This window comes from Phoenix dactylifera, unplaced genomic scaffold, assembly GCF_009389715.1.
Source record: "Phoenix dactylifera cultivar Barhee BC4 unplaced genomic scaffold, palm_55x_up_171113_PBpolish2nd_filt_p 000097F, whole genome shotgun sequence".
NCBI lineage: Eukaryota > Viridiplantae > Streptophyta > Magnoliopsida > Arecales > Arecaceae > Phoenix > Phoenix dactylifera.
Window position 1 is genome coordinate 114,337 of NW_024067681.1, and position 72,089 is coordinate 186,425.

Sequence of the window (72,089 nt, forward strand, 5' to 3'; positions counted from 1 at the left end):
AGTCTAAAAAATTATATTCTATAATTAATAGATGATTATAATACTATAGCAACTCACAACAAATGAAACATTTGGCTTTTATCTAGACGCAACAACATTACATTATCATCGCATTGGACTAACTATCCTAATTAAAAAAAAAAGATTAGACCACAAACCCATATTCCACATTCAAAAAAAAAAAAAAAAACTATACCTAATTAACCAAATAAAATATACAATTTTTTTTGGATAAACTTGATTCCTCACCATAACTAGGCCAGCATGATGCTGCTTTGTAGTCTAAAAAAATTATATCTTATACTGCAAACATCATTTAGCTATTTATGTAATCAATCATAGCTATCTATTTTTATAAATTTGATTGATCAAATATTCCTCTCGATGTATAGCTGCATAGCATAACTTCGCCGGCACATAACCGGAAGAAACGGGAGAAAAATGACGACAGGTGGGGTAATATCGTTAGAATTTTTGTTTTGATAATAAGAGTCATAATATGGTTTAAATTTTTAATTCTTTTAGACCAAAAGAGGACAAGGAGCAGGTCAGGGGTAGGCAAAAGGCGGGCCTCCAACGTTCGCTCGACAGCTTTAAACCCCCCCCCCATATTTAATGCCCAAAATTGGAAACATCAATTAAAAAAATACGAAAAAGTCGTATCCTTTTTTCCCATCTCCACCGTTTCTTTATCGTAAATTACCTCGTGATGGACGCCCCAATAAATATTTCCAAATCCAAACCCCCCCCCATCGATTTTTGTGGCTCGTCGGATTAAAATATTCCCAATTTGATAAATATCTGCCATTAATGCATATATTCTATTATTTATTTATTTATATTATTCATTTTCTCCCCCCCCAATTCGTAGTTGTTTGGTTTCCTTCCCCTCCTCTCTTGTTCGCTGCCAAGCGGCTTGGGAGGGATCGCCGAAACCGCCGGGGGCTCGACGAAGGCGGTAGCGGTTTTCCGACAGGGAGCACTGGTTTTCCGACAGGCCGAGAAGAAGTCGGGAGGCGGCCCAAGCGAACCGGGAAGTTTGACTAATTAGAGAGAGAGAGAGAGAGAGAGGAGGTCTTGGCGACGATATTGGAGCTTGGTCACTCGAGCTATTCTCTGCTCTCCAATGGCGGAAGGTCAGTAAAACCCTAGAAGACGCAATCGAACGCTACGAAGACATTGGTTTTGGTCTCTGGAATCGCGATCAGGCGCTCTGTTTTGATCCGTTTGGAGCTCTGAGAGTGGGGTTTGCTAGGGTTTTCGGGAGCTTATCTATGCATGGAAGGGAGGGAAGGCATGACAGCAGGGGAGGTGGCGCCGGCGGTCACGGCGCCAGTGGAGCCGGCGGGAAGCTACCAACCTCCGCCGCAGCCGCCGCCGCTGGAGGCGGCGGCGAGGAGCGAGGGCCCTAGCCAGGCGGGAGGAGGGACGACTGCGCCGCCGCCTACGGTGGTGGCGGTGGGGCCGGCGGTGGGGAGCGTGGGCTTGGGGATGGTGAAGAAGAAGAGGGGAAGGCCGAGGAAGTACGGGCCGGATGGGAGCTTGCTCATGCCGCTGAGTCCGAAGCCGATCTCGGCGTCGGCTCCTCCCGGTGAGTACCATCGGCCTTCGGGGATGAAGCGGGGTAGAGGGCGGCCAGGGGATTTCGTTAAGAAACCACAACACGCAATCGAGTTGGAATCTCTAGGTATTATGTGCTAAAACTCCATCTTTCTCTAGTTCTACTTTGAAAATTTTGAGCGATCTGTTTCTCTTTTACTGTCCTATTTTTTAGACGTTTTTGCTTGGTACTTGGAAACTTGTTTGAAGGTTATGGTTTTATTTGTCAGATAACGATTTTAATTATAATTAAACTCAAGATTTGATTTTTACTGCAGTTTAAGTTGCTTCGCCTGCAGTTGTTTCAGGTTTTGAATTTCTTGGAAATTAGTGGTCTGTAAATATATGAATGTTTGTCTGTCTGCCTGTCTCTTTCTTTGTCTCTCTCTTTCTCATATCGGTTGAATTTAGTTGGGACCTTTCAGATTGGGGTGTGATACAGGGTTTTGGAAATTAGTGCGTGGGACCTGTAAATGAGATCTCTTTCACCTGATCTGTTGAGAAATGGGGTTATTTCTTGTGGAAAAAGCCAAATTTTGCGGGGTTTATGAAATCCGAATCTTCCAGAGTCCTCATTTGATTTGGCGTTGGAATTTTGTACATAGGCTCTGAAGAAAACTTACAAGATAGGAATTAGGAGTGACTATGATATTGGATTGAGATTTGAGCTACCCCACCTTGTGGGCTGTTAGAATCAGATTCATGCATGAAATAGTTAGTTTAGGTTATAATTTATCTAATGGTTGTGAAGATAGGCTTGGTGCTGTAATGTCAGTGATGGGACCCCCAAAAAACAGAGGAAGATCGTATCATTTGACTTAGTTTATGTTGATAAAATAATGCGCATGTTGGTATTGTTGTTCTATGCTGAACCAGAGCAAATGCTTCTCCTCAACAATGCTGAAGTCAGACTGCTTGAATCCAATTAATCATTTCGTAGTTTATGTGTTTTTACGTTGTTAGGCTCTCCCATTTTATTATGCACCAAAGAGACAATGCAATTCCCTGTATCAAATCTTCGATCTTCCCTTAATAGGCTCTCTGTGCTTATTATACTCTTCAGAGGTAATGCAGTTCCCTGTATCAGAACTTTGATTTTCCCTCTCCTCTGGAATCCTAAGCATAAGGAAAATTGGAAAGCAGTATCCTGGTTGAATGTGATTTAACCACATAAGCAATAATTTATGTTTTCCATCCCACCAACCATCCTTCCAGGTTGTGCGGCAGACCTGGTTATTGCCTGTAGTTGCCCTCAGCTAAAACTGGCAGCTATATCATAACAGAAATTCATGGTGTGATTATTTCACATGTTTGGGAGTGACTTTATCCATTTAGTAGCAAAAATTTATTCTTAAATTTGTTTTATCTATCACATGAGTCCATACCTGGGGATTTCTACAGGTTTGCTATATTTTTTAAACTCTCTTTACAGGTGAAATGGTTGCGTGCTCTGCTGGGGCAAATTTCACACCTCACGTCATCACTGTTGCAGCTGGCGAGGTATTATAATTCTAAATATTGTGTTCCTTTTATTCATTGAATTTCTATTTGTCATACTGGATGTTAGAGTACGTATCTACCCTTTTCTGCCTTTTATGTATATGCTATAATTATTTGACAACAGGGTATGATAGAAAAAAGTCCTTTCTCTTCTCTGTTAATGGAATCTTGAGTGGAACCGACAGTAAGGTGTATCGAATATTAGTGAAAATGATGTTGATTTTAGTAATGTTAAATCTCCATTGGAGCCAGTTTGGTATCTATATATATATATGATCTTGTTTGTCTCTTCATGCCTTCAAGTAAGTTTTGTGCTGTGTTTACATTCTCTCATTTGTTGTCTGATACGAGATAACAATTGGCCTCATAATGTCATTGCCATGATTTTGCAGTCATTGTTAAGTGACTGGTACACATATTAACATTATTCTAGAGGATTTTTTTGCTTGCTTTCATGTACTAGTCAGATCCTTGAACTAAGTTATCTGAAATACATCTTCAAATTTATGATTTATCTATGTATAAGTTGATTTGGTTGGATGTGCATGCTTTCGCCAAAGTGATGGTACCTATGGTGGTTGTTGTCTCATACTTCTCTTGTAGTGAAGGCATTCAGAATTAAAACTTTAAGCTTTGTCCATAATCATGATAACTTTCTTTGACCTTTTTTCCTCCAAACTGTCATGATTTGCGGAACTACTGCATTTGTTGATCAAATAATACATGATTTCACTTATGCTCATTGATTGGAAACTTATATAGGAAAAATTAATTGTTTATGTAAATAGCAAAGCGTTGATGCTGTATTGAGTGGTAGCTTTTATTTTACCTTGTCAGAGCATAGAAATCTGCACCTAAGACTTTCATAGATGTATTTGGAAGCAATAAACAGTATTTTGGTAGTGTCTATGCTTAAAGACTCCAGGAATTATGTTGATGTACTGCCATAGATGTAGCAGTCATATGTTTTTTTTTCCCTTTATTGGTAAAACACACAGGTACTACCACACTCTCACAAGTAGTTGATATGTGAAATTTACAATCAGTAAATTGAACTCTTGAGTTTTCTTTTGGGTGTTGTGCAATATTTTTGTTTTTCTTTGAAATATGAAGACGTGATTCCTAATCCATTACTTCTAAACCATGAAGTAAATATCTTGACATAATCATATAGCTTTGGACAATGATGATTAAGGAATTCTTAAACCATATGGCTTTCTTAAATATGTTTTATTTTATACTTTCTAATATACATAATTTGTATAGTTTTCCTATTTGATTTGCACCATAGAAACATGGTATATGGATAAGTCTTTCTATTGCTTCTGAATTATCTTTTCTTGATATTTCCCTAAACCACTGAACATAATAGTCAAAACTCCTTTTAGATACAAATAGGTGAAATCAGAGATGTCATGTTGTCAAATGGTTGAACAAACTAATCAAACTTGTATCTACCTTGCAAGAAGTGTCATGTCTGGTCCAATGACCTTCTATTACCTAAAACTAGTTGGTTGCAATTATTATTTTTTTAGTTTAAGGGATTCAACCATTACCAATCCAATGCCTCTTATTGGAGACTGCATAAGCCAAACTTAAAAGTTAAAACTATAATTAACCAAGTCCTTCCATATCCTATTATATCAATTGGAGACAAGTTTACATTCACTGAAGTAAACTAACAGAAACCTGTCTAAAATAAATAATTACATCTTAATCTTTCACCATACGGATGTGTCCTCAAGCACTTGGTTCACCAATGGACATGGCATCCTTTGGGGCACAACATTTGTGCCCGCCTCAATGATTTTACCTCTGACATCCCCTTTCATGTCTGATACCATAAACCTATCTTTAGCCACCTTTAGTTTAATTAATGTTGCTACAATTTTTTTAATCATATTTTGGGCCTAAATGGCTATTTCATCAAGTTTCTATCTCTCACAAATTGTCCTAGTTTAGGGCTTTTACAATTGGTGAGCTCCATATGCAATGTTCTTCCTGGTCATTTGTAATTATTCCCCTTTGAGAAGGCATATCTGACTATATGGTTGAGGAATTATCAATAAATCCACTACTGAAGCAAGAAAAACAAGAGCAGCAATATAAGGAATACGTACATATCCGACAAACTATTTACAAGCAAGTCTACAAGGATCGAATAGTTTTCTTTTAGATGTTTCACTTGGCTATACTTTTACTAGAGAATTGAATAATATAAGCAAAGTATGGTGCCTATTCATCGGCATGGACTACATATAATAGAAAAAGGAGGAAATTTGAAACCCACCTATGGGGAATAAAAACTAAAAAGATGCGGAAGTTAAAAAACTTTTCTTGCTGAAACTAGTACCAAGAACTTAAATTCATCAAACAACTAAGACATTAGTTGTCAATATCCCTTTAATCAACCATCAAAAGTCAATCATTGACATCTTGGCTATGATTTTTTTTCTTTTTCTTTAGGGGGGCGAGAGGGAGGGGGAATTTGTATTTCTTCAGTAAACCCATTTACTCTGTCTTACCTAGGACATAGAGAAATAAAGAGAGGTAACCATCATGGTTATGGTAAGCGGTTAACAATGACTTCATCAAAATCAATGTCAACAATTTTTAATTCATTTAAATGCACTCAAAAGGACTTTGGGTTGGATGTGGACAAGAGTTGGAAAGGGACCAAGCCCACACCATCCTTAGCCTTATTATAACTTAAATTGACGATGAGGGGTTGGTCCGACACAAGGCAGATTGAAGTTTAGGTAAGGGTGAAGCCTAGTTGGAACTCTTTTTCTTAAGGCCAAAACTTTATAAGTTAGGGTGCCAACGGAGATAAAGGATGGAAAGCAAATGTTCTTGGGGGTGACACAACAGCACCTGGTGTCTTAAAGGCTGATTGGCTAGTTTTTGGAGCGAGGGGGAGGGGGGGTGGGTGGATGGTGAAGTGCATGAGAGAGAGAGAGAGAGAGAGAGAGAGAGAGAGAGAGTTGGTGACATGGTGGGTAGCTTGATTACAATGGAGCTATGAAGGAAGACATCCAATTAGTGGGTTGAGGGTGCCGGTCATTCTGTGATCCTTAGGGTGCAGCAAAACCATGACATATGAGTGGTTGAGGTGTGGATGGAGCAGCTATATGCTAATTCCATACCTGCATGGATTGAGGTAAAGGGTGAGGAGAGGAGAGGGAAAGAGAGGAACATAGGAGAGCGATATATGAGAAATTTATTTATTTCAACCTTGTTCAAAAATGACATTTTCATAGCCTGGAGAAAAAGTTTGGGGAATGTAGGGTAGCCCAGCATGTGGGTTTCATTTCTTTGTCATGTGATATTTGTTGAGCTGGCCTCTAGTTTGGCAGAGTGCAGCTTAAACCTGCCCAAATTTAGTTTGGCCTGGAAGTTTAAGCTTGACCAAGCCCAAGGTTCAACCCATTGAGACCAAGCCTGGCCTGGTGGTCAGCTGTCCTGGCCCATTTCAGGTTCACAATATGCTCATCATTTGCGATGCAACTCCTATGGATGCTAGGGTTTATTTGTGAGTAAATGACTTCAATTTAATTTTAAGATTATTCTTTCTGAATTATCTAATTGTATTTGGTCTTTCCACCAACAGATTGTTTAATTCAACTTCAAATTTAAATACAGATCTGCCACCAATAGAATCTCTTCAATAGTTTGCCAGATCTGATTAAAAGTACTCTGCTATGTAACATGAGAAATAAATTTCTAAAACAATGAATATGACTTGGTAGAAATGGAAAGGAACAGAAGAAGATTGAAAAGATAAGAAAGTAGAATAAGAAGAAAAAGGAAAGAGTAGCTTGCAGTCTTTCTTTTTTTTCACTGAAGTTCTCTACCTGCAACTTCTTCCAAAATAATGATGCTATACACCTGGGTGTACTGGAACTTTCAGTCCACCACCTTACCCCCTGATGGATGATGATCTATCATTCCCTGTGTTTCCCACTCAAATTGACTTCTAAGTTTTCCATTTTCATGTAGCTGCTGGATGAGGATTCAGTGGGGAAGGAGATGGCTGGACCAAAAGTTCTGGCCCATCCAGGTGTACCATATCACTGCCCTTTCCAGAAATCCCACTCCATAGCCATGTATATGTTCCCTTTTACTAGGTTAACCAGTCACAAGTCCTGTCCAACAAGGACTCCATGAAAGGAAAGTAACAAAACCCAAAACCAACCAGCCAGATCTTCCTACTCTAATCAGGAATTTCCAAAATAGTGAACCAGTAGCCAGTTATTTATTGTCTCATAAGGACCAATGGATCACCTATGTTCCCCCATTTGAGTCTAGTTAGGACTAAATTAAAAAAAAAACTAAAATAGCATTATGGTGTATCTGTACTACAATATTCTAACATCTATTACATCTCTTAAAGGAGTGAGCCAAAAGGAAAAAAATATCCTAATAATATCTAATTTTGATTCCTAAAAGACTCCTACAACTCAACAAAAATGACCAAATTTAAAAAAAAGGAAAAAGCTAATTGACCAAAATTGGTTCCAACAAAAGTTTGTCCTAATCCTTGGATTGCTCCATTCTGCCTCCTTCCATGGTGTCAGTGTATGTCTATATTTGGATAAACTATACAGTGTGTATAGCTTATTAATATCATTGTATTGTTCCATCTATTTAACAAATCAGCTTTGATGGGTCCCGCATTTACTAAAATGATGATCCAAACAGTGGGTCACTTCTCCAACCGAAATGATGTGATCATTAGCCATCTACTTCATGCAAGTTCGCTCATATCTTATGCAATAGGTTAATTGTTTAGTCAAAGTGATGGGTTCATTAATAGTCCCACCGATAATTTAAAAAAAATGCTATCCCTAATCAAAAAAGGGCTTCTACTAAGACTAAACCCTTACTTCCATCTCAAGAACGAAAATCTTAGTTCAACTAAAATTTGAACTTCCTAATCAGAGGTGTTAACGACCAACCATGAGTATTCAATGCCATTCTAATTCCAGCTCAAGATTCTAAGTAAAAATATATTAAAAAATTGCATGAAACCTTAAAAACTAATATGGACTAGTCATTCAGTTGATGCACGTGTTACTCTTATTCTTAAGATTATCATTAGCAGCTGGAGACCATTAGAATAATGATTCCATCCCTTGATCTTCGTTGCCCAATGTTTTCTAACCTACCTCTTGCACCCTTCGTAATGTAGTCCTCATAAAAGGCTTTTTCTTTTTCTCTTTGTTCTATCGCTATTTGTTTTCCCGATGCTTTGAATGCTTGTAAGAGAAGAGTAGTAAAGTTTGAGCAAACAAATGTCAAGCTTGAATAAGTGCACGGTCAAGAGCGCCCCTTATTACAAGGACAATTGCGACTATTGGAGAAACATAAACAAGATTGGGGGGGGGTGGGAGTGAGGGGTTATTTTATTGTTTGAGATTCTCTCAGTTGTCATTCCCACAAAATTTATGAATTGCCTTGAGGTTTTGATTGTGGCTTTCTGGGAACAACCAAGGGTCTACGAGGAGCTAAACAAGTGGTTATATTATCTTTTTGGTGCATCAAGGTCTTTTGCTATCTAGTAGCGTGGAATTGGATTTGGGTTTGTCAGAAATAGGAAACAAACATACTACATATCACCCAAGTTGGCTTATGAGATAGAAAGAAATGGTCACTGACACCTTTTTTGTGCTGCCATACCCCTTTCCCTATCCTCTCAATGATTCATTATCTTCCCTTTAGTTAGGGACTTAATTAGTTCTAGTATCCAATTAATTGCTATAGATTGAATTTGGGCCATGTTACGTATCCTTGAAATAATTTTGGGCGATGTCATATCTACCACTACACGCTTTAGTTTCTATACATATTTGTACCCAAGGATTCAAATCCCAATGGGTTGTCTTATAGGATGTCGGAATGAGGCATCATCCCCAATGTTGGGACAGTATTGCCCCAACGTCCCACTTGGCACTTTCAGGGACATCCCCTATCCCAAGTGTTGGGATGGATGAGATGGCAAGACATCCCATTCCATAGAAAAACCAAAATGGCCCTGTCCCAAGGGATTTGAATCATTGCTTGTACCATGCACTTTGTTCCAAGAGAATCTGCAGTATGCTTCATGGCATGTGCTTTCCGCCATGTTGTGGAGAAAATATGATTCCTATGACATCATGAGTGGAAATCAACATTATTTTAACTTGCATTTTGTAGATGTTATAGATATGATATGTGGATGATTTGTTTAAGTTTGAAAGGAATGATATGATAACAAATACTAGTTAGTTTTCATTTATATAGGTGCCTTCTATTGGAGCTTATCAAGCATTTGCTTCAACAAGGTTTTTCATAGTTGCTTCTAAATGTTCTTAATATTTGACGTCATGATTGATGGATATTTAGTTCTACTTGTATCGGAACATATAGAAGGTAATCCTAGGGCTTATAAGTTCCTTGTTATTGAAAGCAGTTGATGATGTAAAAGCAGTTGTCGCATATTTGTAATAACATTTTCTGTTGTTTTTTCCCGTTTTTTAAAGTTATTCCTATCTGAAGTAATTTCCTTTTGTTTTTTCTTCTTAAAAGGATGTCACTATGAAGATCATATCTTTTTCTCAACAAGGGCCTCGAGCAATATGTATCCTGTCTGCTAATGGTATAATTTCAAATGTTACACTTCGTCAGCCTGATTCCTCTGGAGGTACATTAACTTACGAGGTTTGTAATTATGCCCTTCCCTTTTGGAAAGATAATTCCTTCTTTCTATTGGTTGCAAGCATCAGAAAACTCTTTAGAATTTCTTCATAGATTTTTCATTATTTAATTTCATGGACATGTTAGATGGCCTCATATAGATAAAGCAATGCTATTGATTACAACTTGATTTTTTAATTTGAAACTAGAGAGTTGAGTATCCAGTTTGATATGGTTATCTTCAAGATGTTGCTATTTTTATTTTCAAGTCATATGATTCCTTGATGAAGCATCACTATGACCAGATATTTTAGGTCTTTTCAACTTATGCACCATGAACATCGGATGAGGATGATAATTGAGGAAACATGAAGTTAGAAATACTTGAACCACATAATTTGATGCTTGGTATTCATGGGAGGCTCACCCTTCCCTTCATGATGCATATGTGGATGCATCCTGTATTAAACATTTTCAGTCTTTTTAGAAATTTAGGGGTGGTTTCTCCTATTTGTTTATGAATTGTATGACACACTAGGATGGAGTTACCATTTATTGGTGATACATGTGCTTAATATTGGTGCCTATATTGAGTTTTGGATGCCCAATCATCTTGCAAGCACCGATCTTGGTTCATATCAATGGCCAGTTGATATTAATAGCCATAAAATTGTTAACTCCATACCATGTAGTTAGAAAGACTCTTATAGTCTATTTACTGTGACTTGTTATCCATGTTTATACTAAATGAAATATGAGAAATAAATTTTAAATGCTTGGTATAGTGAACTCCTTTGACCAAGGTGCGTAAACTCAACAGAGAATTATAGACCAAGTATAAAGATCTATGTAATTTTTAAAGAGTCTTCGCATAATCTTTATCCATTTTGTGAAGTATAAAATATTGATAAATTCTGTTTATAATCTTTTTAATTATAAGGTGACCTGGTAGCAATATGGCATTCAAAGACAAATAGAGGGACCCTAGAATATATATATGTGTGTGTGTGTGTGTCTTATGCTAGGGGTCCTAAGATATGTACATCTGATGCTAGGGGTGTAATTTGGTAGGTGCTCTTCCCTTGTGCTGTTAAATGACAAAAATTGCTATCAACTGTAGCAGAAAATGTTAACATTACCAAGTTCTTTCCTTTCATATAGACAGGTTTCCTCTATGACTGATAATTGCATAATTTCTGTATAACAGGATTCTTCTTTTCCTTATATTGAAGGTTTTCATGATGGACTGGATTTTGTGACAAAGTCATACTTTAATCTTTACTTCTGTTAACCTATAGCATATGTTCTTTTAATAATTTTATCTAATTTTTGTAACGTGCCTCTGATAGTGTTGTTTGATGGACCCCTGTTCCTAGTCCGCTATTGATTTAATTGCTATCAAATAGGCTTTGTCAAGGCCTAGCCACTTGCCAGTCTAAGCCCACTATTCCCAGGACCTCATGGAGTTGCATCAACCTAAAGCTAGACCTAGACATGCTGAACCAGCCTTTCTTTCTGACCTTTTGCTTTCTTTAGGATGGTTGTAGTTGCTAAGATAATGGGTGATTGAATTTTCCTAATTAGTCTGTCAGAGATATGCAAACTTTTAGTAGTGATGACCTGCTTTTAATGGCAACCAGACTGAACTTTTTGGTTCGTCTACCGTGTAAAATACAAAGTGCTCGCATGAGGTGGCATATCTACAGTGTGCAACTACTATTAAACAAACTATAAGAATGATTAGCATCAGCTGATTTGGTCTCCATAATTGTGAACCATTGTTCGTGTCATGACCTGGTAAGTTTTGTTTTGTTCAGTGTTTGTCCTTCTTTGGTTTACGTAGTACATTTAGTGTTAGATTACATAATGTGAATGTAAATAAAAAACTGCATATATCATCCATCCTGTATTCAAGACATTTTGCTTTTGGTAAGCACATCTTAGCAAAACCTTTGCTGCAGAAGGCTGGAAGATGAAAGAATGTTTGATGTTGCAAAAGCCAAGTATATGCAAGGGATTGTATATAATCAGCAAACACCATCATCAGTGACTAATTAGTTGGATTAACACCACCACCCATGATTTATTAGTTGATGTATTCCCCAGAAAATTTCTATCAGTGAAATTGATCCTTAGTAAATTACGTGACAACTTGCTGCACATATGATTGTATGATTATTGGTTTCAATCAAAGTGTTAGATCATATGTTTACTATGTGGTCTCCATTAATGTTTCCTTCTGCATTTAAAGTAAGGTGAGTCATGTATGTATATGCACATATATTTATTTATATATGTCTATGTATATTTATATATGTATATATTATAGCATTCATCTATATGTTTATTCAGAAATCAAATCCATGGGCAATCCTATATAGATGTAAAGCTTGATTTTATGGTTACATGGGTTCTATTGAATCTCCTGGTTCCCTTAGTGTTCCTTTATTCTTTTGTTTTTCTCTAATGAATTAGTAGTTTATTAAACTGGTATCTGGATAACTGGGGGTTATGTGGAGGCCTCAGAAAAATATATATATTTTCTCCCCAGTTACCAATGTAGTCCAAATATATAATTTGTAATCAATATAAACCTGTCTACTATTTCAAATCTGAGGTTTCCTGCATACTTTTATTATATGTATCAAGCTTATTTTATTCCTCTTCTTTGAAATGTTTGCCATAATTCTATCTTCCAATATTCATCAACTTTCTGCTGTTATGCCTATGATTCAATCCTATACTTTTTGTTGCCTATTAGTATGCTATATGTTCACTGGACTGATTTTGTAGGGCCGGTTTGAGTTACTCTCCTTATCTGGATCATTTATGCCTACTGATAATGGAGGTACAAGAAGTCGTTCTGGTGGGATGAGTGTTTCTTTGGCAAGCCCAGATGGTCGAGTTGTAGGGGGAGGGGTTGCTGGTCTGTTGGTAGCTGCCAGTCCTGTGCAGGTAATATTTTTCTTCACACATTCCAGATTTATATGCTATAAAATCTTTTAATTTCCCATTGAGGAGCAATCTCCTCATTTTTTCTTTGTCCTCCTTCCTGTGCAATCTGATGCATGTTTTACATACCATTCCTTCTCGAGTCCAAGAGTTCCTCCCAGTAACGTCTGAAACAGCATTTAGTTAAATGAAAAAGCATGCATAGTTATGTGGAATTGTTTGCAGCGATGTAGGCAGAAATATATATTTTCATATCTGTGCAGGTCTTCCTGTTCATCATTCATATAGAAATTTAGAATCACAAATCATTCAGAAGGGGCACAGAGCTTTATCTGCATACAGCAGATTCAATTCCACTTAATCGCACATATTTGTCTGCTATAATAATCTGGAAATCAAGATTTTGCTTTCAGTTGCAATTTGTCCTTTGACAAAGCCTCTGCAACTTAAATTACATCTCACCAGCTAGCAAGTATTTAATTTTAATGAATGATCAGCTTTCCCCTTGCTATTCTGCGATAGGTTGTAGTTGGCAGTTTTTTGCCAGGCTACCAGATGGAGCAGAAGAGCAAGAAGCAAAAGCTAGAGACTACATCTGTCTCTTTTCCACCAGCTACTATCCAGATTCCGAGCTCACATGCAGATGTGGCTTACAGTAGTGGCCAAGGGACTGGCACTTCAGCAATGCCGAAGACAACTCTTGCAGCTACCTCCTTCAGAGCAGAAACCTGGTCTGCCTCTCTATCCTCGGTACCTGATGACACCAGGAATTCCCCAGCTGATATCAATGCATCTTAACCTGGAGGGTCAGTTCACTCGAAGCATCACACATTGCTGGCCTCGGGGGCTTCTAACCAACCAGAACTTGGCTCTTCTTTATGAGGTGGCTTCAGGAAAAGATACTGCATTGAAGTAGCTGAAGCTTTCAGACTTGTTCCTAACTTATCCTGAAGCAAAGTGATCTGCATTTAGGTTTCCACAGTTGAATTGAGTAGCTGTTTGTTTCATAGGGGCTTGTACTTGAATAGCAACTGGAGTTTTTGTATCGTCCCTCTACTGTCTAGTTTAATGATTTCCTTTATTGTAACACTTAGTTTTTAATGAGTTATGCTGGAGCCAAATCTTTGCTTGTTTCAGTAAAATTCACTCTTGACAACTTTTGATTATCTTACCAATATATTCTTATTGATATTTGAGCTGAGGAGCCATGGCGGTCTACTGGTCTTCTAGGACAAACCTGTTCACTGATATTCCTTGCAAGAACAGAATGCTTCCACAAACTGGTGGAACCAATCACACAACAACAATCTCTCTGGTGAACTTCTGGTACCAACTCTATGAGATTGTGGCAGCCCTTTTATATTCTCAGATGCATTGATATGCTAGAATGGGTTTGGTGCAGCACTCTTCAGCAGCCCAAATGCAGCTGCCACCTTCTTGCTTGAGGGTTATGTACCTGTTTCTCAATCCAAAATTGTCTTCAGTCCCCACCCAATTATGTGCAAAGCAGCACCTCTTCCCAGCCTAAAGTAATGCACTTGCTCTTAAGGTTGTAAATGGGTCAGGTTGACTTCTCTGACCCGACCTGTTTAGGACTGACCCAATCCGTTCTTGAAGACTTTTGGGGCTATGTTGGGTTCAAATATTAGACCCACTTCACATATTGGGTTGGGTAATTTGACCCAGCCCGACCAGATCCATACATTCTATCAGTCAATTTTGGGGCTTCCCGACCTGACCTCAATTTGATCCAAAAAAAGTACTTCAAGTTATATCTTCTAAGTTAGGAGGTGAATGGTCAAACTAATTACTGTGTTAAGAGATGAATGCTCAAACTAATTACCATGTTAAGAAAGGCTAGTTATTGAGGTTATTACCCTTTTGAAATAGATTTCAGTTGTAAATAAACATGAAATCATAGAGTTTTGACCATATTAGCAAATAATTTTGTGGAAGTCAAAATTCCATTTGATTTGGAAGTAGAACAAAATTTTTACGATGAAATTTTTTTACTGAATAAACGTAGACTTGGACCCAAACTAAACCCAACCTAGACCTGAATATTTTTGGTTAGTTCTGGGTCATACACGACCCTCGCCAAATCCAAATGACCTGTTAGGTCTAGATTATTTTCCATGGACCCAATCTGAACGGACATGATCATCTACTGGATTGAGCTTGGGCCTATAATCAAGACCTATACATGAAATCTGGTCGGATCCAACAAAGGATGCAACTAATAGCTACTATGACTAACTAGACCATACCAAGTTGCATAGAAGCAAGAGTTTTCGTTAAATTTTTCTATAATTTTTTTGTTAAAGATCGTATTAAATATTAGCTAGTTTCTACATTTGTTACTAAAATAATTCAAGCATGTTTCTTTATTATTGAGTCATATTTGAAGCATTAGTTTGTATTTGATTTAATGCCTAAATTAGAGTTAAAGGTCATGTCGTAAAAAAATTTTTGGAGAAACCTACCTTCACCAAACGAGCGGTTCTTCAATTCAATTTGCTTTAATTTGTGTATTGATTTTTGAAGTGCAACCTCTGTGATCAAATCACTCTTCACCCTTCTCGCTCTATGTATGTGTTTCTATATGTGTTATATGCATGTATGTATAGGGTATCACGTCTAGAAAGTCATTTGAATTTTTAGAGATGGCGGAATCCAAATTTGACTACATAATAAATGAGACTTCTCCTTGCTGATGCCTTAATATAGTAAAAGACCTGTCATTATTTGTAGGGTCTTCATACAATCAGCCTACAATTCCCAACAAGCATTTCTCCACAGGTGCATAAACTTCTTAATCTTTTCCTCTGTTATTTTATTTCGTTGGGAGAAATACCCCTCATCCCTCCATGGTTTCCACTTTCCTGTCAATCCTGGGCATTCTATGAGATTCTATGCAAGGGTGAAATTCTGCAAAGTTGTAATGCAAAAGTCTCAATTTTAGTTCATTGCATTTTCTACCCTCTCTTTTCTTGATTTCCCACATAGGAGCAGGATATTTCAAGAAGATTTGTTGCAAGGCTTTACAAAGTTGCTACTCCTAAATCCACAAAAGCTTTGTTGATAAAAGGCAATTAACACCTTAAAGCAATACCATGTGCCTCAAAGCCTACAAGATCCCAATTTCCTAGTTCCTCCACCACATCTTTCAAGCAGTCTGAATAGTTGGAAAAAGAAAACAATGATACATAGCTTGAATAAAAAGATGTTACAGAACATTAATTTGAGTCAAAATATAAGTTTGTACTGCTCTATGATAAGTTTGAAATCATGTGCAGAATCTTCATGGCTGCCCTCTATGATTGTCAGAACCCATTAGCAAACTCAAATATCGAAAGGACAATTAAAACCTTGCAGTAAGCAATACTACATGCCTCAAATATTGAGGAAGGGACGATTAAAACCTTACAGTAAGCAATACTACATGCCTCAAATGCCATAAGATCTGACTTTCTTATTTTCCATATGATCCAACACCATCTCTCAAGCATTTTGAATACTTGGAAAAAAGAGGACAATTGTAATGCAACTTCGGTTTAAAGATGTAACATCAGTTTGAAACTTAACAATCTGTTCCATGATTAAGCTTGAAATCATGTGAAGCATTTTCGCTGCTGCTGTGAGTGGGGTCTTGTTGGAGCCCATTAGCATAACTCATACTGAGTAGAGGATAATTAACACTGACAGTAAGCAATACTACATGCTCAAGCCTAGAAGATTTTGAGTTTTTGTTTCCCAACTCATCCACCAGCATCTATAAAACAATCCAAGTATATGTAAAAGGAAAGGGAAAATGTAATGCAGCTTGAATAAAAGAAATTGTGATTGAGGAACATTAGTTTGCAAAGAATATAAGATGCACTGTTCTATGATGAAGCTTGAAATCATGTAAAGAATTTTCACTGCTGCGCTGATTCACTTGTAAAAGCACATGCATGGAGTTGAAGTTTGTGGCAGGTGATGGTGGCATCATCACAGCAAGGAAATAGCGTAACAGAGTCTGGACTGTTGAGGATTAGATAGTGCAATAAAACCTAGCACAAGTAACGACAAATTTTTGATTTATTACAGATGATTAAATTCTAAACAGCAGTTGAGATCATTGTCAACTACAGAACTGGCACCAACCTCTAGTTTTTCAAGAAAGCAGTTATTCGATGAAACATGACATGACTGAAAGTGTAAACTGAAGATGATATATTATTTACCATCGGAAAATGATGGCAGTATTTGCTTGAGTTCCATGCAAACAAATGCTACTTGCTCGGCCAGAGAGGGGAGATGGTTTTCTTCTGACATGTTGCTATACACTCCAGTGCAAACTTTCTTAGCTGCATCTCTAGATCCTCCACTGGAAGTTGGGCATCAACAACCTACGACATAATCATTGAACCAAGTGTTAGTGTTGAAGAAGGCCTAAAACCATGAAATGCTAAAAGTTCAAAGTATGACTCAAAGCCAAAGAAAGCAAGCAGATCATTTAAACTGGGTTCATATAGGAGCTTTTTTTTTTTTTAAAATTAAGAAAACCCAAGTAATATGTACGGGGTAATTCGCCCACCCGCTAAACTTGTTTTAACAAAGGATAGAGTAGACTACTAAATGAGCAGGAACAACCAACAATAACAATGAATGCTATATTTTGAACAAATGATATCGGACCTACTAGGGCTACTATCATTTATTCTAATATATAGAAAATAATGGAGGTATCTCAAATCTGACAACATAGAGACTTGCCGGTCTCATAAGGACAAAAGGGTCGAATAATATTAAAATTTTCTAATCCCTCCTTTCTTGAGTTAATTCTTTGTCAAGCAATTAAGCCCTTATTTGTAGATGAGATCTAGAGAGATAGACACAATAAGAGAGCATAAATCAACAAAAGGAGTGTAAATTATCACATTCCAAAAGGTTCATGATTAGTTTGCAAGTATGCACCTCTTTTCATCCCTTTACTATGTTGAGACTTGAGAAACAGGGAGATGAATATAACAGGAGATCATGTATAGATATGGGTTAAGATTAATCAATTCCTTCTCTCATCCTAATACAATATGATATATTTTATGCAACTAAAAATTTTGCAGTGCTGGTATTGTGTCAAATGATCAAAGAAATTGTATATATGAATGATTCTGCCCTTGCTCAGGGAGTTCAACAAGAAATTCAAGGATGATATGGCAGATGTTAAAGTGCTATATAGTTCCAAACCTTTCAAACCCATCATCTTCTACCAAAATCTCAAAACCTGCATCTTAGCAATCATCCTTGGTCAATATGTCTATCTAAATCCCAGAGTAGGAAGACAAGGACTAGCTAAGCATTCTACTCTTTATATATCACTCTTCAGATAGCAAGCCCTTTCATCCTAATCTCATCTTTTTGATGTGCCTTCCAAAAAAATCGAAAGCGGTCAGCCTTTCACAAGTAACAAGCAACCACATGTCATGATTTGTAGATCTGCAAACAGATTGGGTCAGACAGGGGCATGCTTGTCGTCAACCGACTCTAGGGGTCATGATTTTGGACCCACATCCAACCCATTAACTGATTGGGTGAGGTCAGATCAGGTCCGTGGAAAGAATTTTAGCCCTAGTGAGTCATTCAAGGAGGGTCAGGGTCAAGTATGTCCCGGAACAAATTCAAAATGTTTGGGTTCAGGTCAGGATCGAATCGAACCAGTTTTGCAACTCGAGTCGAGCATCTAGCTAATCTTCTATAGCTAAAATATAATAATTGATGATTAAATATAAAATCACTAAAAATTTAAATAAAACTAAAAAGAGCCAACTTAAACTTTCATTCCAAAAATTTTAGTTTCATCTAAATAATTGATCATTCTTAAGTTTACAAACTACAATTTTAAAATTTTGAAATGAATATGTTGCAAACTCACGAGCATTATAAATAAGAATCCACCAAAACAAACAACAAACTTATGAATGTTTAGAGAGAAGTAGTTGTTGAGATGAATAAAAGGAGTTAGTTCAAATGAGTATTTATTCAATGAATTGGGAAGATATTTAGGGTGAAGGGGAGGTGATTTATATGATTTGGGTTTTTGGTTGGGGCATACTGAGTTTGGGCCGGCTTGGACTCATTTTTTGTTGAACTAAATTAGACTCCAATGACATAGGGGCCAGATCAGGTCGAAAAGTACAAGACCAAGACCCAACTCAGAATTTAAATCTAGCCTAGTTTTTGAACCAGACCCTCTTCCAATATAGATTGGGTCGGGTCTAATTGGGTCTGGGCCGAGTCGGGTCCCAGGCCTACCCAACCCATTTGCAGCCCTACTAATATGTAGTTTTCCAAACTCCAAAACTAAAACCTTTGGAATATAATCTGAAACTAGAAGCACATTTTTGAGTATTGGCAAAAACTAACTTATGGGGCCAAATTCGATGTATATATAGGCCATGTATTCTAATCATTTGCATTTTTTTCGTTTCTTTAAATTTTGGAAAGAATTTTTTATAAAATTGACTTCAATTTTTGTATGTTTTGAGAATGTTTGGAATCATTGCCATGCTAGATTCCAAAGAAATGTGAAAGTAATTTTGTTGGCATAAATTTGCCATTCTGGAGCTCAAAATTCTTAGATATTTCTGTTACTTACTAGATTGACAATGATATAGTACACTCTAATCATGACTTCTTTGACCTTTTCATTTTCCAATAATAAATTGATTCAATAAGTATCAAAAATATACATCTAATGACCTAAAACAATATAATATATTTTGAAATATCTAGTTTATTGCTCTAGACTTATGTTTTTTATTTTTACTGCTTATTTTCTTCATCCTACTTGACATTCTTTAAATTTCTTCATAATTTTTGGCTGACGCTAAAGAAAAACTGACAAAACTATCAAAACAAAAACCCATTTTGTCCAGTTGCATCCGAAAAGAAATAAAAAAACATTGAAATCTTGCTTCACAAGATAGTGGACATGATGAGAGGGCAATTCTTGCTGCAAGGACTAAAGTCAATAAAAGGGAAAAGATGAAGTGAACTTGAAGCAAAAGAAAATCTTCAAAACCATGATGATTTATGGTGGGAAGTTGGTCAATGTGATCCTTGATGGGGAAACAATTGTTTCCTTATAATCAATGAAAACGGTGAACATAAAGATGATCTGTTAGTGTGTTTGCACAACTGTCATTGAATCATCACAAAATACCTTTATATATTCCTTCTTTATTAGAAAATTTAAAGGGATCTGTTAGTATGGTTTCATTACTGTGATTGAATCATCACAAAATATCAATATTGATTCCTTCTTTCTTGGAAAATTTAAGGATCTGGTATTTTGGTGTCATTCGAATGATAGCTACTTGCCTCTTACCAGGAAGAGTGAAGTTTCTTTTACCGGAGTTAAGAATACAATGCTCAAGCTAACAAATATTCCATTCAACATCGAGGTATAAAGTCCATCCTTTTGCCAAGCAAACAAACTGATCATGATCATAGAGCAAAAACTTTTATATTGATGTAAAACATCCTAAAGCACATCCCATCTCCAACAAAAGGAAACCTAGGACTACATCTAAGACGGTTAACGGAACAATAAAAATTAACTGAACTTGAGGGCAAGCTGTTCGCAGCAGAAATGACTGACATAGCCAGCTATGAGATTTTTTGAGCTTCACACGATCTTCATTCAAGGTTTTAAGTTTCAGCTGAAACCAATCTGTTTTGGTTGAAACTGATCCCGAGTTTCAAGCTTCGGTTAATTTTAACTAGGCTTCAATATATCCAACTAATTTAGCCAAAACTAACTGAAATTAATCATGAATGCTTCGTTGGAAATTTTTTTTAATGTTACTATCATATCAGGTCATTTCTTTATTTATTTAACAGCATAAGCTATATAATATCACTTGTCAATTGTCTATCTTTCTTTTCTTCTTGAGTTAAAATAGGGGATAAATAATAAACATGACACTAGACAAGCCGAGCTCTTAAAAAAGGCCCTTATTATAGTACCTTATAAAGATTGTTGATTGCTGTAAACAACTAAATAAAAGATATTTTACAGGATTAACATCTTCTTACAAAATTCTGACCCAACCTGCCTAAATCTGATTTTGGCTTAGACTGAACAAACAATTGAGGCCCGATGGTCTGGTTTGGGTCCAGCTTTCTCTGCTCAACAAGATATAGACTAGACTGTTCCCTCATTTAAAAATGAAAAATCATATAGGCCTGGCTTGACCAAACTTGACTGCTAAAACACTAAATACGTAATCAAACAGATATACGATAATATATTACACATTACATGTTTCTGAAAATAGTCAAAATATCTTCCTCCTCCAAAAGACCTATTCTCTGATCCCGTACCTCTTCCCCCAGGGCTATCAAACCAGAAAGCTATTATAGACAACTCGAGTTCGGCTTGTTCAGTTAGCTAAGCTTAGCTTGTTCGAGCTCAGCTCAGTTTAGCTTAAAAAATGAACATGCAAATTATTTATATGTTTATATTATATTAATTATTATTGTCTATATATTTTTTTATCATTTATTATAGATTAACTTAGTTTATGTAGAGTAAAATGCATGCAACTATAAGATTAAAATATTATCAGGATTATGAGCCTAAACTATATAAATGAAAGTCTGTGCTAGATCTCTTAAACAAGCTGTTTGTAACCAGCTTGAGTTCAGCTTGAAATTAAATAAGCTAGCTTAAGCATGTCTTAATTACAAAATGTGCCAATCTTGAGCTAGCGCTAGCTCACTTGTGTTCGGCTTGTTTACACCATTATTCCTTTCATTTCTTCTTTCTTGACACACTTGAAGCTAGACCCAAATAGCTTCAGCCAACTCCTTACTCAAGCTGCTCATTAAAGACCATTGCTGCTCTCTAATGACCCAAACATGTCTGCCCCCTTTCCACCACTCTCTCTCTAATCACTACAAACCACCAAAGCCAGCATGCAAACCCAGAGCAGCAACCATCTTTCCTCTTCCTCTCTCCCACCCTCCTTTAATCCCTTTCCTTATTCATCCCATCTGCTTGCACCCAACCCCTATCAACAGCTACCTCTCCCCTTCCCTACCTCCATCCTCTTTGAATCTCTCCCTATTTTTGCCTTCCTCTCTATTCCTTCTCTCCCTTCTTTCTCTTTCTCTGTGTCCATGCATATGCTCACCCAAGCCTTATGCCCCATCTCCGTTGTATGATACCGAGGCCAATTAGGTTTTTGTCAAGCCAAGCCAGGTAGGTCCATGACATAGCTATCATAACAGAGTCAGGCTCAAGTTACAAAAGCATGGTTAGATGTAGAGTCGAGCCAAGCTTTCGCAAGCAGATTTTCATCATTATATTGTGCCTTCGCCTGGTGAAATCCAGCTAAGACTAACAGATCTCAAGTCTAAAAAAGAAAAGAAAAGAAAAGAATGAGCGTATATCCAGAGAAGGACAATATTTATCATAATTTGAAAATTCTTTTCTGAAAATATGAAATTCACCATAAGTTTTGGTTTCAGCCTGAATTGGATCTAAAACTGGCACAAGTTCACTAAATTAAGGAACCAAATATAATGCACATATAGGTTCTTTAATCTGATTTTTTTTTCATTTCTTCAATTCTTCAGATCTTAGGAAAAATTTTCTCTAATCTAAACTTAAATCAAGTTTTGATAAACGGAGAATGCCCTTCTACTGGAACTTTCAAAAAATTGTTACTGCTGAAACCATGTAAAAAAACCAAGCAACTGAATGTTCTGTATAAAACCAATCCCTGAGAAATGATGAGATAATTTAGGTGTTACCAAAAAAATGCTTAGAAATATAACATAATTATGGATGGTTATGATAACTTATTTTGTTTAAATTGAAAATTTAGCTTTTCTCTTCCGAAATTTGACACATCAACTTCGTAGATTAGTCAAACACAAAAGATTATGTGGACATTTAGAAACAGAATAGATTATTGCTCATCAAATAAAAGAGAATGAGAATTCCAACTGACATCTGACATGCACCTCAAGGAATGATTAAGGATTACGAGACCACTGAAATATAGGAATACCTTCCATGTACTATCACGAAGCTTCTGATATTGCTGGGCCACATTCCTTTGGAACTCAAGCTGCTCATATCTCTCTGTTCCATAACCTCCTCTTTTTGCTGCTTCCTGGAATCATTCATATGAGAACAAGTTCTAGAAGCATAGAAGCAATAACACTACGGCAGCTTGAGTGGTATAGGGCTGATTTATAGCAACTTTATAACAACAGAAAACTTTATTGTAAAAGATATATATATATATATATATATATATATATATAGATATAGATAGATATAGATATAGATATATATAGATATAGATATAGATATAGATATATATATAGATATAGATATAGATATAGATATAGATATAGATAGATATATATAGATATAGATATAGATATAGATATAGATAGATATAGATATAGATATAGATATAGATAGATATAGATATAGATATAGATATAGATATAGATATAGATATAGACAGGCAGATATATAGATAGGCAGGTATATAGTTAATGATGCAATTTCTTTATTGTTAATCATAAATAATTCAAAAAATGATAGGTAGAATACAATGATATTCTGTTCAAATTTTAGAACTTTCTATAGTAATGTGCTGACTTTTCTGATGGAGACTTCATATACTTTTCATCACATAAAAAAATTTAGCAGTACAAGAAAATGAGAACATGTAATTATGATACCTCTGGTGGTAAATCAAGGTAGATTACTAGATCAGGAGCTATCAACCCTGTCTCAGGAGCCTGCAGGAAAATATCACTTAATTGGTTTCCTTGTTAGAAAAGGCTTCAGGTTGTTCACACAGTGACCTGCCTGATGGTAATTGTACCTTACACCATTCTATATCCAGTCCTTTGGCAGCGGAGAAGGCCACTCCTGAGTAGGAATAACGGTCAACCACAATGGTAGTTCCACTCCTTAACTTAGTCTCCATTGATAATCTGCAGGGGAGGCACATGATGAACTAATATTGTCTTATTTATTTGGCATGCTTTTGTACAGCCATGTTACCTTCATAAATCTGTCTGTGACTATGTCTTGCATGCTCTAAGTAAGCAGACAACTCCAAGATCACAAGTAAATAGATTCAGTTAGAATTTCAGAAGATGTTTTTGCATTCGAATTCAGTCGTTATTGCTAGATGATGCATTCATCGTAAATAAACTGTGCAATTCAACAAGCTAGTTGTAATCCCATATCAGACAATTTGCATGGAATCAATCTATGCAAGATTATTTCAGCTCATTAATGACCTTCATTCTTCTTTCCTTTCAGGAACAAAACAAGGAGATGTTGTAAAATACAAATTCTTCTGAAATCTCCAGTCATTTTTATCTAAGTAGTAAGAGTACCAGGATTGAATAGCAAGAACAGATAGAACTACTTGTATCATAATCAGCTTTCCTTAATATGCCTTGCTATTGCATGTCATTTGGTTGCAGACAGCATTGACAAGCCTTCAACAGCTCATCTGTGCTATCATGCATGTGCTTGATGGTGCAGAGCTGCGTACAACCCCTTAAATGCTCCTTTTTTACAGAGGTTCAACAACATCTGATGTTTGTTTCATGAAAGAATCCATCAGGATATCAACTTTTTGCAGCACATTTATTTTTTTTTCTCTATTAATCAGCACATCTTGTCAAAGTCCCTCTCTACTAAATTTGGACTTTAGAAAAGCAACTCTAGCATCAAACTAAGAAGATTTCACTAGTAAGAGAAAGCAAATATGATAAACATGGCATGTGCTATAAAAATTAGTCTTGAAGGTTCGGCTCCCTGTTTGGGTGCCAATATTCAATGAGATCAGAAAAAGCAGCAAAAAGAGAAAAAGAATAGCACAGGGGCAATAGGAATTCAACAATTTTTTTAAAGACACTAAACGCTCGTTATGCACTTTAAGCAGAACAGTTTAAACAAGTCAATTACTGGATATCTTCAAATTGAAATTAAGAACAAAGAATTCAAATTATGTATAGAGGAAATAAAGCCATTTTTTCCTATCATTTACATTTCATAAAACCATTCATTCATTAATACCTTCCTATTAATACAAAATTCTAAACACAATAGCACAAACAACTAAGAAATAACATAAACCCAAAATTACATCTATATGTTCATATTCAGATAAGATGTTCAATTTAACAAACAAAAATTGTATATCACAGTTAAGCTTCGAAATTGTATATAAAAGTTAAAGTTTCGATGAAATCACTGATATCTTATCATCATTTACATGGATAGATAATAAGCAAATGAAAAATATTAGACTTCCAATTGTGTAGAAAAAGCATTAAAAAGAAAAACATTAGCGATCTTGAATTTCAATATTGATGACTTTAAGAGAGTGGCAGCAAGGACCTCTATAGAACAGCAAGAACCATTATAGATCAGGAAAATTTCATAAAATGAAATATAAAGGCCACAAGCACCATATATTTTACTAACATAAAGAATTGTCTGTAACCTAAAATGATCATAATATTGGCAAAGTGCATTTTAAATATAGTGACTGCACAAACTTATTAGATGTAGTACCGTGACATATAATAAGTCCATATGAACACAAATTAACTGCAAAGAAATACAAAATAACCTCTTCTCCCAACGGTTTGCACTAAAAAGCAAATGAACTGCTTGATCATCCAGTTGGGATATGTTGGCAAGATATGATGATATCATTGTACCAATGTCAGTTTTTCTATCTGGGAATCGCCATGCTTCAACTGATATCCCTTTCCCTTCTAAGTGTGAAACTAGTCTACTGCATTGAGATGTTTTTCCACTTCGGTCCAATCCTTCCAAAACAATCAGAGCACCTCTTGAACCACCATGGTGTATACTGTCCATCGCCATTTGCCTGGAAAAGCTCTTGCTAGATAATCTGAAGTGTTTTAAGGGTGTTGCAGTTCTAATCCCACCAAATTTCCTTCATTTAAGACAAATTGTTAGGTATGACAAGGTATAGCGCAAGTTTTACCAACAAATATAAATATTCTTTGCTTCAAAGTCAAATTAATCAAAACATTTCAAAAGCAAGTCTCTTACATACTGAGTATTAAAGAATATTTTGCACAAAAAATAAACTAAAACAAATCCATCTTCCTAAGGAGGTTAAATGCGATAATTTGGCAAAGTTATTATTTTAAATAATTTTATGTGCCACCAGAATATTAAAGGAGACATTAATCTGAAACCATCATTACAACCAGCAAGTGTCATCATTATGGATATTATTTTTGTTATAAATTCCTATTATGACAACAATGCATTCAAAGCAAGCCCTTTCAAGCATTTTCTTATGTTCAAGAACCTATAGTCTTTGCCACATTAATACAATTCTCCATTACAACCAAGCTTTTAAAACTCGGTTTTGGTTTCAATCCTCCAGCTAAAGTTTCACTTTCAGCAATCTTGGTGTTTTTGGCAGTTTTGCTCCAAGTTTGTCATTCTATAAAAAAGACAAGAAAAATCCAAAAAATTATAAAAATTAAGAGAAAAATGTAAGTAAGTTATGACATTATTTCATTGTGTTTTGAGTTATTTAGGATCATAGTTTGGGGAGTTTGGATAGTTTCAGGTTGAAACTGAACTACTTTAAAGCTTAATGCATTAAATGTATAATATTTTCCACTAATTTCAATAATCATCCTACACTGTCTTTAAGTTTTATAATTTTCCTATACTTTTCACCGTCGTCTATAATTTCCATAGTTGCTCTAACTCTTGCATTTAACTCAACATTTTTCTACACATATTATATTTTATTGAAATAACTCATCAAAGCAAGAAAAAACAATTGGAGCATATTTTATTATGATCCATCTTAACAATCTATATAAGCAAGAAAAAGACCCATCCAAAGAAACCCATTTTATTTCACTATGTCATCTTAATATATCAACTTTTTTAAAAAAAGATAAACGAAGGCTCATTTAAATAGAAAAAGAAGCAAGGGAACATATAACACTTATTTATTAGTAAAGACACAATAAGGTTGCATCTTGCACGTTATAACAACAAAACTTAGCCCCCAAAAAAAAGATGAATAGAGCCTTCATTAAATGTGATATTGAATAACTTAACAAATTCCAGAAAAACATTAGAAAATATTGAACATATATAGCTACAAAAAAAACTATTAGTTCTGGCTGGTTTCAACTGAAACTGGCCCAAATGGGCCGAAACCGGCTGAAACCCAAAATTCCCGTCAGTTTTGGATCGGTCTCGGCCAAAACGATCCATTTTGGCCAAAACTTCAAACCTTGATTAGATCACACTATCCTACTTTAGCTACCTTCTAAGCCCCTTCATTATTACTTTTTAGCTTGGTTTTTCCTAATTTAACCAATTATTGGCTTTTATAGCTGCAAAAGGATCAGGTTAATTTTGAGATTTGCTTGCCCTGAACTATGGAATTGCTAAATTTGGGTTCATACATTTGGCTAACACCTACACAACTTACAGATCCAGGTATAAGTTTGCATTTGGAGATCAATGACATGAAAATGACCTAGACCTAAAGGTTGGGTCGGAAAGAAGTTTGGACCCACAAAATCTAATAAAGCAAAGGGCAGGTTACCATTATATTAAAATGATCAAGACCTAACAGCCTCAAGGTTGGGTTGGAAGGAAGTTTGACTCCAACATGGCCTAAACCTGGCCAACGTTGTTGTCATTTACTATTCTTCTCAGTTATTACCAAAATGTCTTATATTAAATTGAACACCATAGATCCATATCTTCATTACCAATAAGAAACCATGTAAACATTACATACAAGAGATAACTATGAAGATTAACACCTAGGATATTATCAAAATTCCAACTTATATCAACATACAAGGAGCCAGGTGATATCTAATGAGCTACTTGTACCTTTTAGGATTACATTAGATTATCTATGATAGTTTATTATAGGCATGCTACTTGAGTACCCGACCAATACAAGAGCACGATCCCAACTATGATGAGTTTTCTGTATCCTTTAACAGTTCATTAAGTATAAGGGCTGCACCTACCTTTTCAACTATGATGAGTTTTCTGTATCCCAACTATGATGAGTTTTCTGTATCTTAAATCTTTCCCTCCACTTACCTGACCAATACAAATTTTCATTGCAAGTCTTAGCAGCAATGCTCAAATTTACATCGGACACACCTAAACAATCTACAATCAACTCTCTACCACTTTATCCATACTAAGGAAATTCAAGAACATGCTTAGCACATGCCATTTGGTAGATTTAAGATGTATATAATTTGTATAATCTAGCTCAACCTAGTGCTTCATTGTCTCCATGACTAACAATTAAAAAAAATCAGAATTTAATTCAAGATCAAGCTAAGAACTCTAATGAGAAGTAGGGAAAAATGATAATGCACCTAGATGTCAACAATACTGACCTAACAAATAACAGCTGAGAGTTGGGCTCCTATCAGTTTTGTCAATGTCAGTGATTGAAAGTATTTATTGATTTTAGAACCAGGCCACAAAGAGCCAGTCTGGAAAGATTACAAAAAGTTCACTCACAATGTAACTACTTTAAGATAATTTTCCCATTTTCCTCGCTTGTCTAACAGAATAGGATGAAAAATATTTGAATTTTACAACAACATAGTGATATAAGAAGTATAGGTTATCTTTTCTGACAAAAAGTTCTAGACTTCCTTTTCACATTCCTTAGCTACCTAGCTTACAAATCAATAAATGCTGCCTATCCAATTACTAGTTTATCTATCTTAAATTTTCACTATGAGCCTGCATTTGGTTTACAATTAAAACCGGAATAAGGGCCGAATAAGGTCTGTATTCAGCCAAATACCGAATTTTCATTCACCTTTAACAAGAATAACTTTTTTTGGATCAACAGGTACTCACCATTTTAACTTGCATAAATCTATTCAGTTTGCAGGGACTGAATAACTTTATTCACCTTTGAGATCCCTTTAATTCATCTCAAACTGCACAAAAGTCACAATTGTTCATTTATTTGAATTTATCCAACCCAAGAAAATTTGCAGCCCTTTCAGTTATTTGAAGTTTCCAACTAAATGGAATTACAGATTTATTCATATAAAAACAGGATAAAGTTAAATACAGAGGAATGCAGAGAAACAAGTAGCTTATTCAGTTTTCTTTATTCATGAACCAAATATGGCCTGAAAGTCCTTTTGCTTAGCACTCATTGAAGCAAGATGCATTTTCTTAGCCATCATCAAAAAAAAATTAATTACATAATATAAACTATACTAATAATGTGGTGAGTTGGGCTTCCAATTGTGAAGCCAGCTCTAGCCTATCTATGTTTGATATTGGGCAGGGGCGGCCCAATACATTTGGGGGCCTAAGGCGAATCCAATGAATGAAGCCTTTTTTTTTAATAATAAATTTTTTTAATAAATATAAAATATTTAAAAAAATGATATGAAAATGGATAGCTATCAAGTACACTATTTCAACAAAGATACATGAATCTAACAAAGATAGGCAAGAAATCTTTTTAATTTAATATTATTTTTGAATGGAAGTGCAGAAAAGTAAAAAAAGGGCCATAAAACTGATTAAATAACTGAGATAATGCTTGGCAATATTGTTTATCATGTCAAGCAAGAGCGGAACAGGAAAAGGTCATCCCATGGCACTTCATGGTCAAGGTAAAGAAAAGAATTTGTCCAGAAAGGAGCTTCTCTATAAGAGAAAGTAGGGGCATTATGGGAAATTGACTCCATCTAATTAATAAAAGTCCCATCCCTCCATCTCCCCTTCAAGTGAGTACCCAAGCAGCAACCGCAACATCACAGCACAGCAGCCATTCAACCCCCTCCCTCCTTCTCTCTCTACCACCCAAGAGGGGAGAAGAAACCGAGAGGAGAAAATTAAAAGAATCTCCACCCTCCAAGAAGTCCATTTCCAATCCCCCTTTCTTCCTGATGGCCCAGCTGGATCAGGAGTAATGTGAGGGAAGGAAAACCAAGACCAAAACCAAACAAGAGAAGGGATGAAAGATAAGAGTGGCTTCAGGCGTGCATCAAGCCAACCAAATCCCTCCTCTCTCTCTCTCTCTCTCTCTCCATCCAAAACAAAACTACCGTCCCCAACTTCCTAAATTTCCCCTCTGCAGGCCAAGAAACTCTCCACCTCCCTTCCATCAAGGGGGAAGACTCGATATGGGGCCTTTGCTTCCTTTTGGTCACGGTCAGACCCTCCCTCCCTCTCTCTCTCTCTCTCTTCACCTCCCGGGGGCCTTCCATTGGCCCGGGGCCTTAGGCAACCGCCTCGGTCGCCTAAGGCTCGGGCCGGCCCTGATATTGGGGTGGATTAGCAAAAGTTGAAATTTAGATTAACCAAGGGATTCCAAATTCTATTTGTTTTATGTAACAGGTCAATCTAGAACTAGACAAATTGTATTTATTTTATGTAACAGGCCTATCTAGAACTAGACATAGTCCATGGGTCTAATTTTTAGTCTCATAAAAGTTCAGAGATCACACAATGCTCAAATGCATATTGCCACTTTATTGATAGCAAACTGACTCTACTGCAAGTTACTCCATAAATCAATTGACTATTTTGTAAAGTCAATCCAAATAATGTAAACAATCACTATCAGGAATATCTTTGCCTTGACTTTGACTAAGCCCTCATTACCATTTGTGTGGTTTAAACTTGATTTGATTAGTATCGATCCTTAACCTTTAATGACTTCCTCCATCAATATTAGTTATTACCCATGCGTTCCTATTTTTAATTAGACTACATAAGAATGTAAAGAGATAAGAATGTAAGGGTAAGGTCATGCTTGTGGTTACCCCTAAAAAAATAATACATTATATCAAGGTTTGTCATATTGGTGTGTAATGCCTTGTAGTGAACGTACCATACAATACCGTACTGGTACCAAACCGAGAGGTACGGGAGGCATACCGAGTCTTGATACAAGGGAGTATCATGTCTCGGTACGCCAAAGTGACCTCTATATCAGGTGTACCGACACTGTAATAGCGTAGCAACAATACAGGTTCGATATCAAGATGGCAATCCTTGCATTGTATCTTTCTTCATTAACGACCGGCAAATTACATCATATCATACTTCAACATATTCTCTCCATATAGATGGAAACCCTCGGTGATTATCTAAATATTTCAATTATTGCTTAAATGAGAAATATGACTCAATGGTGAACCAAGAAATAGAAAACATCTCTATATATAAAGATTATGATTGCTTCTTTAGGAATATGTCTCATCAGTTAAATTCCTTAATAATCTAACTTTCTGCCACCTTAACTCATATAACTTGTCAATTTTAAGAACAAGAAAAATTTTTGTCATCTATTTTTTACCTATATTGATATAGTTTGCACAATAATTGTTGATGCCCTCATTATTTCATTTTTCCTTTTTTCACAATTTCTCATAAGATACCTGATTGAAAAAGAATAACCTTTATTTTAATATTTTCCCATGGCTATGTTTGTATATACTCAAAAGACTACCTTATTCAAATTCTTTATTTTGATTATCAAAATTGACATTTTGTAAGGCATGCTTCCCACTAAGTTTGTTCTGTATTATAATCAGTCTTATTATTGACTTTAAAAGAGGAGAAAAATCAAACATCAGATAAGTACAAAGAAAATGACTAGAAAGAATATAGGAATGGAACAAATACTCCTGTAAAAACAGAGAAGTAACAAGATTACTTCATAAGATATTAAATATGAATACTTGTCAATTCTATTAAGAATGAAAATGTATGACCCTTTCTAGTATCCAAAGCAATGTTAATAGTTGAGATATTGTACAATCAAAGTGTTGCAGAAAACTATTACAAGCAATATAATTCAGATAAGAGATTTCAAATAACACCCATGGAGATATGTTCACCATCTAGTTGACAAAACTTTTGAGCTATGTGGATTGCAGTGACTTACTCAAATAAATGTCCAACTAGAGAACATGTACCAACATGTTTAAATTCTTTAAATTCCAATTAGTTAATGCCAAACTAGGGGTAAAGAATAGGAACAAAAATTCTTACTTAGAAATGCTAAAAGAATATAAATCTAGCTACACCAGAAAGCATGTATCTTTGGGCCTGTCACTTTTGCCTTCTTGGAATCATAAATAATTTAAATACCAAAACCTTACATTATATGTTTAAGGACAATGGGTAAAGCTGGAAAAAGAACTTTTAAGATTTCAGAGCATATCAAATGCTTCCAATTGAAACCAAAGAAAAAAAAAGTAGAACATTATTCACATCACATTATTTGTCAGAAAGACAGATGCATATTCTATTATTGGACAAAACAACTGGCGTGACAACATGTTATAAAATGTGAATGAAGCAACCAATAATTTTTATAACATGAAAGGAAAATAGAAAAAGAAAAAAAATTACAGAAATTTTGTGCTACTGAATGAGCAGGCATGTGACATATTCCCACCTATCCAAAGGCATAAGCTGCGGGAAAGAAGAGAAGACTTACTATCACATTTGAGATCAGAAAAATTGAAAGGCTCTTGCATAAAGATTTGGTTTATTGCGTAACACAAAGATCACATTTAACTATTAATCAATTGCAAAGACTTTAAAGTAAGAAATTTTGCATTTTGACGTACATGGCATCAGGAAGAAAGAGGTGGTAAAGTGAGATCCCTTAATCAAAGCAAAAGAGACGGAATGAAACTTGATGCTAAAATACTTCGCTTGCACCCACCGAAGAAAAAAAATCCAATACGAAAATAAAACACCTAATGATGAAATTAAAAGAAGACACATTAACAAGACAAAATGGAACAACGGTATAAAAGATGGTTGCGGAATAGAAGCATTTAGACTTATGGCATACGAGAAATAATGGCAAAATAGCTGAAATTAAGGGGGGAACATAAAATAATAGGAAGTTAAAACTAAACCCACAAAACATTCATAAGAAGGAAAAAGAGTAAAAAAAAAAAAAAAGGAGAAAGCAATGATACACGATCGCTTTTTACCTGACAAATGGTGGAGTGCGGACTGCGGCAGAGGAAAGTGGAGGGGGAGCGGAAGAGGGAAGAGGAAAGTTAAGAGAAAGGAGCGGAGCAACGCAGCGGAGGAGGAAACGGGAAGCAGCGGCGGCGGAGGTGGAGATGGAAAGAGGAGTAAAAGGGGGAAGACAGTCGGAGGTCGGGAATCGGAAGGAGACGGAACATTGTATAAATTGTACATGTAGGCCCCTTGGTGTATACATTTAATGAGACGAAAGTTTCTATTTACCAATTTATCCATACTTTTCTGCTTATCCACGTGAGAGTAAGTTATTTTTTCATAAATAATATTTACCTATGAAACAAAAAAAAAGTTTTACCTACCTAAATGCTGGGTAAGATATTTTCCATCAACCAAAAAATATAATTTTTTTTTTATTTTGTTAGTTCTTTTCCCACGAATAATATTTATCTATAAAATAAAGAAAAATTTTTACCTACATAAAAGTTGAGTAATATTTTCCATGAACCAAAAAATATTTTTTTTATTTTGTTTATAAAATACGTCTAATACTATAATAATAATATAATATAATAATATAATATAATAGTATATATTACATTATTATTATTATAAAATAGAATTATATTTATATAATGTGGTATAATATATAATAATATTATATAATCTAATATATTATATATTATTTATATATAGTATATCATATATTATAATATAATATTTTTATTATATAATATTACACTATAATATGTATTATCTATATTGTATTATAAGGTAGTATATAATGTATAATAAAATATAATATAATATAATATAGGTATTATATATTATATATTATATATATTATATTAAATATAATAGAGTATGATATAATATATTGCTAATATATAATAATATTTATATAATAAAGGGTATTATAGAAAATATAGATAGATCTTAGTAACTTATTCAGAAAAGCAATAATGCAAAAGAACATGGGTAATAGATTCGAGAGATATTTTCTAATGCATAAAAGAATATGGGTAAATTATTTTTCTATCTAAATATTATTTGAGAAATACTTACCTAAGAAAATATAGATCTTCGAGTAAGTTTTTTACCCTCCAAAGAACAGACCTATAAAAGTATTTCAGTAGTTGAATTATTAAATTAATTTACAAGGTTTGGGCTAAAAATTATTTGAGTCTTCAAACTTTCTAAAGTTGCAATATCATCCCTGACGTTTCAAAAACTATTCATTTGAGCCAAAAAAAAAAAAAATTTGGTACAACGGCAGTTCATGTCAGCCTAGCATTTTCATTTGGGCCATTACCATCACTTTTTCATTGCTAATCAAACCAAACTGCATAGATGGCATGTTTTTTATGATGTGGTTTGGAGATACCACATACAGGGCTAAGACATGGTAGAGAGAGATAATTAGGAGGAAAAATTGCTCATCGTCCCATTACCAATCAAGGAGCAAGGAAGGACACAATAGATTGTCTAATGAGGAGTCAAGGCATGCAAGAGAAGTAAACAAAGGAATGAATGAGGGAAAGGAGGTTGTATTGCGCAATTTCACATTCATGTTGTCAACCCCTTGATATGGTAAGAGTAATGCCCACATTTTATCTATTATGAATGTGTTTATGTGTGTGTGTTTTTTTATTTATTCTGTTGTTACTGTATCTGTGAAGATGATTATTTTAAGCAGCACCCCATACATACACGCATGTTATGCTTACCATATTGAAGATCTTTTTATTAAATTGCTTTTTTACATTTGATTTGCACATCTAAAAATGAGCTGGCCATAATTTTATATGTCAGGTGTATGGGAATATGTTTGTTTGTGAGAACATGCTTGTGTGTGGGGACTCGCCACAAAAATTATTACCAAGTTTAGTTGCAGAAAGGACAGACAGTAAAGCCAACCTTCACCAAGTAAAGCCATTTTTCAGCTCCTCTTGTCCATCCTCTGTCTATCTTTTGTGACATGATTAATCTGAGTTCTAGATCTAGTAAAGCCACTTTCACCAAGTCTTTCACTAAATTGTGAAATTACCTTATTTGCTGCAGTGATTATCTACTTCTCTGCCACACTAGTATGAGCAATGCACTAGTTAATACATTAGTACTAACTTGAAAATTGGCTAGAAAATTGAAAGTGTATATATAAACTTTTGAGCTCCTCTTATCTATCCTCTTGTGTGTATACAAAGTGGGTAGCTACTGCTCATGCTATTGGTAAATGGGAACAAGGGTTTCCCTTAACCTCACTACATTGACCTCTACGAATGTATCCATTTGCAATTTTATCTTATCGATTCCATCTTATTTATTTGTGATTGCAGTCATGTCATGTAACAGCCATATGGAGATTAGACTATAATGAAGACCTAATAAGCATAAACCCTATGGGTACATAATGTATGCCAAAGGCCTAAAGTCCATTATTTTTTTTATAATAAAAAAAATATAAATTCTCATGATTCTGAGGCTTCTTGTACTTGGCTCTCTTCTCTAATTCCTATAACAAATGTCTATGAGTATAAGTAACTAATGGACTTCTTATCTTCTCAATCAGTAAAATACTTGTGACTTTTCCATTGTCATGATTGCATCTTGAATAGAGCTACTTAAAGACATTATGAACTCGCAACTATGAAATAATGAACTAAGCTGCAGCAATACTAGAAACCCCTCATGTAGAACCATCTTCATGGTAACAAGTTGATTTATAATAGTCCGCTTCTTCATGATAACAAGTTGAACTAATCATCTGGAATTTCTTCTTCACTAGCTTCCTGATCAAGAAAGCATTGTTTCTTGATGTCTTCCTCTTTCATCCAAAAACAATATATCTATACAGATACATACATACATACATATGTACATATATATATACACACACACACACACATATAGATATATATACATACATACATACATACATACATACACACACACACACACACACACACACACACACACACACACACACACACACACACATATATATATATATATATATCTGTGTGTGTGTGTATGTATGTATATGTATATTGTTGAATTCTTGGTCAACACACCGTGCAATAGATTGTCCTTCAACCATTGATAAATACGCTTGACAACTTTCCAATTTGACTTCTTTCACTCTGCACCTTGTATCTCTTTCCATTTGATTTTATCTCTCTTAATTGGGGCATATAGATCTTTCCAAAAGAATAAATCTTTATTGTAGAATTTTATATGGACTATTTATTCCTATTTAGACTAATCATCTTGCAGACATTTTTATGCATGATGCATACAAGAGTTTTGGGTCCCAACCCTATGCTACAGTGTCATTTGTTAATAAACAATGCTTTTTTTTGTATAATAAATAGGTAAACACAATAACATAATAGTAAAATAGGCATATAAAATTTATGTAAAAAATTATAGAAAATCATAATCCACTAAGCCATAGAGGATTGCAACTTCACCTTTCAATCCAATCAATTACAATCTAAAAATTACCACTAGTGTATGCAACCTACCCCTTCCCTTAACACAAAATCATCAGGAAAGATGACAAGAAAAATATGAAAGATAAAAAATAAGAGACTACATAACAAACTTTTAACCCATGTTGCATACTCAGGATGAGAGTTGGAACCAAGATCGGAGCAATGAGAAGAGGATATTTTTCTCTCTTCCTCTTCCATCTTCTATCCTCTCTCTCCTATTTTATATTTTTTTCTCTTCTATTTTTCTTTCCACTCTTCTGCTCTCATTCGTATTCTAGAAGCACAAAACAAACAAATGTTATGGGCTTTCTATGAACCCACACACCCTTCCCCACCTTTTTCTCCTACTTTAACTTAAAAAGCATAAGCGCGGATGGGCAACTTTAGAAGAGGGCTCAGATAATCTAGACTACTCCATCAACTTATTATTATTTTATTATATAATATTTATATTTAGAAGAACTAAGGTTTAATCTAGTGATTACACTCCTTCTCTCAGCAACTAGATGCTATAGGTTTAATTATTAGGTGGCATATCCTTCAAAGTATCATGGAGGATCTCTTCTCCTATGTTAATAGAAAGAGGATTCATATTTATTGTTAATTCTACCTAACTGCACCTAAAATTCACCCATGAACCTTTGATTACTACATCTTATTTCCATGCACACATGGTCACATGCACTTAAATTTCTACTCTTGTTTTGGCACCCACTAGCATAAGTCAATATCTTCCTACTTTGTCTTGTCTAACATGCAATAGTTTTGAATATACTTTTCTACAATCATGTACATATTTTAGAAAATCACATAAGATATGGCCACTTGTCTTGCATACCTGAATTACTTTCTAATGAACTATCACATGCATACACATGTATACACCATTGAACCTTGGATTACCCATCTTTTGCCACCTAATATCTCATCGATATATAGCTATATAGATGGCTAATGGATGAGAGAATCATTATATCATCCATCCACTATCATAACTAATTTTATTTTCTATTATCATTCCTATATCGTATAATTCTCTCACATTTAATGTTGTTTAGTGTGGGAGTCACTATGGGTGTCAGAGTTACTGTCCAGCTTAAGGTAAGCTAGATATTTATAAAGTAAAAGGCTAGAAATTTAGATCAAGGTTAGAGGTGGAGGACCATAAGAAGGTTGTGTTTCTTTTAGGATTCAATGATTTAGAATTTTTCTAGAGAAAAAAGGATCGTTTAATGATCATCATGAGGAGAGCTCTTATATCTAGTGGCAGTGGTAGATATAAAATGGCAAGTTGTTATGTCAAGAGGAAGAGAGAGGAGGATCAAGGAGGCATAGGGCTAGGATTCATAAGATTATATTTTTAAGTTGTATATCTTTTAATGGATGAGATGAAAGGATAGGGGAGGATTAGGAGAAAGCTCAACCCAATAATAGAAAGAGATCCTAGATGAAGGAAGATGATGTGCCAATACTTTTTTTTCTTGGACTGATGATGTGGAGAGGGCAAAGATAATTGAGATTTTGTAGGATGGAGAGAATAAAATCCAATAGAGAAGAATTGAATGTAATAGTTATGATTTATGATATATCTAAGAAAGATTTAGAAAGCGTAAGTCATTAAAGAAGTATGACACAATACTTTAAATTTAATCAAATGCATATTATGAAAATGGTATCAAATCTACTTAAGGATAATTCCTACCTTTGACTTTTAGTTAGTTTAGGATTTCGTGCAAGAGAGAGGCACATGCATAAGGGAGGAAGTAAGAAGTCAAACTAATTACAAGAAAAAATGAGGTGGAGGCATATGAAGGTGCCACTTGTCATACTAGGAGACAAGTTTTTTCAAGATGATCGTAGCTAGAAGGGAGAGTGGTTTTAGCTAGGTACATACCCTCATGAAATAGATTCTATTTCATAGTTTGTATTATGATAAAAAGGAGGGAGAGAGTTTATCATAGCTGTATTCATGACAATAGATCTAGCCTAAGCCTATATTGAGTTAAGTTAGTCTAATTTTAATATATAGGGTATGATTAAGAGGCAGGTATGATCAGGTTCAACTACATGTGATAAGGTGTGATTAGATATTGTTGTATCTAGTTGATTGGCTTAGGTTGGGATCTAATGCAACCTAATAACAAGATTATTTACCCTGATATAGTTGGAGATGTCTTCAAATCTCTTAATCATTCTTGATATGAGAGATATATATGTAAAAAATTCTCTTGAATTACCTAATGTATGCACCAAACAAGATCTAGCATATGTATAGCTTTCTATGGTGTTTTTATTGTAGTTTGATATGCCATTGTAGAATTTTCTATGTATCTTCTCCTTCAACATATGTTAATAATATCACTCTATATGCTTTGTCTTCCCTAAAACCACTAGAGTCATTGAATCTACCCTTAATCACTTGCTAATTAATGGCCATCATACCTCCAACAATATGTGTCTATAAGTTTAGCAAGCAATCAATTTCTTTTGGATCCTTTGACAATAGGCCTTCAACACATTAGATAACTCTAGAAACTAATCTCAACCTTACACTCTAGTAATCCGTGGGACTCTTTATTAGCAAATCAAAATCCTCCACATCATGTTTTATCTCAACCTTTAGATCTAAAGAATTCTCTAGAAGCATTAATCTTAACCATCCAACAATTCAAATATGTCAAGAAAAAAATTGTGGGCTGCATTTATGGTTTTGTAAAACCACTATTTTTTTGTATGCCCCTAGTTTTATAAGTCTGCCCCCTTTCACCTATATAAAGAGATATAGATAGGCATCTTTCAACTCAAGCATATGACATGACAACCTTCTAAAGTATGGAAGGTATGGATGAGAAATGACAAAGACAAGAAGAAAAAGTGGAAAGGAAGAAGAGTTACTAGAAATGATAGGAATGGGTATACAGGAAAGTACCCACAATCGCTTATGGTGGGCTATCTAAATATTTGTAAGTGTATTTTCCTAAACTACCCATTCCAATGGCTTCTAGTTGCTCCTTCCTTTCCTTCTATACACCGGATTCATCTTTTTTCTTTTGTTTAGTTCCACATAACAATACTTTTTATTTTTGACTTTAAGGTATCTAAACCTTTCTTATTATTGTTGGCTTCTTTTGTATTTTCTTGTATTGGTTGAGATTTTACATCTTGAGTTCTATGGTACATTATTTTTTGAAGTTTGTAATACCTAAGCACAACTTTTCTAACTTCTTTATTTGATGCATGAGAAAATAATGCAAAAGTAAATTTTAAAAAAAAAGTGCTTTGTGACAACATCAAACTATCAATGCTTTTTATAATAATACAAATCAAATTACTACTCTCTTATTAGTTATTTTTATCTCTGTTTATTACTTTCATTAAAATTATTGATTTTAAAATTTAGTAGAAAGTTCTATTAATTTTTTATTGTTTCATTTTTTTCAATTGCTTAAATCATCCTTCTAAATTCTTTCTCTCTATATACATATTTTATAAAGAGAACCAACCTCCAAGGATTTGTGTTGCCTGCTCAAACTCCAAGGGACATACTTTTTGAGCATATTTTTGATGGCTGCACCAAATTTTTGGGGCTTGTTCACCATGTATAGCTATACTATGTTTGTAAACCTGTGTTAGTTCCTTTCTTTTGTTGCTTTCTTATTCTTCCCTTATTTTATCATGATTAACAGAATAGATGTTCTCCTACTAAGATCTATTTGATTTCTTGTGGCCCTAGAGGAGTGGATCAAATTAGAAACTCTAAATCGAAGCTTAAGGAGGCATCTGGTGAATTCTTTGATTGACATTCAACTTGATTAGTGAATAAATCGAATGCTTGTGATACCAAAGTTTGCTGATAGTTGTTTTGTTTTTGGTTTTCTGCCTTTTTTTTCCCCTCTACCATCATTGTTTGGCAATTTGATAGAGAAGAAGATGGGCATCCATGATGATGCTAGATATTGACATCCCCTACTATGATCTGTTTTATGGTTTTCTTTGTAACATTATGGGTCTTGTGGTGTCCGTTGTTGTAATGTGTTGGCTTACAAACTTACAAGGTTGTTCCCCTCTTATGTGTTGATAGGTGCCCTTGACGGGCTCACCGTTTAGTCACTAGGCCTAACTATTTACCAGCTATTGAGGATATGATGGTTTGTACATCCCATTAGCATGTACCAAGAAGTATTGTATGACATATTTTTATGAAAGAAGAGAAATCTTTCATAGACATTTCTATAGTTTCTCTAATATTTGTTATCTATGATTTACCAAACATAATCTTGCATTATTGGATGACTGTTACAACTGGACCTTACTGAATATCAAAAGTCAAGGTAGTTATAGTAGGCACGACTACCATTAATGTTAACCCAAAAATAAATCATTTCTATTATGCCAAGTTCAAACAAGACATGATATCCCAAAAAGAAGATAGTAAGGAAAAAACTATATAGGGTACATTGAGAGGCAGACTTTAATAGCGTAAGATAGGGCCTTCTTCTTCCAAATAGGAAGGAGTATCAAGATTGATGACTCAAGTTGCACTTAAATTGATATTGAGAAAACTATTGTGGCACTCATCTAGATCTAAGTTGAAGCCTCGACTAGCCACAATCCTCCAATAAAGAGGTCACAAAACCAACAAAAACACTTTCAAAATAGAAACCATTGGTGATTTCTCATAGAGTACTTTCTCACATAGCGAGAAAATACAAAGCCAATCTATATTGGTATGTCGCATTAGCTTTTACCAAGAGGTATTGTATGACATATTATTTTAAAAGAATAGAAATCTTTCATGAAATTTCTAAAGTTTCTCTATTAGTTGAGTTGTTATCTATCATTTAAAAAAACATGATCTCACAATACTACCTAGACCTTATTGAATGTCAAAAGTTATAGTAGCTATAGTAGGCAAGACCGACATTAATGTTAGCCCAAAATAAACCATTTCTATTATACCATGTTTAATCAAGACACTTGATATTTCCAAAAAAAGGTAGTAATTAGGGAAAAACCTTGTAGGATATATTGACAGGCGGACTTTCACAAGGTGTGATAGGGTCACCTTCTCCAAACTTTAGTCTTCCCCTATCAAATAGGATGGAGTATGAAAATTGTTGACCTAAGTTGTGCTCAAATTGATATTGAGAAAATCATTGTGGCACTCATCTAAAACCATAGTAAAGCCTACACAAGCCACAATACTTCGATAAAGAGGTCATACAATCTAGAAAAACTCTTTCAAAATGGAAACAATTTGTGATTTCTCGTAGAGTAATTTCTCAAGCAATGAGAAACTTTAAAGCCAATCTGTATTTGCATATTCCGTTAGTATGTACCAAGAGGTATTTTATGGCATAATTTTTTGAAAGAAGAGAAATGTTTCACAGAAATTTCTATAGTTTCTTAAATATTTGTTATTATGATTTACAAAACATGATCTCATAACAGTAGATGATTGTTACAATGATTGTTACAAAACATGATCTCATAATAATGGATGATCTCAATATCAAAAGTCAGGGCAGCTATAATAGGCAAGACCACCATTAATGTTAACCCAAAATAAATCATTTCTATTATGCCAAGTTCAACGAAGATGCTTGATATCACCTAAAGAAGGTACTAATTAGGAGAAATTCTTATAAGGTACATTGAGAGGAGAATTTTCCACAATGTCTGATAGGGTCACCTTCTCTTAATGTTAGTCTTCCCCCATAAAATAGGAAGGAGTACCAAGATTGTTGACTGATGTTGTGCTCAAACTTATATTGAGAAAACCTTGGTGCTACTCATCTAGAACCATGTTGAAGCCTCCATAAGCTACAATCCTTCAAAAGTAAAAAGGCATATATAACCTAGGAAAACTCTTTCAAAATAGAAAGAATTGGTGAATTCTCATAGAGCAACTTCTTGTGCAGTGAGAAACTATGAAGCCAATCCATACACTATCCCACCATTGGAAAGCCATCTCGAGAAACAAATTTCACCTTTATTTTTCTTCTCTCAGCCCCAACTCTAATAATTTTCGAACCTGGGTTACAATTGAAATAATTGTATCAATGAAAATTAGCAAAATGATCCAAGTGTAATTCTAAACTAATTGCAATGAAATATTATCTAATATCGGTTTATGTTCAAGTCTTGGTTCTTATCTATACTAGTCTTTGTAAATAGATGGTTTTCTTGTTTTCTTGTTTTCTTTACTTTATATTGTAGTTTATGTTTGAAAGGGTGATGAAGTTTGAAATATGGTTTGAGATAGAAAAATTGGAGATTGCTTGTGGCACTCAAAACTTTTCTCGAATCAACTAACAAGATTGAGACTGGGCAATACATTGGTTGACAAGAAAAATCAAAATTAAATTAAAAATTCACAATTTAATATTATTGAAATCATACTAGAATAATAAAATGTAGGTCAATTTTTCAAAAATTGATTTGTAAAACTAATAAAATGTATAAGAGAAGCTAGATCAGAGACATTCTACATTGCCATAATAGCAATGCTACCTGTCTCATGTAGGGTGGATGGTGCTAATGCTCCAAGATAAATCAAATTTCTGGCTCAGCTTGGCTCCCTCCTAGCGTAATACGAGTAGGTGGGAGGTGATGACCCAATGACTCCTTCAATTTTTAGAAAAAGATTTGAAAATGTAAGTGATATAGAAAATAATAGAAAAATAGAAAGAATATGATGGAGAAAATAGGAGTGAAAGATGAAAAAAATGACAATACAAAATACGTAGACTTGGGCTCCGTTTTCAAAATTTGGTCCAAGTAGATCCCAACTGGGCTTCATTGGCTGGCACATTTAACGCTGCAATAAGTGCTTAGGTCACTAGCTACTATGGGCTACCAATGCCACAGACAACTAGAACAATAATTAGTTGGGCTTCATAAAAAATAGAAAAACAACATAAAAGGTGGGATGGAGCAAAAGTGATAGACCACCAATGGATTTAGGGACCATAACTTAAGCATAAATATACAAAGATGAGAAGGCCCATGATATGGTTTCATATTAGCAAATTGTGAGAGAATAAATTAAACCACAAGTTTTGTAGGTTGCCTCAACTCAAAATTCTAACGACACAAATCTAACGGAACAAGTTCACTTAATTTATCTACTTGCATAAACAATTATAATACTTATTAGGGGTTTTAATCTTTCAAAAACTAAAACCATCAAATCTCTTAATCAGCTAGGGAGATTCAATGTTAGTTTTGCCTTTTACAAGTGGAGGGCTAAGTTTTGATAATCAAAAGAAGTTCCATTAAAAAAATGTAATGAAGCAAAATTTTTAAGAAATGTTCACATTCAATGATAACGAATTCTAAACTAATTTACTAGGTATTTGATAATAGAAAATTCAAAAGAGTGAAGTTTGTACAATCTAAAAGATTTTTTCATGCAAATGGATGTTGTAATTTCAGCAAAATAAAATCATTATTTGACATAAAACATTTTCCAAGAGAAAATTAAGTGGAAAATTTCTAAATTTTTATTCAAAAAAAGTAAATGGACGTATGATGATATACCCACAATAAGTTATTTTTTATACTCATGGTGGCAAATCATAATCTCATGCATCTATGATTTAAAGTTTTTCAAGTTATTGAGCAAATCAAAATATTCATATGACTAGCTTCTAAGGAGAGCAATCTTGCAACCAATAATCAGTCTATTTAGTTTGTTCTCCATAATGATCTAGATACTACTTCTCTTCCAACTTGAGATGTTCACATCATAAGAAAGATTCTTGTGTTTTCAAATTAAAGGTAAAATGGCTAAGTGGCCTAATTTTTAAAATCTTGTTAAGGTGTTTGGAAATCTCGAAGACTTAAGATTCAAGGTTGATTAATTCCTATTTTTTGATGTAAGGATTAGGGATAAAGGAACTATAGGGTTTAAAAGTCTTTTATAAGATTGAAACTACCATTATTCAAAAACGTATTGGTTTATACAATTTAAAATCTTTGTTTGTGTCACTAATCCAACCTCTAGCTAAATGATTTGACAGTGAGATGAGAATTAAGAGAGAGATGGAATTAAATGAGGAAGATATTGATTCTATGAATTTTTCCTTTTTATAAACACTATCTATAATTCATGTGTATGTATGAGTGATTGCTAAAGACTTTTAGATTTGAAATAGTTTGGCTATAGTTTAAGTTCTAAAAATGTATTATATCTCCCCTATGTGTATAGGATCAAAAATATCTTCATTCATCCCTTGAAGATTTGTTAGAGTACATGTATAATGACATACCATTTTTAGAAGTTTTGGAGTCCTTTCTTCTATATAAGTCTAAGTTGTTCAACCTTTTAAAAGAAAAATCTAGTGAGAGTTGTTTTTGGAAAAAAATTTATGAAATCAGACCATTTTTATATATTTCAAGGATGAGTAGAATGTAGGCGAGCATTGACTTCAGGTAATATCTATGCAATTAGTTTTATTTTCATGCTCAAAATAGCTCCTTTCTCATCTAGACTAATTTTAATTTAGGCTATAATAAGAATATGAGTTGTCATTAGTGAAGAGCTAGAGTAAGTTATAAAGTTTCAAGAAAGTAAGTTCAAAGTACAAAGTTATTTTCTAAGAACTAGAATGATAGAAAGTTGAGGCTAGAGCACCCGAGAAGAAATTTTTTTCTCTCTTCCCTCTTCTTTCTCAATGTTCTCTTTCCTCTCTCTCTTCTCTTTCTCTTTTCTCTTCTCTTTTTCCACTCTCCCTCTTTCTTGTGTATTTTACCTACAACAAAAATAATCCTTTCAAGCTTTTTGATAACATCTACACCACCTTGCACCTCTCCTTGTCCTATTTTGACTTGGAAAGGAGAGGCATGGTTAGGTTGAGTATAGGAATGGAGGGCTCATATATGCTAGACCCATCCTCACAATCTTCCACTCTAGCTTATAAGAACTTCTCCTTAATAATTTTTCTGCTTAATCTGCATCATGCCACACCCCATCTTTACCAAGCTCTAATGCCTCCCATATTTTTCATTTGATAGGGTCCTCATCACTCTTAATAGATTTCAATTTTATATAGAAAATAGTTTGCAATGCTTGCTAGTTGCTAAATGATTATCCTATCAACATAGCAAGTCGACTGAATGATTTTTTCCCCTAGTGCTCACTCTACTCTGACAACTTTATTTGTCTTATACAATGAAATATTGCTTTTCTCTTCCCACCAAAGGAGATCTTTTAATCAACTTTCAATTCCCTTTATTAAAGTAGCTATCATAGCCATCTCCATTTGACTTACCAACTGAAATAAAATTCACTCAAAGGTTATTACACACCTCATAACCAACATCACTATCAATACAAACATCAACTTTTCATCAAGAAAAACAATGCAAACATCAAGCGCCTCCATAACCTTTGAAGTTTCAATATTTCCCATCTTCATAAAGCCAATTTTTTTGACCTATGAGATATAAACAAATCCCTAAATAAAGAAGCATGATAGGTGTATCATTGTCAACCATCTAATCAAATCCTTAGCATTTGAGACATAAATAAGTTCCATTGGAAGGAAAGAGTGTAACCATATAATGTCTTCTAAATACATGGTAGATGTTTCCTTGCTTTCATCTTTATCTTCCCTTTGTTTTTCCCTCACTTTCTTTTTTTAGCTTCTAATACAATCTTTTGAAGTGTCTTACCTCACCTCAATGCACTAAGAAATGTTGGTTGCAACTTCACTTCTTAAGTTAATCAATCCCAATCCAAGGATCATCACTAGTAATAACACGAGGATCACCACTAGTACACACAACCTAGACAACTTGGATTCAATTTGCATGCCGAGGATGACATATAGAACCAAGATTGGAGCACAAAGGAGATACTTTCTCTCTTTTCTTCATTATCTATCTTCTCTCTCCTCTCTCTTTTATTATCTTTACTCTTTCTTCTTTGTTATCTTAGAGCATGATCATGCTTTTTCATCAACAACAGACTTCCAATTCTAGAAAGAATATTATATATGAGGTTGCTTGGCAAAGGCCGACGCTTACCAAGATAGCCCAACGCTTATAAGCATCAACAAAACTTCTATTTTTGCCGACGCTTTCAAAAAGCATCAACAAAACAAAATTCCACTCTCCTCTTACTGACGCTTTTGTGATGCATTCAAAAGTATCGGCACCAAAATTACTGACGCTTATAAGCATTGGTATTGGCTCTAAAAAGTGTCGAAAAAGATAATTCTTTTTGTAGTGTTCTTACACCAATATTTTGGTGCTTATTTTAGCCTATATATAGATTTAAGTAGCTTATGAACTTTATATTCTTGTCTAGTTACTATAAAACCTTCCAGTGGATCCAGATCAAAATCTTCTTCAAGTTCACCATTAAGAAATGCTATTTTGATAAATGCTATTTTGATATGGAAGCTAAAGTAAAGAATAGGTATCTATTTATGCCCTTTTTCTCTACTGGGAAATATCAAATGATACATGTGTCCTTTTGGGGCTAGTACATGCAAGTGCACGGCCATGCCAGCAATGTCAATAGCTAAAAGAAAGGTTGGGTAAGGAGGATTGGTAGCAAGGATCCTAATGTCTTAACTTTCGAAGACATCTACTATCGCAATACGCCTGCTGAAAGAGGTGGTATGTTGTATCATGGGCTATAGATCTACACTATAGCTATACCTAGAATAAGATAAGTAGAAAAAGGAAATGCAAGGTAAATGCAACAATAAAGTATGAGTAAATTAAAGATAATCTAAAGAATATAGATGTTTGATTGGCTAAAAGAAGTCCTCCTCTTATCATAACAATCTAATATTTATAAATGGCTCTCATCAATTACTAGAATAGGTATCACCACTTCACCCTGATATTTGTCTTTCTTATAGTGTGCCACATGATCCAATATTGTCATGCATAGTCGATAGTACTTTCATTTCACTCGTGTCCTGAGTAGTGATAAGGTGGGAACCATTATTTGGTTTTGATACCTATCCTTACCATTGTCCACCACATGACCCTCTATTACTATGCTGTTAGGAATTGTATCCTAAGAGTCAATCGTCAGTGTGCTGATGATTAAATTTTGTAAATGAATTGACAAATTAATAAAATGTTATTTGGCATTGTTCATCATTTCATTGTACATCTTCAAATGAACTTTTATATGATGAAGTCCATATGACTTGTTTTATGATAAAGAAGAATTTATCTTCAAGTCCTTAAAACTATTCGCGATCAAATGATATGCTGTTACTAGGATGACAGCATTATCGAGATTAGGTCGTTGTGTGACATATGCGTTGGTTGTCCTCTTAACCAAGGAGTGTGGAGACACTGATATGTCACACAGGTGAAGTGTAGGAGTACATTTCACTGAACGTGACCAATTTCAGAACGCTCTACTATCAAGAGATGTTCCGAGTGGATATGGGTATAAGTTTGGCCCTCCGACCTGAGACCGCAATCTGTGACTAGCAAGCAACTCGCTGTACTTTGGTACCGGGCTACCTGAATTTCTAATTCAGTGACGGAATGTCACTGGGTATGGTCAAGTACTTGCGTAGTCAGTTGTGAGTCAAGATAGAATTGACTCCTCCTGAAAACAGAAGATAATGCCTTGTGTTCAATTTAGCAAAACCTTGGCCAGAGTAATCCTTATGAGAAGTCACAGGATTTCTAAAATAGAATCACATCAAGGATGCACTTATTACAGAGTTGACAGAACTCTGAAGTCATCCTGGCATTTAGGAGTCATAGGGATAAATTATACGGTAACCATAGTCCAAGGATTCTTGAATGTTGCTTTGCGATCATTCGGCCTATCCGAACGTCGGGTACCATTGCTAGATGGTCATTTCGGTTAGTACAAGAAGTTATTCTTGTGCTACCAGCTTAGGTTCGAACCTATAGGGTCACACGCATAGAAGTTTCTAGGTTGATCAAATGGCTGATTAATTATTAAAAATCATTCAGGGGTAATTTGGTCAATTTGATTGACAAATTATCCTAAGCAAAAGTTGCATTAAAATAATTATTGAATTATTGAAGGGTTAGTTAGTAACTGGATTACTAATAAATTTAATTTGATTGAATTATTGGACTTTAATTAAGCCAAATTGAATTAGATTCAATTTGGGCTAAATTAGGATTTGACTTAATTCGATCGGGTTCGATCCGAACCGATTGGGCATAACCTAATTGATCGGACTTGACCCAATTGGATTGGGATTGACTCTAGTCAATTAAGAGTCATTATTATGAAGAATTAAGAGGAATTAATTGCAATTGGATTGCAATTGGGCTGATTTAATGAGCCAAATCAAATTTGGTTCGACCCAAATTAATTTAGGTTCATGATTGGGTCAATTTGATTAAACCAAGGTTTGTGCGGGTTTTAAAAACTACATGTCGTCGTAGGATGAATATGACTTAAGTCATGTTCACACTATGCGGACTTTAAAGTCCACATGGCGTCGTAGGATGCATGCTCCCAAATCAATTAATTCTCCTAATGATATTAGGAATCCTAATATGATTAGAAAATTAATCAATTGATTAAGTGGACACATGTCATGCATCTATGAGCACAAGGATTGGACACTTGGCAAGGGTGGTTTATAGTCCCATACTCCTAATAAGATTAGGAGAAGCCCTAAACCCAGTCTATAAAAGGGTAGCAAGAGAGACATTATGAATTAATTCTCTCCTCTTCCTCTCCACGCCAAGGATTTAGTGATTATGATTTTTTTAAGAACTTAGAGTTCTGAAAAATTCAGAAAAGGGTCACTTCATTACTTCTCCTCTTCTCCTTCTTCATCTTCTTCCTTCATCTCATAAGATCAATCAAAGGTTGATTGATTTTAGGAAGAACAAAATCAGCCACAGCAGGGTTCCGCGCAAGCTAGCACTTTCGCGGGATCAGATCAACCCGGAGCTTCGCGTGGATCATCCGTAGAGGCCAGACACATGTGTGGCTACGAGGTTCGACTTTCAGATCTTCAAATCCAACCTCTTCATCATAAGGTATGAGATTTATTTTATCTTAGTTAGGTTTAGAACTTAACAAGGATTGCTGATTTTCTAATTCTATGATTAATCATGCTTATAGTTATTTTTACATAAATAGTTTAAACGTTTCTGTAATTTGTTTTTGAGATATGATCTCCCTTGCATGCTTGGAATTAAAGAGTTTAATTCTATCTTTCCGCTGCATTTTTCTGAAAATTTTTAAAATTATATGCATGCAAAAACCGGCTTTTTCCTTCATAGGCATGGTAAATAGTGCTACCACTCTTCTCATTTTTTTGGATAATGCAACTACTCCTTCCATATCATGGATAGTGGGAACCATTGAGTAACCACCAACCTTAGACTCTACTCTATTAACAGTTTCATCTTAGATCAATAACTATCACCACCTTCAGTCTATACATCAATTATTTAGCCAATACCTTTGATGTACCAACCTGCACCCTTGTTGTTTGGTGTTTCAGTCAAACCATTAGTGCATTGGCCTACTACTAAATCATAGTCATTGGTCTAAATGTCGTGGAAACAATGCCCCCTACATCCTATCAGTTGATAAGCAGAAAGATGTTAGGATGTATCTAGTACTGCATCAATCGGCCTAATTTTAGATTTGTTAGTCATCCAAGTTAGTCGACTTGAGGAAATGCTAATCAAGATCATGCAGACCCATCACTCGCTTCACTAAAGAGGTTGGTAGGTTTACTCTTAAGAAAGATGAACTTGAGAAACACGTATGAAGATTCAGGTAGAGGTGGGACTTAAACTTAAGCCGTATGTAGAAACCATAAAGAATCTAGTGGAGATAAGACCATGCTTTCCCTCCAACCCACGAGTATGGGAGGTACGGCTGATTTGGATAGAAGGTGCCCAATGGCATGGCTAATACTTTCTAGCTCTTAGATTTAGTGGAACATAGGCTATAGGTTGTCGAATAGGTTGCCCTATGGTATATAGATTTAGCATGCATGGCTGCTGATTAAAAAAAAGTGGTGATTGCCCTCTAAGGTATATAGATTTACCTGCTAAGGTGGTTTCCTTCTGGCCTTAGGAATAGGAGTGAGCTATGTTATAGGCTAGTTGAGTTATTACTCGCCATCCACTGCTACTAAGGTACAACCACTATAGTATTAGGAATGTGTGTCGATGTGATTCCACTAATATTTCTTTTAACTACCATCTTCATATCAAGATGGCCATAACCCACTTTAGACTTAATTGTTGATCTAGTATCGATTGAGCTATTAGTTACTACTTGTTTGGTGTACCTTGATCCTGAATTTTTTTGCAAGATCCTTTTCTCATGACCTTGGTATGTCGATCTCAAGGACTCTATGGATTCTTCAATCTCGTCCTTTAGGTGACCCACTAATCAAAAATCAAGTTTCTTAAAGATCCTGACATTCTTATACTGCAAAGTTTGCTAAGCCAATTTATCCACCCTAAAGGTAGGATTGGCCGATTCCATCACTTACACACCTATGCATGCTATGGCTTGCAACATCAACTCTTAACAACAGAAATAAGCTGCTCAATCTATTCTTTTATTATGGCCAAAGATGTGATGTATGTTTTCATAAGTGGCCTCAATATTTTGACTAGTAATTGCTTCTAGTAGGTCATGTTATCTCTTGTCCATATAACATTTGAGCAACATAATTGTTTCTTGTAAAGGAGCAACAAGCAGATGGAGTAGAGTCGGAGTTGAGCCAGAGTTGAGCATTATAAACGTGGCTTTCAAAACTAGGTTAGCTAGGAGTAGAGCCGGTCTGGTCACCGAAGACTTCAACTCTTTATGGGACTAGAGGAACCTATCCAACCATCCCATTTTAAGAATTCTAAGGTTCTTCAATATGGTGAAGTGGACTCTATGATAGTCCTAACACTACAAGAAAATACATATTCAGCGACTAAGATTCTAGTCGCCGAATAACCATATTTGGTCGCCGAAACCTTTTCGCGACTAGCATACCCTTCGTCGCCGAACCCTAGTCACTGAAAGGTTTTGGCGACCAATATTGTGTGGTCACCTAAGGTACACCAACAACGACCAACGTTTGGTTGCCGAAGAAAATTTTCAGCGACCAAATCTGTTGTCGCTAATTTCAACGCCGACCAAATAGTTGGTCGTGGAATGTTTGTCTTCCACTACCAAAAAAATGGTCACGGAATGTCTATCTTCCCCCACCAATAGTTTGGTCGCATAATGTATTGGAATGCATTGGCAACAAAATTTTTTTGGTGGCAGAAAGTATTAACCTGTATTTAATTAACAATTCAAATTATATGCTTAATATTTATTTTTGGGCTCGTTCCAAATCCTGTACAACCAACACAGCCTATCCAATATCCATATTGCACAATATATTTGCTCATCCAAATAGAAATACACACAATGTTGGAGAATCCATAATCATTCATTATAAATATCATCATCTATAAGTCTAAAGTCAAGCATACCTATTAATACCATACATCACAATGTTTCATCCATACCATATGTTAAGATGATAATCATCACCAAATACATCAAAATGTAAATTAAAAATCCCAAAATATCTGATCTTGCTATTCATCCAAACAACCATCATGTAGACAAACATATTCTTATACCAAAAACTAGATTCTGCTTGTAGACAACTCCACCATGATCATCTGAACAAAAACTATCCATGTACCAAAAACTAGATTTCACATGCTCATAACTCCACCATATATCTGAGAAAGCAAAAAAGAATACACAATCAATAACCACATGTGAAAAATAATAAACTAAAATTCAAGTATAAGTTCACAATGACATTTCGCTTAATTTGGTCGCTGAAAGTGTATTTTCTTGTAGTGTAATGACTGAGCATCCCCAATCTTATAGTATTTTCATTGAAAACTTGGTAAGTGGAAAACAAGGATTTACCAACACAAACATTCATACAACATTATCAATTCACCAATCAATAGTATGATATGATAGATTTATTTGAAGATTTATAGAAACAATTCTTGTATCAGTATTTAGTGAACTAGATCTAACAAGCACCATATCTATCAATGGGTTAGATTGATCTTTCTAACTTATTAGAAATGTATCTTTCTGACGTAATTTCTTGTGAAACATTGGGGCTTACCTCAACTATAAGATGTTTTATTTTTATTATAATTTAGTAGTATTTGATTGTGGCTGGAGTTTACCATATTTTTCCTAGTTTTGCTGAGCTTTTATTCTTAAACTCCTCATTTTTCTCTCTCTACTAGATTTGCCTTATGTTTGAAATCATCAGAAAACTTATACTTTTCTCTATATCTTTCTATTCAATTTGAAGAGAAGTTAACAAATCTATTTAATAGTTTAGTGATAAGAAAAAAGTTTTCACTATAGAGTAATTTATCGATAACTGCAATCACTATAAATTTTTCATCAAGATTAATACCCTCTTGGCTCATATCAACAACTTTTGCTGGCAATTCATGAGCATTATTTTATAGGGCAGCTCATTTATATGGTTCTAAAAGAGATGAGAGAAAAACAAAGAGATAGCATGAGATTATTTTAACATACCGAAGTGTTGAATTACTTGACAAACCAACAAGACGTACAGGACAAGTTTTGCTCTCAAGCGGTAACAGATCATGATGTCTTGGAAAAAACACTAATATTAAAAACAATAGTAAAGAAGAATGTAAAGATTTTTTTTACAAGTTTAACAGCATCGTCAATCTTCTTTCACTTCCCAACTTCCAAGAACTGTCTTTTTTGGAAAAAAAAAAAAAGAAGAAAAAAACAAAAAAATCTTCAAGCCCTAAAACAGCCCGCAAGGTGAGGGAGGTGGCCGTGGTGGTGAGCGGCGGCGGCGGCGGCGGCGGCGTCACGGTCGATGATGTCCTGGACGTGATGGAAGTGATCAACGCCGCAGGGAATGGTGATGACTCCACTCTGCTCAAATCCGAACTCCTCCTCCGCCTGGTGCAGCAACCCCACGAAGAGCGGGTGCTTCAGATACTCCACCGGCACCTCGAACCGCTGCCGCTCCTCCCCTTCTTGCCCCACCCTTATCCCCACCCACCCTTTCGGCGGCATCGCCGTCGCCGGACTCTTTCCCTTCTCATGTCCATGCTTGTGGCCCAGGTGCGGCGCGTGGTGGTGAAACCTTAGCAAACGATGATGATGATACTTCTCTTCACCTCTCATCCTTGGAGGGGAAAACAAAGAAAAAGCCAAGAAGAAAAGAAAAGAATAAAAAGAACCAAGAAGGAAAGAAAGAAGGCCAAGAAGAAATTATTTCCGCGAAGTTGGGAGAGAAAAAGCTTGAGGCTTAGAGAGAGAAAGGCCAAGGATCGGAGCTGAAGATAGCAAGGCGGAAGAGGGTGAGAGAGAGCTCGCAGATAGCCGTAGGGACGTTGGACATTGTCGAGGCCCTTCTAACAAGTCTTGGCAAGTTTAGCTGGAGGAATTCGAAGCTAATCAGGACTCGGATACATGGATTTATATACTAGTTGGAAACTTGAAAGGAAGGTTAGGATCCGTTGCGTAGCTCGCAAGTCAGGGCTTTGGGCTCTTGAAATCGTCAAGGTTCACAACTGGCATCCAAGTTGAATTTTGGAATCAGGAGATTTCCTGCCTTCACGAGTAGGCCAATGGTCTTACCTTCGCGTGCTTTCTCTGCAACGTTTTAAACGCGGTGCAACACGGTTACGGATATAAACGAAGTCAACTACTGTAGGAGGACAACTGTCAGGAGATAGTGTGTCCCAGATTCGCACTCGTGGAGGAATGGGCGAGAACATGGGAAGGCTCCACGACGAGGTGTTATTAGACGTAGAAATTATTATTATTATTATTATTTTGATACAACAGCTGCTCATCCTGGCAAAATTATTCTGATCCATCCATAAAACTCCTTCAAAATACTATGTTGCATAAAAGGCGCCCCAGTCGGCAATAATGTTCTATCTCTCTATACAAATGCACTATTTGAAAGGCACGGCAGTTTCTTGCCATCTGCCAAATATTGTCGAGTAAAAAATTTCCATCCCCTCTCTGCCTTTCCTTACGTAACCAATCAATCATCGTGACCGGTTGGTGATGATTTTCTCTAAAACAATCAAGAGAGTTCCAGGGACCCATGAAGATGCCAACCATAATTCAGGGCTGTTTGCGGGAAAGAGGGAGAATCGGCCGTTTCCAATGGCGAGCGAGTCGCAAAATTGGGCTTGCGCACATGACGAGTAGTCGCGTAAAGGCAGCGTGATGCCATTTGGACCAATGCTGGTGTATCTGGCGTTGACTGTAATATAAGTACGCAATGTAAGAGGTTTAGAATCCTTGTTCTTGGAGAGCTAAGCATGGCCCACCGAAGGCTTCTCCGGACCAAGCTGATATTGAAGGCCAGCTGTAGTTAGGCAGCAATCATGTTTAAGTGCAGGTTTTCTTAGGTAGGAAAATTGTTTTTTTTGACCCTCTCTACTTTGTTTTTATTGCATGTATACCCCCTACATTTTGTAAATTTTTAATTAAGCCTTTCAAGTTACTTTTTGTTATAGCCTGCTCCTTCCATTCAGCTTCCTTATGATGCTAGTGACAATTATTCACAAAAAAGCCCTCTCCTCTCCTTGGTCTTCTTATTTTAACTAGAAGTGCAAATGGGTCGGGTCGGGTCGGGTTATGAGTGACCCCGACCCAAAAAATTCGAATTCGGTTCGAAGCCAAGTCGGATCAGATTCGGGTCAACCCAACCATAGCTTCAAAACTTATATTTGTACCCTCGCGGGCTACAGCCCGTGGGCCCAAATAATTTTACAGATTTGGATCGGATCAAATGAAGTCGTAGGATTGAAAATCCAAAATTATCTAAATTTTAAATAGGTTGGATCGGATCTGAATTCAGTAAACCCAGACCGGACCTGAAAAATGAAACGGATCTAATGTTAGGACCCGACCCGGCCCCATAGGTCCTCTAGAACGGGTTGGGTCGGGTTGGGTCATGGGTCAATCCGACCCATTTGCAGCCTTAATTTTAGCCTCTAGGATGCATGCACCTCTGCTACATATTTGGGTTGTATCTTTCATGCAAAAGAATGATGCCCTTTCTTTCACGATATCAATCGTTGGATTACGTAATAGCCAATTCAAGATCTGTGCAGGCAAATAAAAGAACTAAATTGAAGTGCTTTGAAATCTATGCAATATATATATGATCATATTACATGGGGCAGTTGCTGATAATATTACCAAACCGAGAACCTATGGGTGATGGCTTGTTTTACGGTGAGAATGCATTCTTTTGTAGAAGAATTACTTTAGGGTTTGTGGCCTCTAAAGGTGATTTTTCATGACAAAATAGATATTTAGGCAATATTGCATACTCACTTTTAGTAACGAATTGTGAATTATATATTTGTTAGTGCGAATTTTTATTTTATCACAAAATGCTGAATAATCTGGGATGAAATTTTCATCCTCGAAGACTTTTAGCAATAAGGTCTTGGCTATGGAAGTGGCCAGAAATTTTTTTCACCACTAAATATTTTAGGTAACTAAATTTGTTTTTAAAAACAAAATTATTTTGTGGCTAAACGTATAAATTTTCATAGTAGGTGCAGTAAACTCTAGCATTTTTCTCTCTTAGAAAATCAAGCTGCAATATGTTCCACCTAAAATCACTACATTTAATGTAAATGAAAACTGAAGCACAATGCAACATTCCTCGTGTGCAGGAGGCAAAAAAATTGTAGACATGTTCGATGAGAACATGTACATCAAAGTCATTGCACAAGCTATGGAATGTGGATGACTCGACAATAGGAAACAGAATAATTCAAGTTGTATTCAACTCTCTTTTCCTTCAAAGATGAGAAGAAATTTTCACCTTAATTGGAAAGAGCTTTCCTGAATTGGATTTTGAGACCAATCTCAAAGTCAGACACATCCCTAAATCTTGCATGCCCTAGTGTTATAGCATTACAAGTTCAAATCCCTGACCAAGTATAGCCTAAAAACATCAGTCTATGTCACATTATCTCTTTCAAATATTTCATCCAACATCATATCCGATTCCTCCGTCGCTAGACGCAGCATAAATCTATCTTCAATATAAAGTAAGACATGGGATTTAAAACCAAGCATCCAAATCTTCTAATATTGGACATCCTCTCCAGCCAAAGAGTTGATATTTGCATTTAAGTCTTGATCAAATGCAAGAAGGTATAATCTATGGACAAGGGATGGTGAACAATTGGTTCATAAAGAAAGGATGTTGGCAGAAATTGCTTTTAACCATAGAGGCATTGATGGAATTCACATCCTACTATGCATCACATTTATTTAATTTTGAGATGATTGGATGCCTAGAGTAGAGCAAGGAGGAGCTTTCCTCAGAGGCACCATTACTAAACTATAACGAATCTAGTTCAATCATTCCACCTACTAGACCACCTTCAACATTCAATTTACAAACCCCCAATGAGGGCCATAACAGGGTTTGGATTCAAATGCAAGACCACCCAAACTTGACCCATTCCTTTTTGGTCTGGCATTTCTGGGCTTGGGGGCTAATGCTTTGAAAACTTTAGGCCTAAACTCCTATCTAGATTCATTTATCACCAAATTCTCAGAAACTGAACTCCAAAGATTAGGGCTTTCCATAATTGGAGCATGTCCCTTGATCACGGTCTATCAACAATATCACTATAAAAGGCAAGCCCAATCATCACCGATGTTTCAATGTTATTCTTCGAAAGATCAAAAACTTTATCATTGGTGCCTTCATTTGATGGAAATTGAAATCAAGATCCATTTTGCCTATCCATTGCAGACTTAACATCCCAAGTAATAGCTACAGTAGCCTAGTCACCAACCCTACACTATCTTCTTAAACTACCTCATGACTTGCAAAGTTGTCTTACTTCCTATACCATGTGGCAACCTTTGATGCCACCTATTCTCTAATAGCTTGTTCAGGTCCACCTACCACTTTATTTTCTCCTCTTATGGTTCTTGGCACAAGTTACTAGTTAGTTGATTGCGGAGCTAGCTTCAAACTAATCACTTCTTCAATTGGGATAAACTAGGATCAGCTACTAAATCAAATTATATCTTGGCCATCTATCTTGCTATGGTGCGTAAATTTAAAAAATCTCTAAAAATAACACATATAGAATTTGGTATGAAATTACTTTGAGCATGTGCTTCACCGAGAAATCATTCCAATGCAAGTCAAATCATATTATCAAAGATTGGATAACTAAGTTATGGCCAGAATATTGAAGCTATATCATTGTAGCTCATTATAACCTAAAGCTTTGAACTAATAGCTAGTCTACTTTCAGTATAGTTTGGATTGCAAAAACCTTGTCATCAGTAAGTTTTCGAGTTTGAGTCAACCTAGAAGTCTTTGGATGGTAGTTAATATACCATCTATACCCAATCAATAATAGTTGGGTCATTTTCAATTAATTTTTAGCATCCAAATCATTCTTAAGATGGAGATTTTATTTCTAGAAGCCTTCTTTTTCAAGTTTTTTGAGTCCTAGTCGAGATTTAAGGGATCCCACGAGTTTTTATCGATGCTAAGGCCCTCAAAACCTATAAATATACCCTTTATTTTTTCTTTTCTGGATGATAGTGAATACTGATGAATATCAAAGAGCTCTTTGGGTGTTTTCTTTAGTAGTGCGACTTTGTCTTGTTGTAGTACAACCCCATGGCAATTTTTTTCTAACTCGAGGGCCTCTGACTTTCCTGATGCACCTTTGGAAGATCTTGCCATACCGGAGGATATATAGGAAACCCAAAAGAAGATTGGTGTGGCTCTACTTAGATTGAGGGGATCAGTTGGTGAGAATCCAACTAGTTATCTGAGTTTAGTTTTCTTATTTGCTTTCTACTTCTAGATTAGACTCTCTATTGAATAATTGTCATTTTCTTACTTCTAAAAGTATTTTTAAAATATGAAGTATAATCTATTATTTTTTTAATTTTCAAGAATCCCAATTTCTATGAAAAACTAGAAATAAAATTATAAGTAGAAGCAAAAATTATGAAGAAAAGAACTAGAAAATAGAACTAGAAGATAAAACTTTAAAACTAAAAGCTAGAACTAAAACTAAAGAGATAATTAGAAGGCTTTGCACCTTTTCTTTCTGCTAGACCTTCAACCCTTTACCTCCATCCTCATAGAGCCTCAGCAAAAGAACCTAGCCTCTTACCAAAGCCGTCTCTCGAGTCGCAGGCTCAATCTATGAGCTCTCAAGTAACCTCTCACCACTCAAAAGTTTTGTTAGTCTCTATAACTGATTCTAGTTTATTACATTGAGATTGTATTCTATTTCACACACACACATATAGAGAGAGAGAGAAAGAGAGAGGGCCTCCTGCTACTCCTCTCAAAGAAGTACAATCCGTTTCATATAAATAACGAAAGTTAAGCTTAGATGATTTTGAATGCATTTGACCCTTATTGCTTCTTAGTCAAAGAAAAAAAATGAAGGACTCCTTAAAATGAAAATGAAAATTAAAAACTAAAAATTTTTAGTTTGAGGTATCTTGCTTATGCATCAAGCTAAGAAAAGATGAACATTAGAAATATAAATACTTCATAAAAATACAATATAAACTATATAATTTGCACTTCTCAATCGATCATTAATCTTGATATTAATATTTTAAAATTATACAAATTAAATTTCAACTAATATGGATGTTTCTAAGCAATCTATGATGTGAAATGGTCAATTTGTTTTCATTTGATACATGTATAGAAGACATAAAAAATGTATAATTTTTTGCTTCTAGCCAATTTTAATTTCATCGATCATGATCAATAATGTTAATTTTTATTTCAAGAAACCTTTGATAGGAAACATTTAGAGCTAGATGCTCTCAAAAGCATATCAGCCTAACTCTATATATACATATATAATCTATACACACACACACACAAATATGCATATGTGTGTGTGTGTGTGTATATATATATATATATATATATATATATATATATGAGAAAGACATACTTATGTTGAGAGGAGGGTATCTACTCCTCTTAACTCCAATATTAATAATGACACATTCAAATCAAACGTCTACATTACTAGCGTATCTAGAAACTAGAAAACATGTATAATGATAACATCTATTCTATACATCATGCGAACACAAAAATAAATTGCATTTATTACGCTAATGTACTAAAATACATGATAATTCATTTTTATTGCATGTTTACACCGCATGATTACTAATGATGATATATAAAGGACACGTGCATATTCAACCATGTGGTAAGACCAAGACATGATAATGATGAGAAGCCTCGAGCCAATCATAGTGATAATTCAGAGGCCGAGTCTTAACATTGTTTCAGAAACTAAGCTGATTAAGCTTGAGGATGGCTCGACATAGGAATTGTTCTTTCAGAGATCGAGTAAGAAGAGCGTCGATCATGAGAAGTAAAACAACTATTAAGAGCAGGCCAAATGTTGACCAGCTATGGCAAATTTGAGGTCGATCAAGTGTGATGATTTATGGAACCCTCTATTGGTCTGGTAGATGGTGCAAAATTTGGTGGCTAAAATGTGGAAAATAGAGGACGGGTGGTGCCAGCTATTGGTACTATTAGAAGGTTGGACGTGAACAGCTATCGGCATCACAAATGAGTGGTTACCATACTGCTTACCTTGTTGTATATAAATTGTGGGTTGTAATATATTAAAAAAAAAACTTTGGCCATTTAAACAATTTATTATTATCTTTATCTTTAGTTTATCCTTGCAGCTATTATTAGTTTTTTTGCTTTAGTTATCATGTTCTACTCTGGTTTATCCATAGTTATAGTATAAAAACATAGCCCTAGCTACGTTCAAGTATGCAGTATCATGATAGTGAAAGTCCTTAAAGATCAAGGCCCCATGATCTATATTACCAAACTTTCACCTTATCCTCTTTTCGGTTATTGATGCTAATGGCATACTCGCGCACTCACTCAAACTTGACAAGGGATGCTCATGCCGTTCATTCCCCTTAGAAATGGATTCCACAGCTAATATGCTCTTTTTTGGCATGCTTGATAGGATTGTAGCAAGAAACCTATAAAGGATAAAGTTAGGGACCCCGACCTAGGTTAATAGTAGAAAAGGAATATAAGTTGCACCCTACCACCACACTTTGAAGGAGGTCCTAGAGGTAATATGAGTCTCCTATTCTAGACTAGGATTCTATGCATGCTACACAAAATGAACACAAAAGTATTAGGAAAAAAAAAGAGGCAAAAGGGGGATAGGATTGGATAAGAGGTAAGATAGCCTTAGATCTAAGATTTTCATGAAATTCTAAGTAAATAAAATCCTTTTGGCAAGGATATCAGGAAAAGAATTAATGTGTGGCTAGGCTTAAGAGTTAGGGTATAAGGAGGTAGTGTTTCTTTTGGATTCAATAGTTAGAATTTTGTGCCAGAAAAAGGACTATTTCATGGTCATGATGAGAGCTCTTTGGATGTAGTTGCCATGAGTGATCCAAAATGGCATTTTCTTATAGATAGAGGAAAAGACACAAGTATAACATATGCAATTAGCTAATATTTACAATATTACTTTTTTAGTTGTATTTATTTGGATGAGATTATAAGTATAGAGAGGAGGACTAAGAGAAAGCTTAGTTTAGTAATGGAGAGATATGCTAGATAAGAAAGATGATAGAGAGATCCAAGAAGGGTTTTAGAAGGCTAGATATTTTATTGAGGGGTACAAGTGATGAATATAATGCTCCAAATTTAATAAAATGCGTGTTTTAATAATGGTATCAAAAGTAATTATGGATCATATCTTGCCTTTGCCTTTTTGTTGGGTTAGTATTTGGTGCAAGAGAAATGGCATAGAGGTTGATGTTTGGAGGAAGACATGACACAAGGAGAGTGAATGAAAATCAAAGTAACTATAAGAAAGAATGAGATGGAGGCTTATAGTAGTGTCACCTATCATACTCGGAGACCTAAAAAGGAGTGTGATTTTTGCTAAGCATACAATCACATAAAATAGATTTTATTCAATGGTGTGCACTAGGTTAAAAAGGGGAAGTTTATCATAGGTGTATTTATAACAAATAAGCTCAGCCTAAGCATACATTTACTTAAGTTGGTCTAATTTTGATATACATGTTGAAACAATTTCTTTCAAATTACCTATTCTATTCACCAAGCATGATCAAATATGCATAGCCTTCTATAGTAGGGTTTGTTTTAGTTTGGCAAGCCGTTGCAAAACTCTTCTATGCACCTCTTTTTCTCCAATAAATATCAATAAGACTACCCTCGAGCCTTTATATTCTCTAAAATCGCAAGTCACACTCAATCTATCCTTCACTTATTAATTAACCATCATGTAACCAACAATATTTCTCCATTAGTTTATAACAAATTATACAATGTCTTTTCCATTATTTGATAATGGACCTTCAATACAATAGAAACTTTAGAAACTAATCATAGCCTTACATTCTAGTAATCCATGGCACTCTTTGTTAGCAAATCAAAAGCCTTCAATTCATGTTTTATCTCAACCTTTAGATCTAAAGAATTCTCTAGAAGTATTAATCTTAACCATCGAATAGACAAAACATGTCGAAAGCATAATAATGGGTCACATTTATGGTTTTCGAAAATCATCATTTGTCCTTGTGCGCCCTTGGTTTTATATATCTATATCTTTCCCTTTTCACCTATATAAAGAAATGTATGACAAAGATAAGAAAGAGAAGGGGAAAGGAAGAACAGTTATTAGAAGTGATAGAAATAGGTTTTATAAAAGTACACATAATCTCGTATTGTGTATTTTTCTAAATTATCCATTCCAATGGCTTCTAGTTGCTCCTCCCTTTCCTATATGCCTTGGATTCATCATTTTTTTTTCTTTAGTTCCATAAAATTATGCTTTTCTAATTCTTAGTTTAAGGTGTCGAAACCTTTCTGATGATTATTGATTTCTTTAATATTATTTTCTAATTGATTAAGATTTTATATCTCCGAATTTTTATAGTACATTGTTTTTTGAATTTTGAAATTTTTATAGCACAAACTTTTCTGAATTATCTATTTGATGTAGGAGAAAATGATGCAGAAGTAAATATAAAAGTGTTTAGGCTTCAATGGTATCAGCAAACTATCAATGCTTCTTATTGTGACACAAATAAGATTATTCCTCTCTTATTAGTCATTTTTATCTCCATTTATTTGTTTCAGTAAAACTATCAATTTTTTAGATATAGTAGAAATTTCTATAAATTTTTACATAGTTTCATTGTTTTTTTTTTGCATTATTTAAACCCCCCTTCTTATTCTCTCTCTATACTTTGTAAAGAGAATCTCTCGGGATTTTTATTACCTACTTGAACCCTAGATTTTATAATCCAAGGGAGACTTTTTTCTTGAGAATATTTTGATGGCCATGATAAATTTTTGTGCCTTGTTTGTATAGCACTACTTTGTTTGTAACATTGCTTTTGTGCCCTTTTTATTATCGCATTGTTCTTCCGTTGTTTTATCATGACCGACTATATACGAAGTTATGTTTTCCTATTAAGATTTATTCATGGTTTTTTGTAGCCCTGAGGAGTGAAGCCCAAGATCGGATGCTCATTGCACTGAGCTTTAGTTTTATGGTTTCCCTTTTTATGTTATGGGCCTTGTAGCATCCGTGTTTGTAATGAATTATCTTGTTTACTTGTATGGTTGTTCCCCTCTTATATATAAATGGGTGCCCTTAATAGCTCATTGTCTAGTTACCAGGTCTAACCTTTAACTAGCTATTGAGGGTGAGGCGGTTTGTATATCCTATTAGGATGTACCAACTGGTATTGTATGACATATTTTTATGAAACGAGAAATATTTCATAGAAATTTCTATAGTTTCTCTAATATATTTTGTCTATGCTTTATAAAACATGATCTCATAATCATGGATGATCGGTACAACCTAGTTCTTGTTAAACATCAAAAGTTAAGATAGCTATAGCAGACAAGACCGTCATTAATACTACCCAAAATAAATCATTTTTATTATGCCAAGTTCAGTCAAGATACTTGATATCCCTAAAAAAGATAGTACTTAAAGAAAAATCTTGTAGGATAGATTGAGAGGCGAACTTCCAAAAGGTGCAATAAGGTCACTTTTTTCTAACTTCTCCCATCAAATATAGAGTATGAAGATTGTTGACTTGAGTTGTGCTATAATTGAAATTGAGAAAACCTATAAGCCCCTCATCTAGAATAATGTTGAAGCCTCCACAAGCCATAATCCTTCCATAAGGAGGTATACAATCAAGAAAAACACTTTCAAAATGGAAGCTGCGCTTGTGATTCCCTTGTAAGAGTAATTACTCAAGCAACAAGAAACTATAAAGCCAATCCATACTTTATCCCACTATCGGAAAGTCATCTCCTAAAACAAATTGCACATTGATTTGTCCTTTCTTGATCCCACTCCGGTGATTTTGAACATGAGTTATAATTGGTATGATTGAAGCATTGAAAATGAGAAATATGATTGAAGTATCATTCTTTGTACTAATCCCTATGAAATATTATCTAAACCTATCATATGTTCAAGTTCTTGGTTCTTATTTGTACTCATCTTTTTAAATAGATGATTTTATTGTATTCTTTACTTAATATTCTAGCTTATGTTTGCATGATTGCAAACTAATTATTTTACATGAAATCATTTCGTCTAAAGCTTTATATTTCCATAAGAGTTTTGAAATGTAGAGTTTTATAATCAAGTAGCATGGCTTATTGAGGCTCTTCTACTACCATCTACCCAAGGAATAAACCATTTAGTATTGATAATAACCTACTATATGAAGAGTTTTTTTCCTAAAAGAATCAAAAGTGATGATGTGATGATAATTTCTAAATTTTGGACTCCATTCAATCATATTTAGCAAGCAAGTAGTCATGAAATGTTTATAATTTGAAAAATTATGTCAAATTATGTGAATTTACATTCTTTACATTACATGAACACTAAATACATCTAGACATTTCATTTGAGGCCAGATATCAATCTTTTCTTTTATAAATATGCTCTTGTTTGGTAAGCACAATCTCATGCTCCCTCTCTTGTATGTGAAAATACTAAAAGTATATAAATTGAAAATAATATATATTTGTCAAATATCTTCATATAATCATTATGATGAGATCATGGTAATCATTCAAATTCACCTACTGAAAAAGTTACATATGTTGAATACTTATCTTTTTAATTCATTATGATACTACCAATTTCTAGATCTTGTATGTGTTAGATAATTATATACAACATATGACCAATTTCATTCATAAATCAAACTAGTGTAATCAATAATACTATTAAAGCAAAACAAGGAATCAACAACTTTGACAAGCATGGTCTCACCTATAATGACAAAATTAGGATTGATTAACGCAAAAAAGAACATCAAATCTCCATGGATACAGAAGGTCCTTTGAACAACGTGCAAGTTATTCTAGTACACGGGATTATTCTGTGAGAGAACGTAAGAACGTAAGTGGCAGAATCAGAAATTTCAACAAAATTAAAAAAGATGAGAGTAGATTTTCAAGGGCAAAACTGATGCTTCGATCGAGAGACAACAATCAACCAACCATTCTGGACTATAATTAAGAGATTTTTGTATCGAGAAGGTGATAACAAATTTCCTATTAGTCTCTTAATACTAGCTAACAAGATATGGAAGGCATTATTTACATCACGTCTTAACAACCTAGAAAACAACTATAGGCAGGCACCATGTGATGATGTGAACCAAGGTGGACAAAATCAAGCAGGTGAAAGCCACATGAACCTTGCTAAGCTTGATGGAGTTTGGGCATGAAGTTCATCAAGTATGAAGGGATAGGTTGAAGAAAGAATATTCAGCTATAATATTGATAAGTATGCTAAAAAATTTAAGACAGTCATGATCAACAAGGATGGATCAAGTGTGTTCCAATGCATAGAAGATCATACAATAGAGACAGCCAGTGCAAAATGAAAGCATATGAATGATGGGCTAAGATCGATAGAGTATCGATCCGGCAGTTGATATGAAATGGCTATCCTGATGGCCGTGCAGTAGTAGGAAGGTGACAGCTGATACGAAATGGCTATCCTAATGGCCGTGTAGTAGTAGGAAGGCAACTGACGTCAGTTACCAAAATCGTTTGGAGTGGAGAACGTAGATAACAACAATCGAAGTGGACAATTATTATGCATTAGTTTAAATATTAGATTTATATTCTGTATGAAAGACCTTCGACAATCAATCCAATGAATTTATCTTTTATCCTAGCAGTAGACATAACTTAGCTTGCTACTATATCCCAATGCTATACCCCTATTGTAACCCAACACTACACCTTTCTACTATAGCCTAGTGATATACCTCTTTATCCACCTTCGAATGGTGGTGCAACGGTGGTGAAAGTCTTTGAAGATCAACGTACCTAGACCTATACTACTCTCTAGCTGATTAGATGCCTAAAGCATGCCCGTGCACACCAACCTTGTTGCTGTGGAAGACTCAATACCTTTCTTTGCAAGCCAACCAAGTTTTCTAAGATCCAGAGTTCCCTAGAAGTTGTTCGGATGGAACGAAAAAATGCCAATAGTGTTATTTTATTATTTGTAACTAATATAGTTAAGTATAAAGTCAAATAAGTGAATACTCTCAAGATGGTCCCTCTCTCCTACTTTAGGCTAATAAATCTTTCACATTTGTTAGCTTGTTGGAGCTTCAAAATGATCTAATATTCTACCTATCATACTTCTTCATCAATTGCAGTGGAGGTAGATTGAGTGCAACAGGCTTCGGGCTTAGGTATAGACATAATCAATAAGAGCAAAAATGTGAAAGGATTCGCTCGAACCAGCCTAGAAAACTAAGGGCACAAGGTTAGCCAAACGTTGGCTGACAAGATATCAACTTGCCGATGTGGAAGCTTTGAACCAAACAGCAAACGTTTAGTGATGGTATTCCAATTTAGCAAAAGTCATTTGTAATGATACCCAATTTGTGATGGTATTCCAATTCGGGAAACTAGTCAAAATTCAATGGATCAAAACAAACGGATTATCCCTACCAATACTCAAATTCGCCTCCATAAAAAGTAAAGAAGATTGGCAAATGGCATGAGATTAGTCAAGAGGAAGATGAGGATGAGCACCAAAGAGAGGGATGCATGGCCTATTTATAGAGTAAAGCGTGCCTTATTAGAAGATAAATCAAAATCCTCATTAATGTGAAAAATCATGCCACATCTCTAAAGATATGGAAGATCCTTTGAATAACGTGCAAGCTATTGTAGTACATAAGAGTATTCCATGGAGGAAGACGTGTGGCAGAAATAAAAGGCTCAAAAGAATTAGAAGATATGCAAGTAGCTTACGAAAAGTAGAAGTAATGCTTCGGTACAAAGGCAGCACTCAGTCAGCAAATCGAAACCATAATTGTAAGATTTTTATTTTGCAAGTATTGAAGAGGTGATGACATCTCGTCAGCCTCTTGATCATCGACTAACAACATGTGAGGGCATTGTTTATATCCCATCTCAAAAATCTAGCTAACGACTGAAAGCAAATGCTACGTGGATCAGGTTTAATGAAACCAGAACAGGTGAGAATCATGTGACTTTTGATAGACTGGGGAGAGTTCAGCCACAATAAATTTTACCAAGTGGAGGTATAAACTAAAAAAGAAGAGTTCGATCATAAAGAGATTGAAAGCCTAGAACTTGGTCATAATCAACCACTTAACACGATTGAAGCAGTCTCAGAGATAATCTCAAACACATGACTGTACTTAGGATAAAAAGATATGATTATCAACCTGATAGCTACAAAGTAACCGTGCTGACGACATGTATAGCGGAAGATAATTGGCGTCAGTTATCAAACCTCTAGGAATAGAGGCCACATGTGGGAGCAATCATCAGAGTATTTAGTTATTATCTATCGGTATAGATAAGTGGAAAATACATTTTATAAAGGGTCCTTCGACAACTAATCTAATATATTTTATCTTAGTTTACCGTAGTTTCTACCTTAGAAATAGAAATTACTTAACTTTCACTATCATAGCTCAGTGCTATACCCCTCTACTATAGTCCAACGCTCCACCTTTTATGTATCAAATGATAATGTAATAGTGATGAAAGTCCTTGGAGGTCAAGACATTTAAACTCAAGCTAATTTTGATCCTCCCTTTAATAAAAAGGTTACAAACCATTTTTCTATCTTAGAATTTCTATTTAACCCAATTTAACTTAATTAACATGGAACAACTAGGGGTGGCAATTTACTCCACCCCATCGGTTATTCAACCCGACTCAACCCTCATAGGGTAAGTTTTATCCAACCCGCAGTGGATCTGGGGTGTATATGGATAATGGTAAAACCTAGCCCAAACTCAACCCGTATATATATAACTCTTGACAAGTCCCCTCTCCAAGGAAAAAATAATTTGTATGCAAAAAAAATGATATTTGTAGTTTTCCCGAACCAATCCGTCCAACTCATCCCGTCTAACTTTACCCACCCCGCTCTGCCTTGATATTTGACCTACCCTGCTCTACCCTAAGATTCTACCCCGCCCTGAGATTCTACCTCGCCCTAAGGCAAGTATGGGGTGGATACCGATAATGGCCTACCTGGTCTACTATTGCCATCCCTAAAAACAACCTAACTTGAGTTGACTAAATTGACTCAACTAACCCGACCAAATCTAATTAATCCAACTTGACCTGAATTTGGCTTATAATGGACCTGGTTGGGTTAGAGAACTCCCAATATGAGATCAAGGTTGGGTTGGGTTAGGGTTGAGTGGTTTAAAGGTTAGGATAGGTTAAAGTTTTTGCCCTGGTAACCCACCCGAGTTACAACCCTAGTTTTTTTTTTTGTTTTTTTGGATCTGTCCTCACAATTGCATAACAAACCATATACCTGCCTTATGTAGTGCTAAAAATCTGGATTTGTATCCATCTAGAGAGGCTATTGGATAAATGTTGCAACCTCCAACAAAAATTATTCATTCAATAGGGACCAACTTTCCATACCAAACACCATCGGAAATCACATGCAAAAGTAAAAAGCCAACCACAGCATTTATGTGTTCTTTTCAACAGAATCAAAGGGGGCTGCAATGAGGTAAAAAAAAAGAAGAAGAGAGAAATAACTCACACACCATATTGAAAAAATGTTCAATACAGATTGGCCATACAAGTGCAGATAGGGATGCAATTAAGCTAAGTTGAGTTGAGTAGCTAGAGGCTTTGAGCTGGACTCGATTCACAATACTCGGGTTCGAAACTCAATTCGAAATCGATCGAGCCTTAACATCCAAGCTTAAGCTGGACTCTATAAAAAAAAGAGAGTAATACTCAAGATTGAATCGGCTCGAATATCAACCGAACTGTACTCAAGCTCAAGTTCGAACTTGAATTCAAACTTTGATCAAAATTAAAAATATAGTTAAAATAAAATATGTTATAATATTATATTTTAAAATATTAAATTAATAATATATTATAAATAAAATATTATTAAAAATATATATACTTGATTAGATTTGCGAGCCTTCAAGCCGACTAATTTGCTATTCAAGCTCAACTCGTAAAACTATTCAAGCTAGTCGAGCTCAATAATAGCTGAGACAAGACGAGCTTGGACCTAAATGGGACTTGAGTAGCGCCCCTTGGTTCATTTGCATCTTTACCTATAAAAATATAAATGGGCAACCTATGCTTTCCCAAAAAAAAAAAAAAAAAATCTCTCTCTATTCCAGGTTTTCAAAATCAATACCTGCAATGTTGAGACATGCTGCCATCTTAATGCCTTCTACAATATAGATTATAATTCTGGACAAGATACAAGGTACCCTCCCTATGCCACCAAATATGGAGTTCCTCTTCCCAAAAACATTCGCAGCCAGTTTCGAATGCCATCCAGGGGCAAAAAGCCCATGGGATCATCGGGTCCGCTGTTTTTTTGTCTTGGGGAGCTCCGTTGTGCTCCCCCGTATAGCGTGAACTACGGGCTCGTTTGGTTCGCGGGAAGCATTTTCCTTCCTAGGAATATGATTTCTGGGAAACAAATTCCTAAGAAGAGGATGCCTAGGAAAGTAATTTTGGCATGTTTGGTTGACCATGGAAAAGTGACAAATTTCCAAGGTACTTATGTTTGGTTGGCCATCCACTTTCCTAGGAAAGTTATATATAATTCCTATTATGCCCTTAATAAAAATTAGGTTTTTAATGCTTCTTTAATGCTTCTTTAATGCTGAAAGGACTTTTTGGGAAAAAGTAAAAATGGAGTGATTCCCACCTCATGGGAAAGTAACTTTCCCATGTTTCTCATGGAAAAGACTTTCCCATGAAGGGCTCGTTTGGTTCGCAGGAAAAGGAGGGGGGAAAGTGTAGTCAACGGGAAAGTAATGAAATGCCTCTTGTTTGGTTGGAGTTTTCAAAGGAGAGAGATGGGAAAGTTACTTTCCTATGGGAATATGATTCCCACATTTCATGGGAAAGTCTTTCCCATGAGAAACATGGGAAAGTTACTTTCCCATGAGGTGGGAATTACTCCTTTTTTATTTTTTCCCAAAAAGACCCTTCAGCATTAAAGAAGCATTAAAGAGGCATTAAAGATCTAATTTTTATTAAGGGCATAATAGGAATTATACATAACTTTCCCAGGAAAGTGGATGGTCAACCAAACATAAGCACTTTGGAAATTTGTCACTTTTCCATGGTTAACCAAACATGCCAAAAGTACTTTCCTAGGTATCCTCTTCCTAGGAATCTAATTCCCAGGAATCATATTCCTAGAAGGGAAAATACTTCCCGCGAACCAAACGAGCCCGAAATGTGGGAATCACATTCCCATGGAAATATAACTTTCCCTTCTCTCTCCTTTGAAAACTCCAACCAAACAAGAGGCATCTCATTACTTTTCCGTTGACCACACTTTCCCCCTTCTTTTCCCGCGAACCAAACGAGCCCTACAGGTGGGCCCCGCAACGTATCCCCTGGAATGGATAACGTAGCAGACTCTCACCGGCCCTGCACCACTTCCTGTGGTCGGTGAAAACAGCTAATCCTGCCCCTAGACTCGTCACCCACAGGTATGCCTAAGCGAATGTCCGCTCTCCGATGCGGAGATCCGCTTCCCAATTTTCTTCCCAACTACTTTATGAACCAAGTGTGAATCTCCGATAAGGAGACTGGTGTTATCCTTTCGTTTTACTCCGGCTTATGAACGCTTCGGCGAAATTGTTGGGGGAGCGAATCATTTTACGTCCCCTTTTTCAGGGTTCTTTGATCGAACCGGCCTCGTTCCACGGCGGAGAAGGGGTCTTACAGTGGGTCGACAGACCCAACCCTCCGCTATAAATAGGGTCGGTCTCCGTTTCTCCGATTTCCGCCTCCCAGCTGAGATACCTTGTGCTTACCCCCCACTATCCCATATTTCTCTCTCTATCTCTCACTCATGGTGACGATCAAGTTCATCAAGGCTCGTCAGATCTTCGACAGCCGTGGGAATCCCACTGTGGAGGTGATCATCCTCTCTTAGATCTCTTTCTCTATTGCAATCTCCGATCCGATCGTTAGGGTTTTTAGGGTTTTGGATTGGATTTTTTCTTGTAATTGGAAAGGGGGTTTCGAGTTTCAGATCGGAGGATCTCTTCTTGATTGAGTTTAGTGGTAGTCTGGTTGCTGGATCTGATGGTTTTGGATCTTTGATCTTTCTTATTCTATGGAAGGAACTGGGTATCGGCTATAGATTTTCTAAAATCTTCTCTATTTTTGTTTTGTTTTTGAAATTTTTGCTAGGTGGATTGTTGTCTCAGTGATGGAACTTTCTCTAGGGCTGCAGTTCCCAGTGGAGCATCGACAGGTATTTCATCATTAAATGATGACTCATATATCTTTTTTCTGCACCAAATATTTTTCCCTTTATTGGACCTTGAGGTTATTAGTATTACATAGCTTATTAAAAAAATGATATCTTCCTTTAGAAAAAATACTCACAGAGAGGAAAAAAAAAAAGAGCTAGCCCTGATGCTTGTAGTATAAAGAAATTTTGAGATCTTGTTGAAAGAATAATTTATTGAGGTTTTCAGCCTTATCATTGAAAGGAGAAATTGCTTACTTTATTTTCATTATGAGCAATCGATTACTGTTTTTGTTTGATATTCCTATTTATTTAATTCGTACACGTGTACTTATCAGTCGTTTTTGGTGATCAAGGTATATATGAAGCTTTGGAGTTGAGAGATGGAGGATCGGATTACCTTGGGAAAGGTGTCCTCAAGGTTAGTACAACAACTTGTTGTTCAATCAGATGGATCTTTTCATCTTCATACACATTACTGGATGATTTTTTCTTTCTTTTTGGCGTTTCAGAGCCTAGTTGGTTGTATAATATGATTAGGTTCAATTGAAGAAAAATTTGATTATGATGTGTGTTAAATTTTGTGGCTTTTCCTTTCTATCTTATTTTATTTGGTATCTCTTTTTAGATATGCTTTTATTTTTTTTGATATTAACTAAATGAAAATTTTGCTATGAGTTTTAAGGACTGCGGCAAAGTTTTAAGAGCCTTTTATTCTGTCGGATAATACATCATAACCGTGCTTGTGCTGTGTTCCCTCTCTTTCAAGTCATCAAAATCATGATATGAGAGGTGTCCCTCATGATCCAATTACCCAAAGTTCTTTATCAACTAAACCTGTAACTTTCTTAACCACAAACCGTGAAAAT

The 72,089-nt window shown here is 35.3% G+C and overlaps 4 protein-coding genes across 11 annotated transcripts in view; 2 read left to right on the forward strand and 2 right to left on the reverse strand.

Moving 5' to 3' along the window:
* Window positions 1-858: 858 nt before the first annotated feature.
* Window positions 859-13,919, forward strand: LOC103713386 (AT-hook motif nuclear-localized protein 1). Its single transcript, XM_008800293.3, has 5 exons — window positions 859-1,687; window positions 3,032-3,099; window positions 9,667-9,798; window positions 12,568-12,729; window positions 13,249-13,919. The coding sequence occupies exons 1-5, from the start codon at window positions 1,279-1,281 to the stop codon at window positions 13,522-13,524; spliced, it is 1,047 nt and encodes a 348-aa protein (XP_008798515.1). The 5' UTR covers window positions 859-1,278; the 3' UTR covers window positions 13,525-13,919.
* A 1,751-nt stretch (window positions 13,920-15,670) lies between these two features.
* Window positions 15,671-32,999, reverse strand: LOC103713387 (thymidylate kinase). Of its 8 annotated transcripts, none has more exons than XM_026807079.2 (8): window positions 32,803-32,999; window positions 32,207-32,269; window positions 25,395-25,727; window positions 23,625-23,736; window positions 23,479-23,538; window positions 22,791-22,895; window positions 16,953-17,117; window positions 15,671-15,901 (listed from the first exon to the last, which is right to left on the reverse strand). In XM_026807079.2, exons 2-7 carry the CDS (start codon window positions 32,242-32,244, stop codon window positions 17,001-17,003), a joined length of 765 nt encoding a protein of 254 aa, XP_026662880.2. In that variant the 5' UTR covers window positions 32,245-32,269; window positions 32,803-32,999; the 3' UTR covers window positions 15,671-15,901; window positions 16,953-17,000. The 8 variants fall into 8 exon arrangements, 7 of the variants coding, with proteins under 7 accessions (XP_026662880.2, XP_008798518.2, XP_008798521.2 ...); XM_008800296.4 differs by lacking the exon at window positions 15,671-15,901 and adding an exon at window positions 15,941-16,498; XM_008800299.4 differs by lacking the exons at window positions 15,671-15,901; window positions 32,207-32,269 and adding exons at window positions 15,967-16,778; window positions 28,679-28,761.
* Window positions 33,000-52,850: 19,851 nt separating this feature from the next.
* Window positions 52,851-53,879, reverse strand: LOC103713388 (auxin-responsive protein SAUR32-like). Its single transcript, XM_008800300.4, has one exon. It carries the CDS (start codon window positions 53,492-53,494, stop codon window positions 53,099-53,101), a length of 396 nt encoding a protein of 131 aa, XP_008798522.2. The 5' UTR covers window positions 53,495-53,879; the 3' UTR covers window positions 52,851-53,098.
* A 16,842-nt stretch (window positions 53,880-70,721) lies between these two features.
* LOC103713403 (enolase) overlaps window positions 70,722-72,089 on the forward strand; it is a 6,281-nt gene continuing 4,913 nt past the window's right edge. Inside the window, exons 1-3 of the mRNA XM_039116485.1 lie at window positions 70,722-70,881; window positions 71,160-71,223; window positions 71,577-71,641. Of these exons, the coding sequence (XP_038972413.1) occupies window positions 70,816-70,881; window positions 71,160-71,223; window positions 71,577-71,641 (195 nt within the window). The 5' untranslated portion in view covers window positions 70,722-70,815. The remainder of the gene's footprint in view (window positions 70,882-71,159; window positions 71,224-71,576; window positions 71,642-72,089) is intronic.

What these genes read in the sequence shown, in the direction of transcription:
- LOC103713386 (XM_008800293.3), top strand. Translation starts at nt 1,279, where the DNA reads ATGGAAGGGAGGGAAGGCATGACAGCAGGGGAGGTGGCGCCGGCGGTC. An exon ending in GAGGTACATTAACTTACGAG is followed by an intron (nt 9,799 to 12,567) that starts GTTTGTAATTAT and finishes CTGATTTTGTAG; the next exon opens with GGCCGGTTTGAGTTACTCTC. An exon ending in TAGCTGCCAGTCCTGTGCAG is followed by an intron (nt 12,730 to 13,248) that starts GTAATATTTTTC and finishes ATTCTGCGATAG; the next exon opens with GTTGTAGTTGGCAGTTTTTT.
- LOC103713387 (XM_026807079.2), bottom strand. Translation starts at nt 32,244, where the DNA reads ATGTCACATGCCTGCTCATTCAGTAGCACAAAATTTCT. An exon ending in TGGATATAGAATGGTGTAAG is followed by an intron (nt 23,539 to 23,624) that starts GTACAATTACCA and finishes ATTTTCCTGCAG; the next exon opens with GCTCCTGAGACAGGGTTGAT. An exon ending in TTCGTGATAGTACATGGAAG is followed by an intron (nt 17,118 to 22,790) that starts GTATTCCTATAT and finishes ATTATGTCGTAG; the next exon opens with GTTGTTGATGCCCAACTTCC.
- LOC103713388 (XM_008800300.4), bottom strand. Translation starts at nt 53,494, where the DNA reads ATGAGAGGTGAAGAGAAGTATCATCATCATCGTTTGCTAAGGTTTCAC.